General features: G+C 38.2%; 3 protein-coding genes across 3 annotated transcripts; 2 read left to right on the top strand and 1 right to left on the bottom strand.

Moving 5' to 3' along the window:
• Positions 1-238: 238 nt before the first annotated feature.
• Positions 239-23,986, bottom strand: LOC135466213 (uncharacterized). Its single transcript, XM_064743615.1, is given in 22 exon segments — positions 239-385; positions 387-560; positions 1,083-1,251; positions 1,414-1,421; positions 1,571-1,630; positions 3,316-3,403; positions 3,839-3,960; positions 4,301-4,454; positions 7,576-7,754; positions 8,268-8,323; positions 8,742-8,834; positions 9,258-9,389; positions 9,977-10,240; positions 13,708-14,652; positions 15,792-17,094; positions 17,621-17,737; positions 18,194-18,260; positions 18,499-18,593; positions 19,400-19,492; positions 21,242-21,299; positions 22,176-22,254; positions 23,923-23,986. Coding segments are annotated over 22 exon segments (4,377 nt in total). The 3' UTR covers positions 239-328.
• A 461-nt stretch (positions 23,987-24,447) lies between these two features.
• LOC135466750 (uncharacterized) lies at positions 24,448-50,719 on the top strand. Its single transcript, XM_064744412.1, has 19 exons — positions 24,448-25,217; positions 25,521-25,603; positions 25,951-26,071; positions 26,677-26,805; positions 27,582-27,704; positions 28,169-28,287; positions 29,115-29,219; positions 29,724-29,850; positions 31,895-32,096; positions 34,514-34,658; positions 36,832-36,996; positions 37,238-37,302; positions 37,741-37,822; positions 41,778-41,847; positions 44,187-44,418; positions 44,882-44,972; positions 45,532-45,648; positions 47,975-48,141; positions 49,354-50,719. Exons 1-19 carry the CDS (start codon positions 24,900-24,902, stop codon positions 49,494-49,496), a joined length of 2,604 nt encoding a protein of 867 aa, XP_064600482.1. The 5' UTR covers positions 24,448-24,899; the 3' UTR covers positions 49,497-50,719.
• Positions 50,720-55,737: 5,018 nt separating this feature from the next.
• On the top strand, positions 55,738-60,497 carry LOC135468583 (mitochondrial import receptor subunit TOM20 homolog). Its single transcript, XM_064746922.1, has 5 exons — positions 55,738-55,911; positions 56,136-56,185; positions 56,717-56,798; positions 57,275-57,416; positions 59,558-60,497. Exons 1-5 carry the CDS (start codon positions 55,788-55,790, stop codon positions 59,562-59,564), a joined length of 405 nt encoding a protein of 134 aa, XP_064602992.1. The 5' UTR covers positions 55,738-55,787; the 3' UTR covers positions 59,565-60,497.
• The last annotated feature ends 4,476 nt before the right edge of the window (positions 60,498-64,973 follow it).

Here is a 64,973-nt window from a genome sequence, read left to right on the forward strand (position 1 = left end):
CCTATTGTTAGGAACTACACCTATGGAAAGGAGGATTATCGCTGTATTACATATTTGAAAAGACCAATATTTGACATTTCTGGCAATATATTATGTACATCAGGTTATACGTGAACTTCTCTTTTGATATTGAACAGAAAGATGGACAGACTGACTGACTGATGGACAGATTAATTGTCTGATGGACAGACGAGGAGAAAGTTCATTATTTCCACTGATGTGGACTTATACTCAAACCTCATTGACTAAACTGTTTAATAATAATATTAATATTTGTATTAACATAAAACCACACAATAATTATCTGAATTAAACAATTCAATGGGCATCACAGTCTGTTAATGATCATGGCATCAGTTAACTCCCCTTCCTTCATGATCTGTTTTTTCTTCACTCCTGGGTGGCAGCACTAGCAGCCCATTAGCTGAACACATACTGAGTAGACGACTACTCAGCTGGTTTCCTGTGCTGGTGGCAGATGGGATGGGGTCTCCTGGGTGCCAGGTTATAACTGCTCTATGATATTCAGGTCGTGGGTCCAGATAAATGTCTCTTTCCACCTGACAGTAAAATTGAACATCTCATCAGAGATACCATCACATAGCTATTTAACATTTTTCACATTAACGCATCTTGCTCATGAAATTATAACTGAAAGATTTACATACACTAACTTTTCTTTTAACAGAAGTATCAATCTTTACTCAAGTCAGCGAACATCTGGGTAGTTCACTCACATGAGAAACAAAGGTAACACGAGAGAGCACAGAGAAATGAACACTGGATGATATTCTGAGAACTATGGCTGCAAATAGCCAGAAATTATGGTATGTTAAAACACGACAACAGAACAATTTGCACAGCGTATGTAAGTTGTGAACACCAGCAAAGCCAGGTTTGGACTTACATGTATGAGACCATGAAGCCGACTTTTGTATTAACTCTCATGTTATTTAGTTTTTCCACCGCAATCTCAATGTGAGTGAAGCATGTAGTCTTGACAAAGCACTAGATTCCCAATCACTAACCTTGACATTACCCAGTCTACTGGGTTAAGGGACTAAGCTGTAACCAACACTAACCTTGACCCTGATAACTGTTCTTTCAGGCGCGGGGTTCCCAGCCATTTTATTCAGCGCTGGGATAACGTACAGATTACATGTCACTAGGGCTGACACAGGATTACCCGGCAAGCCAAAAAACAGGACTTTCTTCTTCTCTTGTTGAACTGTAAAGAAAGTCGTGGGTTTCCTGAAAGCAAAGAGAATGGTTGGTAAAAAATCAGATAATAGTCCAATTTTACTAGAAGGATAACTCCTCAAACATTTTCCACTTTGAGTAGCAAGTTAAAATGACTTTATTGTTTAAAGTTCAAGACGTAATGACAGTGTCAGTGTTGACTAGCTGCTGAACAGTTTTTCCTACAGGAAAAATAACAAAAAAAAAAAAAAAAATTATCAAAAGAAATTTGTTCCTGCATGTACATACAAGTATTAATTGTTGTAAGCAATTCAAGAAGTGAACACATTCTCATGAAGACAACAGCAAAAAAACCTACCAGGTTTCATACAGATCTTGCAAAATGCATTTCTGCCTGTAAACCTTGCTGCAGCACTTGTTTCAGCAGGTCCTGTAAATATAAAATACAGTAACAACTATGCATGCATCATAAACTTAGACTGAATATGCTGAGCTTCAATATTTCAATCTTGGCAACGGAAACTCTTCTGCTTTAGCGAAGAGCAGTGTTGAAGAACAATTGTGACAAAGTTGTAACACTCGATCAGCAACACAGTGATGCTGGCACATTCCAGTTACACAGTGATGCTGGCATATTCAGATACACAGTCTGTTTTGGGAAACCATGGCCAGTCAACTAGGCAGTTAAAGAGTATATAAATGTCTAGTTACCTTCTAAAGTGTACCATAAATGAATGGGCTTAAAGTTCTATGGTGTATTTGTAAAATAGGGTGATGTCATTTGGCGCGAGAAAACTATTTACAGTAGCTTAAAATGATTCAACCCCATGAAAAGAGCCTATCTTGAGCTACAATTTTGTGCAAATTACAATTTCTAGCTCTCATAGATTTCAATTTACAGATTATTGAAATTACATATGTTATGGATTTGGAAACTTAAAAACCCTAAAACAAGGAATTCAGAGAATACTGACAGCTCACCTGATTGAGTAGTCTGTAAAACTGTATAATGTTCAAGTCATGTGATACATTCAAATATTGACCTCCAAACCAAAATAAAGTGGAAAGATTGACACTGTCAAACACATTTATTATCCTTTAATTATATAGACTTAAAATTTTGCAAGAGAGACCAAAACTGTTACATTTTCACAACTACGACTGTTTTTTGTATGTGTAAGGATTGCAGAGCAGTGACATGATATGCTATGGAGATGGAAATCATTGTGGTGGTAAAATACACCGTGGGGGAGTTTATGCCCAACTTTACCACAGAGGTCTTTGATTTGCAAATCGTGAACTGCGTTTTTCAATCCATGGACTGTGAGAGGAAAATGCAACCCTATGAATAGATGAACAAAATGTTAAGCTATGAAGTCAAAGACTGCCTTCCTCTTTGATATGCCCTATGATTGGCCAAAAACTTTAACCAAACTGGACACCACCGCCAGCAACTGATCCCCCTCTCACATTACTCTCCTTGTAGGGCGAGTTAATTAATTTTAGGCAAGCTTGTAAAGTTTTAATGGATTTTAATGTCTTCTTCAAAGTTTAATGGATTTTAATGTCTTCTTCAAATTTTAATGGATTTTAATGTCTTCTTCAAATTTTATGTCACCATTATCGCTCTACATGTATATCAAATTTTAGAAGGATTCATCCACTGATTCCTCAGAAGATGTTTGAATGTTTTCCTTGAAATCCGGTATGGCTGCCAAACTAAGTGACCTAGAAGAACTTCAAAATGATAAAAAATAACATCTGTCAGAGATTTGCTACCAAAGTTAAAAAAAACTAAGACCTGCAATTTTTCTAGACAAATAACAAAAAGCACTGTTCAGTAAGAATGTAATAATTGTCCACGCAAAACCAATAGGTTTACAGCTTTCTGCTTGGAAGCTTAATTCTATTTCAGTTCATGCAGACTTACTGTCACTTCAAATATTTAGGAGGTCAGTCAGTCAGGTTTAGAACAGCTGCAGTGTATTCTCACTTACTGCTCAGTTTCCACTATTCTTGAGCACAGCAACCAATTCAATGAATAAATGACTTCTGTCCAGACGGTAGTGTGATGCATACATTTATGAGGCCTATAGTTAGCAATTCTCAGCTTACCTTGTCACCCATTGATACTCCTCCAGAGGTGATTATAACATCTGCTCTCTCCATAGCTGATCTCAACAGATCCATCAGATCATCAGTGCTGAAACAAACATGACCAAGCCTTTTAAACACTGTTAAAGACTTTCCAAAATACCAAAGCCTTTCAAACTATGCCCACGGCTTTCAAAAGCCCGAACTTTGCTATAAAGTGACCACATACAATTTTCAAAACTATGTCTTAACTGAGCAGAAAGCTACTAGGTTAATGTTAAAATACAGAAAGTCAGAAGACTGAATTTGTTCTTAGTGGCTAAATATGAGCTCAGTTCATATCCGGAACATCACTTACTGGCACCATTTACAGACTAAATATCCTATTATTGTGAGGAAAAATACATAGAAACAAAACTGCCAGATGTAAACCACTGGCCCTTGGCCAGTAACTGACAAACTTCACACATGTGCCATACAGGTGTAATTTGTGTCAGATAAGTGATGTTATTAAAATATTCCATGTCAGGCTAAGTGAACTCACTTGTCCTTGGCTATGCCCAGGTCTACCACAGGGAAGCCAGCCTCTTTGATCTGACTCAGAAGAGTCATCCTGTTGCTGTCCCTAATTTTCCCACTAGACAGAGGTGCGTTTGGTTCTATCAGCTAAAGAAATAGGAAATACAGCATTTTATGTGTCCAGTTTTACGACATTTCTCTCCTGTGAATAACAACAAAAGCATGAAAAAAAGAATGAGCATCTGTTTCTCCTGTCTATAAACCCTGAGCATCACACTAATCCATTTATTGTCTATAAACCCTGAGCATCACACTAATCCATTTATTGTCTATAAACCCTGAGCATCACACTAATCCATTTATTGTCTATAAACCCTGAACATCACACTAATCCATTTACTTAATTCATTAATTCTGTAAAATATTAATGAAATTGGTTATAGAACAATGATAAAATATCACTGGACATTTTTAATAGGACATTTACCTCATTCCCAGTAGACATGACACCAACAACAGGAAGTTTGTGACATTTCACTGTCATCACACCAACAGTTGCCAGAAGACCCAGTTCTGCAGGTCCCAGTTTCATTCCAGAGCTCAATACTTGGTGACCTTTGGGGATATCAGAACCTACAGGTCTGTATGAAACAGTGGAGAAACTATAGTAACCGCTAAGTTCACATCCTTCAGTGATAAATGTCAAAAGTTTTGACTTTTGTTCAAATGATCTGCATGGTGTTAAACTTCTCATTTCACACTTTTCTGTCAGAATTGATATTGCTAAATATATTCTGGGATTAAGAGACAGAGGGGTATGAAACTGTGCTGTTAAAGCCCACGGTGTTAGACTTGTTATTGTTTTAGCCCGGACAATGGTGCCACAAAGTTTGGATTGTGCACGGCAAGCCTGGACATGTCCAGACTCCTTCGGGAACTACCTTTGTCGGCTGCCGCAGTGAGCCGATGTGCCCTGCGCGGACAGAGTCAGTGTCATGTCTGACGGACCTGATGAATAAAGTCAATATAGTATAACAAAACTTGCATCCTTAATGACATAAACAAATCATTGTTAGCATCATTTTCATAATAATTCCATGTATAGATTTCTCTGAAAAAAGTGCTTTAGTGGAAGAAAAGGTTGAAGATTTACAATGTACACACCATCTTATTTTTCAATTTTCTATCTCACGGACTACATATCCGACAAAGACTATATTATATAAAGCAAATTTTAAACCCTGATTCTGACTGCCGGCATATCAGTGCAACATTCTTGAGTATGGTATAAACACTGATCAAATAAACTTTAAAAATTGTTTGCAAGTTTTGTACTTGCTAAAGGCGTTTGACCTATGTACTTATATGTTACATCTCATTGTATTTTTCTGTCTTGATTCATGTTTGAAAAAAATCATAGTGTTTCATAAAAACCTTGATGCAGACATCTGCACGTTCTTTGATCAATATGTTTTGTTGTGCAGAAGAATATTTTACTTACAACGATTCTTTTCACAATTTTGAAGCGTCAGATGAACCAGTTCTAATCATATAGAAAGAAGATAACATATAAAAAGTCCATGTCACTCAGAATGGTTTCCTCAGTCCATTGACATGTCTGCAGAGTTATGGTCATTTCAGTAAATTAGAGAATGGCTTCAAAATTTCTTTTAATAAGAAGCCACTCCATCTTGTGCCCGTTGAGCAAGGATGACATCTGAGTTGAGTCTGACTTGGTCAGGGTACGAGTTGTCTGGTTGACGATGGCCAATTGGCTTCTTAATTCTGGATTTTTGAGGCATAAGCAATCAACTTTACAAAAGAAAATAAAAGTGTTTTGTAAAGACAGTTTACAATAACAGAGAGGGCTAAAATGTTAAATCAGCATTTAAACTCAGATCTATTGTGTATAAATTTCGCTTCGCCACTTACACAATGTACATCAAAATTAACAATATTTCAATCTGACCTGAATGGCACCTTTTCAACAAACTTTTCATCCTCTTCTCTTAAATATATAAATAAGTATATATGCCAATATATGCCAAATCCACATGCTCTATCAACATCAAATGGAACCAACCTCCACCAGCCACACACCTGCTGACAGTCTATTTAAATTATTCTTCTGTGCTATAAACTCCTTAATATTTCACAATTTAATTTAACCTTGCCTTTCGGTTTTCATTTTATATGTCATAGTGTTGTAAATAAATGCAATACACTCTAAAATAACTGAAAACACTAACAGGAAAATCTAATGTGTCTTGTTGCTGAAATAGACATCTAACATTTAAATAGTTCTATTATCATACTAAACATCTGCCTGTGCAGGATTGCACTATGAAATGAGAAATTACAGCCAAGCAGCTGACTTCTACTGCTGTTCACATTCTAACAGAAAAGAAATTTACAACAAAAGAATTATTACGAAAGAAATGTTCAAAAACGACTACTCAATGTAAATGAAAAGTGCTTTATTTGTTTGTCTTTTGTTATAGTTTTTGTCATGCCACTGAGGATAAAGGACATGACGTAAAATTATTTACATGGCAATTACAATCTGTAATCTACCAGATTTTAGTCACTGGAGTTTGGACGAGCCGTCATTATCAGCTCATCAGAACAAACAGACCTGACAGCATTGTAATTATTGGGTGTGATTGCCATAGCGTTTTTTTTTTTCACTTGCATTGAAGCTAGCGCTACCAAAATTTAACAGTGTAATGAAAGTTCTACAAGAGTTCAATGCCTAATAGAAACAAAATCTGAGTCTTCCATTAACCTTTAAATGCCCAGGGTGAAAACTAAATACACAAAGGGAAATTTGAAAACTCTATTTTTTTTTAGACGTTTTCAACAACAGAAAAAAATGCACCAAACTGCGTGGCACAAACATATATTTACTATAGGTACATTTTCCGAAATCCTGCTGATTAAAAGCCAGAACTGTTCAGACTTTGGGTGGACTGATTTTTCTTTGAATAATACTGAAAAATGACCTGTTGGAAAGCTCTAGTCGACGTTTGAAAAAGACAGTATTTTGACAACACGGTTGATCTTTCTACAAGAAATGAAGAATTAATTTCAGTGGTAAATATCTGTTGAATTCATGATAGTTGAATTAATATGTAAGCAAACATATAACCTTTTCTGAAATCTGGTTGGTGATTTCAGGCATATTTTGACCATATATGCCAAAGATTAAGCGATGTCTTCTTCAAAGTTCTGTGGCTGGTGAGTTAATCTCGTGAAATTTCAGACTGACGCGTGATCAAGTGAAGTGAGGCCAAGATTCTCAAGCCTGACTGCGATAACAAATAGAGCTTCATATCCCTCTGTCTATCTTAATCACAGATATATCTTGTTTATATCTTTTGTTTATTTATTTATCCACTTGGTGTTTTACATTGTACTCAAGAATATTTCACTCATACAACGATGGCCAGCCTTATAGTGGCAGGAAACCCATGACCATCCTCACTGCACCTTGCTGGCACACTAACCACCTCGGCCACGGAGAACCACCACCTACCCCATAAGCCTTTTGTGTGTCCCACATACATGTAACAAAGGACATTTTATGCTTTTTTTTCACCATATACTTCTCAACTGAAGGGAATTCAGACAATATTTGCCACTCTTCAATGTCTTTATATACATGAATATACATGCATAAACAACAAAGTTAGACGCTTTAATTACTTCGTGATGTACATCCTGTCTTTTTTCTCCAACATGTACTGTGCCTTTATGACTCACCTGATGTCTTGTCCCAGAGTTGGGGCCCTCATGATTTTGATCTCCACCTCGGTTTGCCCCTCATCAGCCGCCTTCTCCAGATGGGTATCCTCCACCTGTACCACACTGTCAGCGCCACGGGGTAGTGGAGCACCTGTGTTGATACGTACACACTGACCGGGCAACACCTCTTCCTGGGGCTGCTCAATTAACACAATACAACATGTACATACACAGAAAAGTGCATATCTAATATATAAATATAGGTGTTCCTGTAATTCTATGTTTGCATTCTGTACAGCTTGTAAGTCCTGCAATATTTCATGTGTACATGAAAGAAAGCTGATCAAGTAAGATGGTGTTAGATATGCGAGTCAAATTCCCATGCTCAAGCCTGCATGTGAATGGGTCAAACAATTAATGTACCTGTTACCTTTTGCTGGATCCGTGCAATACAATTATCATACATACTGTATATTTCATTTTGCAATTCTATCCTGACTACCTACTTCACGAGTCTTCAATTTGTTAAAAAAATAATTTACATCTGTAAAGTGTATTACTTGTCTATTTATTTGATTGGTGTTTAACTCTGTATTCAAGAATTGGAGAGTGGAGGAAACCAGAGTGCTGGGAATAAACAACCATCTCAATGATTATGTAACGAACAAACTCACTGACTGCGACTGTGTACACATGTACACTGTACTCACATCATCTCCAGCGGCTGCTTCGCCTAGTACCTGCCTTATACCATCACCATCTGCAGCTGAAAACATGTCAGAGACACATGTAACTACCTAAAAGCATTTTCTTAGTTTGTAGTGCCCTGTATTTAAACACCCACTTTTTAGTTCTTAAGGAGAAAAAAAAACCCACACAGATTTAAAGTTGAACACCCTTTCAAAACCCTTCAATGGACACTGCACATGTTCCTAAGTATAAACCAATGCAAACTGAGGATGATTCAACGGATTAGTTATTCGGATAGGAATCTCACACCTCTGAAAAAACCTATTCTATTTCTCAAAATGGCAGATCTTTTTGAGGAAGCCAAGATGTTTGTAATTTTTAAAAACATTTTGACATCTACATGTACCTACAAGATTGCATGTTTCGGACTGAAAGATATCTATCAATATTGTACAAGGACTGCCATCCCTGGGAGCTTAAGTGTTACAACTCACCAATGACAGCGTACCCATCTTTGATTGAGGCTGGGAATGGAGGGTGGTGATCAGCTGCCAAGATGTCTTCTGCCAGAAATCGACCCAGAGCATCTGAAACCAGATCTTAGTACAGTCACAAGACCCTATAATTCACCCCACTTCCCACATCCAAACCGTATGGCCATTTTGCACAGGTAGGGCATGTTATTATACATTGTCTACATCTTCTCCATTTGATTTTACAGCTGGAGCTACATGTAATGTGGGTATGTTAAATGATTCACAAATAGTATACATAATTAGTACTAATTAGTATATGTAATTTAGTCATTCTTGGTAGGACAGTTCTCAAAAAATGTGTCTACATATAAATATTAAATGCCTTACTGTACCCAATGTAAAGATGCAAGGGTTTACATTTCTTACAAGTTAATTATTCACAAGAGCATGTAGAACTGCTGCACGTATGGTGGAATATATATAGACAGCACAAAGTTGCTAGAATACAGTAAACTGCAAGAATAATCAATTTACCTGAGGTATCCACGAGTTCTGTGGACTGTACAGGTGACTCAGCCAAGACCTTAGCCATTGCCTCAGGGACAGTAATCATTGGGTAGGGAGATTCTCGCGGCCTGTAGGCTACCCGTGATATGCCAATGTCACCTTGTGATGAGCACACAGACAAAATTTAATAGAGTTCAGCAAAGTTAGACCTGTGGGCTTACAAAATAAACCTCAATGTAAATTTTATAGAATTTGGACAATGTTATTCAGCTGTTATTGTACATAAAACAACGATCTGTCATAATTTAAAGAACTAATAAATATGCTAAACGCATGCACAGATCTTGATGGTTTTTGTACCTGATTTGATGTTAGATAACATTAACCTGAATAGAGGAAATCACTAAAAATAAAACTTTAGCACGAATTACATCAAATTAGATGATAATTTGCTAAATATAACCTGTCTTTTAGGATTCTCCTCAGGCTAGATATCATGATAAAAGCTAACAAGACCCACAGTCCCACAGAAAAAGCATATCATTATGTACAAATTATGCAATGGTAATTAAAAAAAATTGATTGTTTTATGCAAAGCAACACGTGTTACTTTATCAAGCCAACTCTCAACTTACTGTCTTTGATGAGGTTTGGTATTTTCATGAAATCATATAAAAAACTTAATCTTTTGCCCACAGTGCCAGATTCATGTACATACATCTTCAGGAATAGAACAGTTCACATACTTTCAACATTATGAGATGGAAACGTGTGCTTGCATTCACGATGGCTGCTCCCATCATGATCACTGTCATGGTAATGTCCTTTGCGATCATTTCCATGTGGATGGTAGTTGCCATGGTGATCACTTCCATGATGGTTGTTGCTATGGTGATCACTTCCATGATGGTGGTTGCTGTGGCCATGAGAGTGTTGACTATCAGTCAGCTCAAATTTGGAACTACCATGTTTTTCAGTCTGAAAGTTTAATGGATTTGACAACTTGGGACCTAGTAGAACAGCAGATCATGACATAGATCTGTACAACAGTGTTCATGATTTACCTCTGCAACACCAGTTCCTTGTTTGACAAAATTACAACAGTGATGTAATTCCACTATGCTGCTATGTTCTGCTATTTATGAAATAAATTAAATTAAAATTAAAGCCTTACATGGAGTGATTACGCACTGTGCTTCAAATAGCAGTATCATTCACAGTGGAATGCATTGGCTTTGTCATATTGTTGTACCTCAGGAAATTTATCGGCGAGATCCATTACAAGTTTTTTGTCATTCCATTAAAATAGCGAAAAATTAGCAAAACATTGAGTTTACAGGCATTTTCTGGCATTTGCTCAGCATTTTAGGAATACTCTCAGTTGTTTCACTTCTATATCATCAGGTTGAAGTGGGCGGAAACTTGGGACACATGGCCCAAAGTCCTGCTGAATTTGCACCACACTATTTTGAGCACATCATTCTGAGATAAGTCCTCTCCAGAACAACCTTTCTGTTGCATTAGGTTTTCATGAATCTAATTTCTCACTGATGAAGTACCACATAGAGCATGGATGTGACAATGTTTAACAAAGTGGTCATTTAGGGCAATTTTGCTTTATTCCCTGAATTCTATTGATCTAAGAAAAGTGCTCTGAAGTCTGTTTGCAAGGCAGATTATCCTCACAGGGACACAGTGCTGTGCATACAGCACTTGCAGTCAAGCAATCTGATGCCCCTTTCGTAAAGTGCCTGCAGTCTAGCACAGTAAAGCATGTTTCATACAGCACTTGTAGAATCGGGTGCTTCTTTCACATTGTGCCTGTAGTGAACTAGAGCATACAGCATCTCATGATATGAGGGGTGTTGCATCACACTTCACAACTGCTTATCACATACTGTACTTAGAATAAATGATTTAATGTATTCAAATATGAAAAACAGTTTTCTTCAAGGGATCGATTTGTGTTGTATCTATAAAAACTTATGTCAGAGATGACAACAACAAATGTATTCTCGCCTTTTAAAGTAAAGATTAAAAAAAGAAAACAAGAAAAAAAAAACATTAACTGAAAAGACTGTCAAGAAAATCATTTATTATATACTTTTAGAAAAATAGAAGTGTAAAGCAATAAGACATTTGGAATATGGAGTAAAGTTCATGAGAGTCATGTGGATGATGCAAAAAATTGTGCAAAAGAAGATGAGAAATAAGTATCAAGTGTAATAATATAACATCCCTGTGAACAAACAAGTCAATAACACTAACCATGTTCAATCACATGACAGACTGGAAAAAATAAAACCTTTGAAGAAACTGAGTTTCTGTAAATTGAAGACAGAAGAATTCAACATATCATTATCAGTGCACTTAGAATTATAGTATACATATCTTGCACTGAAGTAGTTTTATACACATGTAGTAAAATGTAAGAGGCAAAAACCATGAACAAAGCAAACAAGATATGAAGCTCACATTCAAGTACATGTAATACTGGGGCATAGCAAATGCAAAATGTATTCTCTACCTGTTGAGAATCACAAATACTATAGTATTAAATTTCATTGGTTGCCCTGATGAAACGGAATGAAATAAAATGTTTGCTTTATTAAGCAGAAAGCTCCAAACAGCAGTACAGAAAAATGTACCATTACGGCCGTGTAATGCACCATGATGAAGCTAAATACTACATGTATACAAGAGTATCAAAAAGCAGCGGAATATCTCACACCAGTTAATCACACTTTCACAAATGAAAGAAAACAATACCATATTCACTTTACAGCGTCTGAGAAAATTAACAATTTTGGGGGGAAAATAACAACTATAGAAAACTTGACAGCCAAATATTCTATTGTGTGTCCATATACTAACTGCCATCTTCAATTAGGCTAAAATCCTCAATATCAAAAGGAGAGTTTCGAATTCAAACTATTTTATCGCTAAAGGTAAAAAAAAAATCATCCTGTACCATGTGACTGTTCAGAAATGTCAGGCAACTATTTTTCATTGCACAATATAAACATGAGCATCTGGGCAAAGTTTCACAGTAAGCTGTTTGGAGCTGATGAATAGTGGAAAAAATTTAGGAGATCTGTGTTCGTGAAGAGAACAGATGTGATTTGTGCCTCTGGAAAAGGGCGAGACAGGTGATCGTAAAAAAAAACTGATGTTAACAAAAGTTGCCTTAGACCTCCCCTACTGTCTGTTTGCAGGGCTTGTACAGCAGAGCAGTCTCTCAACAAAGAACATCCATGTAAGTTTACATGTTACATGTACCACATACATAAATTTAATGTATGTACATGTATGTACATCTGCTTGAAAAAACATAACACAAGCACAGCAATGCATTGAGATAATACTATACCAACAGAGTAAAACTTCACAAAAAATAAAGCCTCAACTGTTTTGAAAGAATAATGATAGATTAATGTGATGCAAAGAAAAAATGTAAAATATACCTACTGTACGCACACAGAAAACTACTGCTAAAAGGGATACAGAATCGACTCTAGTGTGAGCTGAATTTTAGGTATGGCAGATTTATTCAGGTGTGACCAAAGCTGCATACACGTAGTTTAACCCAGGAAAACCTATCTTCACTGTCAGCTAATCAGCACTGAGTCTGTATCCCTTTAAGAACAGAACAGTACAGGTAGTCAAAGATAAACAGTAGCACCAAACCTTCTCAAAGTTTCTTCATACACTCTTCCTTACAAGGTTATGAATACCAAAAATACATCACTGCTGACTAGGAGGCAAAGATACACGTAACTGTCCATCTCTTTTGGCACAAAGAGTCCTGTATAGTGGTATAAAATGAATTAATACCAGGTCTTCAGTTTTACTGATGGTAATTAATAATGAACAAAAATGCACAAAAAATATTCCACGAATAAAATGCATGAAATAAACTCACCATTATACCATGTACATACATGATATAAATAAAATGTGAGAAATTCACAGTGTGAAAGAGTTATCTTAACAAAATACATACATGTACAAGTAAGCCAGTAGAGGAAACATTATGGACCGCCAACAAAAACACAGTGTCACAAACAGAGAGGGAAGCTCTTTCCATACAATGTTTTGCCCTTGGAGTCAGTCATATTGCAATGAAGGCGTAATTACAGTCTATCTGAAAGAAATTGCACTTCACAGTTACAGTCCAGTAAAAATAAGAATACATGTACATGGATGCATTTTAGCAACAGGATTAACACGTATCTAGCATGTTTTTTCAGCACAGGTTTTATGAGCAACGCTTAATACCGAGTTACATGTAGATTGTTGACAGCCAGCCACAAACAAGACATTCATGCCATCAATACTAGCCACTCGGAAAACTTGTGTTTGTGGCATTACTGAATTTGTTTCCAAAACCTCCATCATCCCAGGACTGTTCTGAACATCTCTGTGCTGAAAACCTAGCTAGTTTGTTGATAGACAAAGAAAGCATTGAGGTCAATACTAGCCACTTGGACGTCGTGCATTTGTGGCACTGCTGTGTTTGTTCCTGATACCTCCATAATCTCCATACTGGGTGTCTGCACTGGGCACATAACAGGTGTCTGTGAGGGCTGAGTCACTGTGCCTGCGGGGACAGCCACCCCACCCCCGTGCTGAGCCACTGTCTGCACATGCATGGTAGTTGGTGCAGGTGTGGGTGTGTAGTAATAGGCTGGCTGATCAGGGCAATCATGATACATGAATAGCTGTGGTCCAGTGATAACACCGCCAGGATTTGCAGGAGTCATGTTAGACACGGCCTGCATAATTGGCTGCATCTGGTCATGTGGCATCAGCTGGGGGTGTGACTGAGTCTGAATCAATGCAGGATTCATCTGATTAGCTGTTGGACTGCACACAGTCACAGATGTGCATGGGATGTTCATGGTTTGGTGATTTCCTTGATAAATTCCTTCATGACTAGTACAAGCCTGTACTTGCGTTTCTGATGACGTAGTGACAGCTTTTGACCTCACAGGGTGATCACACTCATATGTTTCACCAACCTGGTTATCCTCATTTTCTACCGTGGTCTTGTCTTTAAAATTATAGTCTTTCACCTTACGCCGCTTCTTCATGCTAGATACAAGACGTCCGATCTGTCGCTTTGAGGGTGGCGTGATATGAGTGCTAGCACATGTCTCTGGTCCAATCACTTTATTAACCATCTGTTGAATCTGGGAGGGACTTGCCTTCTTCTCTGAAGCTGACAGAATGACATCACGGATGTCTTCGCTGATTCTCTCTTGATTTGAGGTGGGCGGAATCCAGGTGAAGTTTGCCTCCACTGGAACATGACAGCCAGTGATGTGAACTCTCCACTGCATGAGGTCACTGACAAATAGCTTGAGGTTCACCATCAGAGAGCAGTTGTGACGGTCCTGCTTGTGAGACATGCCTTTACACCCTGAAAACACACACGGATTCAATAACACTTGCAAAATATAGTAGCTGACTGCACGAATTGAAAGTTATAAAATCAATCAAATGCAAATGTTATTAATTCATTTCATTTTTGTTTTACGCCATACTGAACAATTTGTCGCTTATACAATATGATGATGATGGTGATTTTATGGGTAAGGAAATCAGAGTAAATCACAAACCTTTTGGCAAGTTACAGACTACCTTTGTAACATATGATCTGTGCCACAATGGTGGAAGGAAAATCTATATGAACTTCAAATAAGACTGCACCAAACAGCACCATTGACTGCTTATTGCAATCACGCCCCCATGAACATCTGAGGTAGGGGAATCCTGGAAATTCCCAGTCAAAAGAATGGGATCAAACTGACATCTATTTTGACTGCATCAACCACGACTTGCTCCCTTGATGTAAATGTGATGGTTCAGCCACTATTAATATATAAGCCTTTATAATTAAATCTGATTTCATGAAGTATTTCATGCAACTACCACAGCAACCAGTACTGTAGGCATTACGTCATCATGGTAGTTGCAAGCTCGTACCGTTAAGAGAGCTTTGTGAAACTGGGCCATGGTTCAGGCATATTATGTCCCTGCCTAATATGCGAGCCAAATCTAACTTGTGCATAACGGTGGCTTGTGGAAATGTACAATGTACTGGTCAATAATTTTTCTTGCCTTCATTTTCCAGAGTTCTACGTCATAATGATTCAGCAGTTAACAACAACAACATGTGAAAACATGCCCGTAACATCTTTTTGAGACAACTACACAGAACATCTTTGCTAACGGAGTCAAAAAGTACTAATTAACATTACACATGAGGCAAGTATTTGTGCTTAGCGTTAATTTTAGGGCGAGGTAGACCAGATTATAATTTCTGATTGTAAATTACAACCATCATAACTTACAATCCCTTCATGCAAGGGGGTAAGCTAAAGCTATGATCATGATCCTAGTGATTTACAATCAACTTAGGTTTACAATCCCCTTGTGCAAGGGGCCCTGGGACTTTTCTTTCATTCTACTAGTAAGAAGTGAATTGTATACTAAAAGGCTGTAAAAAAGGAATAGCTCATCATGTGAAGTGTCAAGTTCGCTCAGATCAATTCTCACCTTCAACACATTTGCCATAGCCTCCACATTTGCGCCGACAGTTCCCATGTCCTGGGCAGAACAAGTACCAATTCACAGCATATTCATCTCGGTGTAGCCTTTTCAAAATCATCTCCCTCTTTTTCTTGCCCTCTTCTGTCAGCTGGAAATGGTCGTCCAGCCTGTTGCGTTCATGAACATGTTTTCCTCGCTGCCAGCTTCCCCTGTCCACAGCCTTGTCTGCTCTACTCAACACCACCAGATTGCGCTTCACTTCACGCTTTCCTTTATTAAGATATATTCCTCTTATTGCAGGATGTGTTTGAAAGTATGCTTTAAATTTCTCACCAACTTCCACATAGTCTATTGGATATTCATTTGTCCGTACTTTGTGAATTTTGGCCCGTAAAATTTCTCGTTTAGAGATCCCACTCTGAGATTTTCTGGATAATTTGGCACCTTTTCTGGAGGATTCCACAGTTTCAGAGGCAGTTGCTATACCTGTTGATACGTCCGCCTTGGCTGCCTCAGCACCTTTCTCACTAAACTCATACACACTGGCATCACCGTGTTCACTGTTAGCCACAGACACATTAGAGGACTGGTCAGGTGTGCTCGGCGCTGCATAGGGAGAACCATCTGCACTATTTTCCTTGTCCTCCTCATGACTAGCTGTCACCCTGGCAGCCGAGTCACCTCCACAGTCCAGGAGCAGATTTATCTGAGGCTGACTTTCTGTACTGTCCACACTGACTACTGCTGTCTCGGCCACATTCTCATCCTCACCTGTAAGACTGGCTGAGTTCTCACCTGGAATTATCACCTCACAGACCTCCTCCTGTGCTAAACCTTCAACCTCATCCATGGGCTCAACCTCACAACTATTCACTTCAGCACTGTTTGGCACCTCTACCTCAGAAACGACATGACCATCACAAACTTCCTCTTCTCTAATGACATATACAGCTTCACTAATGTCTTTCAGGCTATCACTGGCATTCCCATGTCCAGGAGACTTAGCTTTCCTTGAATGCCTCGATCTTGTCACCATATGGCTATGTCTACCTTCTGGATGGTCACCATGCTCACTAGCAATAACACTGCTGTTCTCAAGTCCTGATGTACCATCAAAGATGGTCTCAGAATGCACAGTTCTGGTTGTTCTCTTTCTTTTACTTCGTCTATCTTTCAGTTTCCGTAGTTTGGGCTGTTCCTTGTGCCTCTTATGTCTGTGTTCTCTAGATCTTGTAGACCGTCCAGAATCTTTCCCCAGCAAATGCAATTCTTCTACTTCATCTGTTCCTGCATCTTCAGTCCTGTTTCCCTATTGTAAATTAAGTAGGGCAAGCTTCGTTGTTGTAAGAGAAGCCTTTAATTATTGTTTTTAACTCCTCTACCCTTACAAAAATAACGACGGCACAAAACTACCACATAGATCAACAAAAGTTAACATCCAAATACACACTGTACAAAATGTTGTACAAATAATGGTATTTTTAATACCATTACTATAATATTAACATGATGTCATGACCCTTTAGAGTGTCACATATTCCTTTAAGACACTGACATTTGAGGCATTTCAATGAAGTTTTGTTTCGGATAATTTTCTAATCCAGCTCTTTAATAACGTGTTTCTACTTTAGAATTTTTGACAGGAGACAAAAAATTATGACCTTCGCACAGTGCTGCAGATGATGATTTGTGCATGGTGGGGCAAAGCACATGTGGCTGTTTGGTTCATGTGGCTGTTTGGTACATGTGGCTGTTTGGTACTTCCAAACTTACTCAAGTCTAACTCATATTATGACAGTGGTGCCTATGTACATGACAACATGACAACCATTTACCTGGCTTACAGGGCCTTTCTCTTGCAGTGCTTTGTGAGTAGCTTTGACACCCTCTTTGTGTCCTCGTAACAAGTCTACAGCATGAGGTATGGCTGGCACAACAAACCCTAGGCACTCCTGACAGAGCAACCAAAAACAACTTGATATTTGACATGGACCTTTCAACACTGAGCATAAATTTAATGTAAATACTGTAATTTCTGTTTCACTTGTGAACTATAAATTCCATAAGCAACATTATGTCTGAACAAGGTCATCTGTAAAATAAGTAGATGTTGAAGGTAAACCCACACTAAAGGCAACTTTCACAGAGCACTGTAAACATAATTTTCACACTTCTCATTCACAATGCTACCTTTTGAGAGTCTTTAAATACATAAAGTCATGCCATTTATAAAACTTAACTTCTGTAAAAGTGGAACTTGCAACTTACATAATTTACCACACTTCTGCACATATAACCATCAAAGGTACTAGTACATGTACATCAAAATGAAACTGAAAGTCTGACTCCTGGAATGTCTTTTACATATCAGGACTCCAGTCTAGTATGGTCTAGAGGGGAGGCCTTACCTGAGATCCTTTAGAGCTACCAGGCAAGTTGATAATAAGTGTGCCCTTCCTAGTCCCACAGACCAATCTGTCAACAAACAGAATGAAAGCAAACTGAACATAAATATCCTTAATATACTGTTTATTTCAAATGGTATAAGGGAGTTTCTTTTCTGCATGACTCTAGAATAAGAAAAACTGATGACTAAAATCAGCAGATTTAGGGTTAGATCTCACAAATAAATGTACATGTACCTGTACAACTGGTTGATGTCTTTACACATCCAGCACAGTTTATCCAGCTGCTTTCAAACAAATCTACTCACCTGGACAGCATTGCTAAGGGTGTGATGTCCAGTGATCCTTTTATCATGGCCACAGACATCCCTAGTGCTTCCTTCTCCAATACAGCCTTCGTGGCCTGAAAGTAATGTTACACTATACAAATTTTACAACACAGATAAAATTTCATCTGTGTAAGATGATGTAAAATTATCTAGTGAGAGAACGGTCAGTTTTAAAATTGGCCAAAAACGCACTCTTGTGCACTATTTAGGCAGGATTTCAGGGCATACATCATACTTTAATCTACCCATTCACACATGAATCAGAATTACATTATTGCATCGGTTAGTAATAATAAAAAAGAAAAAAAGTACAGAGCAATACGCTAAGAACCCCTCGCCTTAATTCAAAATGTTTATGTTGAAATGGACAGATAAAAATAGGAAAAGGTCAATGAAAATCAATAGGGTTCTTCCTCTTGACAATATATAAGTGTGTTTGGAACTATGAAAAGCTACATGTCTGTAAAACCCATTGCAATTACTATTCCATGGCAGTATAATGAACAACCAGACAGACTAACCACTGGTGATGCAACATTAATATTAAATAGGGTTTACATGTTATGTATGTTTAGTAAACTTTTTTCTACAAATTTCAAGAGATATCGTGTTAACCAGCCTTTTATAAAATTTAACTTGAACTCCTCTTAAGACTGTGAGAAGATAGGTTAAAGTCACTGATGTCCATGGGGTCTTCCTGATGACAAAATGCAAAGGGGTATGCAAGTTAGGTGAAGTTGGGGTAAACTCTTCAAGAGGTATAGTGCTCACAAGAAAATGGACAAACACATGGATGAACGGACCGACATCAATTATTTTGACAATACTCGTATTGGCCGTGGGGCAAGAAAACTTTCCCCAACCCACCCAAAGCACTTACCTCAGGGGTGACATCCCGAGGAGCAAACCCTGTCCCACCTGTCGTCAGTATCACATCCAGCTGTCTGTCATCACTCCATGATACCAGAATGGCCTGCAAGTAAAACCCAAACATAGGAATCACAGCCACTGTAATTAACACCTAACCTTTTGTCACATAAGAGCTACGGATGTAAAACCCGTTGTAACTACAATGTACATGTACTATCCCATTGTCATAATGTTTGCGCATTGCTGCCCACACCAGACAGTTTGCATTACTTAGTGCCACAAGTGATCTATACCATGATTACAGAGAGAAAAGTGCCAGGTAGGCATTGCACCGTACTGATAATTAAGACAAATTTAACAATATGTGGTCACCTCATGTGACCACATGCACTGGCTGCAAAACATAGCCCTTATCAAAGATCTCACAAAGTGTGAATATCATGGTTGTATAACTGTGGTCTATACATCTTTAAAAAGAAATTGTGCATGAAGTTTAGCTAACTCCAAGTTAGCTGTCAAGTGGTGGTTCTACCATCCATCCCAAAGTTAACCAGGAGTTTTGACATCCAGAAAACCTTGTGAGTTCTGTTGGTAAAGTTACCCATCCAAAAAGACACAACAGGTGCAAGACAGATGAAGAAACGGACACTTACTCAGTTAACAAGCAACGTATGAAAGTGTGAAGGCAAACAAATACATCCTACACACTACAGAGCTTCTCTAATCACAAAGTTGATGAATTTTCCCTCTCTGGAAAATAGTGACAGATTTCAAATTATTTATTTATTTATTTGATTGGTGTTTTACGCCGTACTCAAGAATATTTCACTTATATGACGGCGGGAAGCATTATGGTGGGAGGAAACCGGGCAGACCCCGGGGGAAACCCACGACCATCCGCAGGTTGCTGGAAGATTTTCCCACATACGGCCGGAGAGGAAGCCGGCATGAGCTGGACTTGAACTCATAGCGACCGCATTGGTCAGAGGCATCTGGGTCATTACCCTGCGCTAGAGTGCTAACCGAGCCACGGACACCACGATTTCAAATTAGGTTATGTTACAACAGTTATTCATGTGATCAGACTCCTGCATTCTGAATGGACGATTGAGAAAAATATCAAGATGGAATGAAAACAGCTTTGGTTGGTGGAAGCAATTAACATACATACAATATACTTGACTCCGAATGGCTGCAGCTTTGAATGAAGGGAGACATTGAGGTCAAATGTTCAAAAATTCCTTCAAGGAGATCGGGTTTAAAATGCCGGAGCTGCATTCACGGATCAACGACCAGCTCCACAGAAGGTCCAAATGACAGCAGAACACATCGTTTTCTTCTGTGATGTTGCAGCGTGTGTATACTTCACATACGTTTTGTGAACACATGTACACTGATAATTGTGATGTAATAAGGGAAAAAATAAATAAGTTCATAACTTTGGACCGTCTTGATACAGGCAGGAAGGAGTTTTACGGGTTCTCCATTACAAGCTATCGGTATTGCTGATGTATTGATAATTGGGGTTGGCAAGACTGTACTGCCAGCATGGTGGTACAAAAACACAGATCTGATAGTCAATAGGCTTGCACTGATTGGTCAAACACACGTCCACATTAATAAGTACAATATAAATTTGGAGGCCTACATGTGCATTCAGCAGAGGTTTGGAAAGAGTACCACATCTCTGCATAAAAGAGAGTAACTAGAGAGCATGATCCACAGCCTAGTTTGAGCATATGAACTGAATCCATGACACCTCAAAAGATGAAACAACTTGTGACCACTGTAAATTGTTCCATTAATCATAAACTAACACAATTACAATGGTGTAAGTGGAAGTACAGTGTACCTTAATCTTGTCAATCTCGTCAGGGACAATAGCTTGTGCCACCACCAGGCCATTGAATCTGAAAAGTACAAATAGAGGGAGGTGTTACTACTTTCAGTGGTACACCCAGGTTTAAACTCTCTCCAGTATGTATAGATATATTTTTGAATGAATGTATAGGTGTTATAATCACCTATACAGATGAGTGAGTGAGTGCTTGGGGTTTAACGTCGTACTCAACAATTTTTCAGTCAAATGACGACGAAGGAATCATTAGGGTGCATGTATGTGTAATGTGCCTCCTTGTTGCAGGATGGATTTCCACCGCTCTTTTATTTAGTGCTGCTTCACTGAGACGACTTACCGAAGGCAAGTAAGCCGCCCCACCCGAGCCATTATACTGATACGGGTCAACCAGTCGTTGCACTATCCCCTTCATGCTGAACGCCAAGCAAGGAAGTTACAACTTCCTCTTTTAAAGTCTTAGGTGTGACTCGATCAAGGATTGATCCTGGATCTACCGGTCCCAAAGCGGACGCTCCACCAACTGTGCTATCCGGGCCGGTACCTATACAGATGAGCTTCACAATTCACTGTATGTCATTGTATTTTATGTATTTGAGTGGTGTACTCAAGAATATTCCATTAATAAGACTGCGGCCAGCATTAAGGTGGGAGGAAACCGAGCAGAATTCGAGGGAAACACATGACCATCCACAGGTTACTGAGAGATCATCCCACATACAACCGGAGAAAAAGCCAGCATGAGCAGGACTTGAATCTGGGACTAATGTAACATCTGTTATGTTAGTCCCAGCTTAAACTCACAGTGAGTGTATTGGTGAGAGGTCCCAGGGTCATTGCGCTGCATTGGCGTGCTAACCACCTTGGCTGTATGTCATTGTATCACATATATAATAATTCCAGGGAAAGTCATCTTTTACAATCAACTTACACATGTTTCTCTTCAATTAATTTCCGGAGTTTAGGTCCACTGCGATCTTCTGCTGTCTTACTGAAACAGCTATCACTAACTGTAAAAAAGGAAAACAGATACAGGTATATGTTATACTGATCAAGTCAAACAGACCACTTCTAGCACATATCTTTATTTCGAAGGAAGGATGATACAGTCCTGGAAAAATGTATGTTTCAGATCCAAAAGCAATATTTTGTAATATATATTTACTTCTAAAATGATCTTTTTGGAGCAAAATTTTAGGTCAATTACTGTACACATAAATGTTATACTTATGCCCATCAGTTTCAAAGGTCCTTCTATATTAAAGGATACATGAAACGGAACTATAAAACGAAGATTATGTTTCTATGCCAAATGAAGAAAATTATGCCTGGGAAAAAACGGTCAGATTTTTTCAGACATTTCATCATTGTTGATCTTGCTCGGAGCTCGGTGAACACCCCTGAAGTGACCTGAGCCTGGTGACCGTGTCACTACAGCGTGGGCAAGGTGACAAGTACTGTTTGGCTGCTTTGGGCCAGCTTAGCTCCCCCTCTGCGCCCCTACACTTGCCCCCATTCGGTCTGTTCCAAACAACTGCGTCACCATTCCGCCAGACCCACTTGGTCTGTCCCCCACAGAGTTCTTTTTAAACAGGGATCATTGTTGATGTCACCGCTGCAAGCTACTTAATTTTTGGACTGACCACCGTTATATGTTTTTTACACATGATAATCTGCACATTAAGAAATAAAAGCGATTCATGTATCCTGTAATGAAGATGTTTTCTCTGTGTTTCGCGACGCATACTAGAAAACACAGGTACGTGAAGGCCAAGTTTAAGGGTACAGGAAACTAGGATGTCGTAAGTAAACCTATCAACTTCACAAGGTACCTGACAAACCGCTTGACTTACAGCTGCTGCACAACACGATGTGACCATGTAATCTTAGCATAAAGATAAACATAAAAGCACTGGATGTTCTGGTGGGGCATTGTTCATGTTTTGTTTATTTTAAAGAGGCAGTTCATGAAAGTTCCACACTGTGGTACTTGAGCATGTAAAGAAAGTTGCTTTTCAAATACATGTAGTTTTCGTTAAAGTCTTCTGAGATTTGGGGGGAAATTGGGGTGAAAGGCATATATGTCAATAGTTTACATCACAATAAGCCTTTACTATTTGTAAAATACTGGTATATATACATAAGTGCCACCAAGCTGAACTAGCATAAACTCTGGAACCCACTCTGGTCATACTGTACTTGCAAAACGACAATGGTATTATCCTACTTGTGATACAAGGGAACATGGTCTTGATGTGACGGAAATAGTAACACGGAGAGGAACATTAAGTTACAAACAAATAGTACATTTCCAACCTCCACACACACCCCATCTCTTTTTTCTTAACAGTTTTTTTTCTTCCATTTTTTTTTGAAGGGAGTTAGGTCCATGCCACTTATTTATCTTGTTTACAACTGGACTGCGGGTTGGAGAGAGAGGCATTTCCTTCACGACAATTCTATCTTAAAAGTTGAAACTTATCACCAGGCCTGCAAAACGAAGATTCTGTGCAAAATGTTTATGTTACTGTTATCTGAGAGAATTTCTGCTTACGTGGAAATATCTAAACACACAAGGGTTTCAAACAAGAGAAAATTAGGTATTGGTAATCTGCCATTCGAAATTTTCATCGGATTTTTAAAAATTCTTCCGTAAACTTCAGCAGGTTATCGAGTACCTGTCAAAATGCCCACTTGGATAATGCCAGTGCTTCTGTCGGCAACAGCCGAACTCTCCGCCATGTTGAATAACCGAACTAAGATGTACTTTTAGCCTCGTGAATGTTAAACAATTCCTGCAAGATTTACACCCAAATTTTAATTATTTCCCAAAACAGAACTCTTCATTTTTTTAACTGCTCGCAATTCAGGTGCGGGACAATCAACGATCAGTATTCTGGAGGCAATAATATGATGAACGTATTGGGCAGAGAGTAAAATTGGGTGATAGTTGCCTCCAAATTTCTAATCAAAATTTTAGCCGAAAAGATAGCTGAAAGATAAGAAAACACTGTGCGAGTGATTTTTACGCAAACTATCCTCTCTTGTTTTATCCTGTCAATATTAAAAGATCACTCAAGACATAAATAATAATTTGCCTGACTTGAGGATAACACTGGTATCAACTACCTTCGGTAAAGTTTTATTTTTGTAATGTGAATAACCCCTTGGCGATTGTCATGTGACTGTTCAAAATGGTGGAAGGGGCGGCAAAGATTGTCAAGGGAAACTCCCACTGACGTGCCTTCATTCCTTGCAGTGTACATTGCTGTTTAGAGAATCGAAAGCTTTCTCTTTATCGGTCACAGAAGGATCACGCATAGACCTTATTTGTTGTTTCCTTTTTGTAAATAGCACAGTTATGTTAGCAGCATGTTTTAAATCGCCATAAACTGTGGGCGTAGCCTGGGGGCTAGCAGACCACATATTCATGTGGCGATGTGCGGTTAGACCATGTACGAAAGAAAAAACGATGATTTGACATTGAAATTTGCTGTTTTTGAAGGGGTAGAAAGGGATGCTCTCACGTTGAAGCGAATGGTTTGCCATCTTTAATGCACAGGTTAAGTAACTCCGTTTCTCCAAGGAAACTCTAACGCCGTAACGGCGCAGTGTTTAGTTTGGCTCAGTTTGTGACTTTTCTTGTAACATTGATATGTCTGTGATCGAACCCACGATGAACTCCAAAGAAACAGACTTCGCTTCCCGTTTCGACAACAAACCTCTAAATTCAGCAAGTATAGTAGAAATTAACGAGCGTGAAGGCCCTTATGCGAAATCTGAAGATACAAATGTTGATTCGAAAGACCCAGTGCAAGCTCAGTCAAATGACAGCCATGGATACAAGAGAGTACCAAGTGAACAGGCTGCAGAAGCTGAAGATGCTCACAGTGGAAATAAAAATAGGCCAAATGTTTCAGTTCGTTCAGAACCTGGCAATGACCGTGTGCCGGTGACACCATTGTCAAAGGAGGTACGTACACCTTAGTTTGGAAACAGTTCCTGATCTTTCTGATCTTTTCCTTTCTCTTGACATCCACAAGAAGTGATGTAGAAGTTATGTCCTTATTTTTTATGCCTGATGATTATGCAAGGGTTTTGTGTGTGTGTGTGTGTGTTTTTTTGTTTTGTTTTTTTTTTTTTGTCAGATTTAAACTGTGTTGCCTTAGGCAACCTTAGCTGAACTTGAAGATATATTTTGGGCTACTCGGTTTCCAAAAATATCCTCATCCAAGGATCAGACTAATAGGTTCACATTGCAGTCTTAATTTTACAGGAGTTGCTGATTGCTGCCACTGTTGTGCTCGATGCAAAGAAAGGAAGAAACATGTATTTCAAACCTGAAGGGAAATATGTTAGGTATGACTTCAGTTTTGAAGATTTGACATTATACACTGATACAGCTGTGTAAACTTTCATGTGTTTAATGCTTTTACTTATGAACAATGTTCTCTTAAAACATTTTCCAAACTAAATAATGTCTGTGTCAAGGGTTTTTTTATGAAGAAGATTGCTGTAATTTATATGTATGTGTATATATATATATGTCAATGTGTGTGTGTAGAGGAAGTTTTATTTGGCTTTCCTTGTAAATATATACTTTATGATTATCCTACAGTCTTGTGTTTCTGTGATTAAATAAAAGCATAATTAAATTGATGTATGTCTGAAGTCAGATCAATAAAATATGCATTCTGTCTTTGTAGAGCATACTTATTGTACCAGAAGTGGTATCTGGTCTATGCACTTTACTTTGTAATTGCTGTGAATCTGTGCTTGGCCTTATTTGAGAAACCAGCATTACCTGGTTGGGAAGCTCCATATTGGGTGAGTTACCTGCAAGTTGAGTGAGAAACAAATGTGTATGTTTTCATTTTCATTTGCAAATTCAGAACATTTATCATTCACTTGAAAGTAAATACCATGTATAGATGAAGGTTTGGTCCATGTAGTCAATAGTCAGAGTACTCAGTGAGTTTCATTTTGTTGTCAGGTTGATAGCACATTTATCAGATGCAAACTCCAGCTCATGAGTTTTAATTTTGGCTGACTAAGTTTTAAAGCAATAAATTAAATAAGAAAACAAAACATAATTTCATATCAATTCCTGGGATGCTTTAAAGCAAACATAATTTGACCCTGGAATATATAAGCTATGTTATCTATTAAAATTGAGAAATTAATTTTTATATATAAATCACTTTATTTCACCTGAAGTTTGGTATGTAAAAATACACTTTCAAAAGCACATAAAGATCTTGAAATGATACTTTTGATGCTAACACTGAAGTTTATCTGATAGCTTAAGAAATAAATCAAACTTCACAAAAAAACTTTAAAAAAACAGCACCATATGGTGGATGAATCGATTAGAATCAAGTGATATGTGTCATTATTATTATTTATGGAGTGATCTTGTGGTGTTTTCATAGGCTACCATGATCATTGAAGTAGCATGCCTTGGATTCTTCATATTCCGAACAGCACATGCATTTTACTTTGATTCAAAAAGTAAATTTTGGAGAGATGCCAAGAACCTCATGGTTATTGGTGGCATAGTGGTAAGTACAAAGCAATCATAATTTTAAAATCTATGTATCTTGTTGCTCTTTCTTTGTTTTTTTTTCTGCATTTAGCAGCACATAGTGGACTGTACTTCCTTGTATCTATCACTTTAATATTTGTGCACATGGTATGTTTGATTCATTTATTTATTTCAGTGGTGTGTAATGATGTATTCCAGAAAAGTTTTCACTTACATGAAAGTGTATAGGTGTAATGTTGGAGAACACAGGACAAAACCTGCAGGAAATCACCAAACTCTCAAATGACAGGGCAGTCATTATCTTATGGGGACCAGCTCAAAGTCAAACTGAAGCTGAACTAGTATGAGCTGTATTAAAACTCAAAGACTCTTTAGTCAAAAGTGTGAAGATTTTGAAGACAGCTAGTCCTCTTCTTGCACATGAATGTTGCTTTGAAACATACACTGTACCAGTGAATTACCATACCATTTACATAAAGCTATAGCGATTTCAAGTATTATAGCTCTATGAAAATATTTATAATCCTGAGCAGATACAGAGGAGGATGTTAATTTCATGTAACATATTTCACCACAGTATGTGCAGTGAATGGTCACAAACAAATGCTAACTGGCAGAACAATTAAGTGATATTGCATTCATGGGTGTGTATATATGTAGAAATCCGTAATGTTTCATACTATCATCCAGTCTTTGTAAATGTTTGAATGCTTGAACAGGAAGTGTTTTGGGGATAGGGATGAGCTGTATTTGTATGGTCATGCCCTTATTGTGTATAACCTTTTTTTACAGCTGACCTTGATTGACATAATATGTTACATTGCCTGGTTTAATGTGGGACCGGCAGATACAGCTGTTCGTTTTTCCAGACCAATACGTCCTCTATTCATCATTAACTTTCCAGATGGTCGTCAGGTAAGGTTTAAGGTTTTTCAGATGTATATTTAATTATAGATACCTGGCATTCCATTTGGTTGATTTCCTTTTGAAGAAATCAATAGATTTTTCATAGTACCATTTCAATAGACCTCGTATAATTTTTATGCAACTCTGCCTACAGGGTTGATATGATATTTTGAAGTTATAGGCATATTACAGAATAGTTTTCATTTCTTACTTTATTAAGCTTATGTACACTCAATGAATGGGTATAAATATTAATTACTTCTTGGTGCACATCTCATGGTAGTATTGTACATGCATATTTCTCTTCCCCACTGTAACTTGGTTATTCCTTTAGCATTATCAGATAAAAAATGACCATTATGTGATTTAATCTTCAGTGTGGCAGTGAGGGCCCCTAACATTGATTTGTTCCTTTTGATCTGAGAAGAAAATATTAGAAATGCTTTCTCATGATTTTCTTTTTTTCATTTTAGATAAGGAGAGCATTTCGAAACATCCGGCGAACCATACCAGAAATTGCCAATGTGCTTCTTTTGTTTTTCCTAAGTCTGCTTCTCTTCTCTTTATTAGCTCTTAAGCTTTTCGTTGAAAAGTGAGTGAATTTATATTCTTCCTTATTTTATTAAGCAGTCTGACAAACAACTAACCATCCAAATGTGTGTCAGGTACTTTAGAGAGGTACAGCATTCACCTCAGGTCACTTAAATAAACTTGACAGATGATCTTTAGTGAGTGACTGAGTGCTTGGGGTTTAACGTTGTACTTAACAATTTTTCATTCATATGATGACGAAGGAGTCATTGGAGTGTGTGTAATGTGCCTCCTTGTTGCAGGATGGATTTCCACCGCTCTTTTTCTAGTGCTGCTTCACTGAGACGACTTACCGCGGGCAAGTAAGCCGCCTCGCCCGAACCATTATACTGATACGTGTCAACCAGTCATTGCACTATCCCCTTAATGCTGAACGCCAAGCGAGGAAGTTACAACTTTCTCTGTTAAGGTCTTCTGTGTGACCCGACCTAAGATTGACCCTGGATCTTCTGCTCCTGAAGCAGACGCTGATGATCTTTACCATTATAGTGTAATATTCTTTGGCAAAGCATAAATCATCACTCAAATAGACAAAATGTATGTAAATATACAAACATATGTAAAAACTTATTGACACTGGGCCTTAAATATAACAGATTCTGTACTTCTGCAAAAATTCCTTGTCTTGTATGAAGTTATCAGTGAACAGTTACTTGTATTACTGTAGCTGTTCAACCTTTTCCCATGTTTGCAAAGTGTTTATGTAAGCTTATTCTGAAGGAATTTTTCTGTGCTGCTTGATATTATTGGACTTTCTGTGAAAGTTGCTTTTTGATATGTGAAAAGGTTGAGGAATTAGGGTACACTGTTATTTTTTCCACCCCAAAGGACCAATCTTCAGTATCCTAATGGGAGGCCTTACTTCAAGAATTACCTTGACAGTATGTGGGATATGTACATTCTGGTCACGACAGCCAATAACCCAGATGTGATGTAAGTCTTTAGTTTTGTTTTGTTTTTTCAATTCGCTTGCAATATATCGTGGGTATACCTTAAATTCTCAGCTAATTTAACCAGTAAAGCAAGCAAGATTTTATAGAGTAAAATGAATCAAATGGGAGCTGAAGGACTTCCTAAAAATCAGAAAAATCAGATCAGATAACACTCCTTGACTAGCAAAACATTAACAGCATACATGTAGTGTATGATTATGGTCAACTTTGCAGAGGATTTAGGGTATTCCAGTATACGGACAAGTAATATGTGTGCATCAAGGCTGCCTCTTCAGAACACATCTGCTGATCAGAATTATCATGACGTGGTTCTAGGTTAATTTAAAAAATAACTATACAGATACGACTGTATCTTTTAATATGAAATAGACCTAAACAATTGCGATTGATGTCATAATCTACTATCCTTATTTGTCTGGTGATTTTTGTATGCAGAAAATGATGTTAATGAGTGACTATTATGCCTCATCGATGTTTTGGACAGGATGCCAGCCTATGACTTGAACAACTGGTATGCCATCTTCTTCATTGTCTACGTGATTATATGTTTGTACATATTCATGAGTATTGTCCTGGCTGTCATTTACAATAACTACAAGAAAAACTTGAAGGTATGTAAGAAGCAGTCAAATTTTGGTGCACATGGTTACCTAAGCCCTCTCTCGCTTTACAAATACACTTCACCCTCTTTACATTTATGTACACCTCACCCCTTTACATTTATGTACACCTCACCTCGTTTACTGGCATGTACATCTCACCCTGTTTTTATTTATGTTCCCCTCTCCATCTTTACAAGTATACCTCGCCTACTTTACATATACACTATTCCATCTTTACATGTACACGTTACCCTTTTTACATGCTCACCTCTGCCTTTTCCGTTTATGCCAACACATACACTTTTTACATGAATACCTATCCCTCTTTACATTTTTGTACACCTCACCTTCTTTACATGTACACCTCTCCCTTTTTACATGTATACCTCTCCCTCTTTACATGTTCACCTCTCCCTTTTTATATGTATAGCTCTCCCTTTTTACATGTACACCTCTCCCTCTTTACATGTTCACCTCTCCCTTTTTATATGTATAGCTCTCCCTTTTTACATGTACACCTCTCCCTCTTCAAGTTCATGTACACTTCTCTCTCTTTACATTTATACCTCATCTCTTTACATGCACACATCATGCTGTTTACATGTACACCTTTCCATCTTTACATATGCACCTCACCCTCTATACATTATTGTAACCTCTTCATCTTTACATGTACACCTGACCCTCTATACATGTACACCTCTCAATCCTTACATGTACAACTCTCCTTCTTCGAGTTCATTTATTCTTCTCTCTCTTTACATTTATACCTCATCTCTTTACATGCACACCTCTTCATCTTTACATGTGCAGCTCTTCCTCGTTACATGCACACCTCTCCATCTTTACCCATACACCTCTCCATTTTTACATGTACACCTCTCCCTCTTTACATGTACACCTCTCCATCTTTACATGTACACCTCTCAATATTTACCTATACACCTCTCCCTCTTTACATGTGCACCTCTCCATCTTTACATGTACAGCTCTCACTCTTTACATGCACACCCCTCCCTCTTTACATGCACACCTCTTCATCTTTACATGTACACCTCGCCATCTTTACCTACATGTATACACCTCTGCATCTTTACATGTGCACCTCGCCCTCTTTAACTATACACCTCTCCATCTTCATATGTACTCCTTTCCATCCTTACATGTACACCTCTCTATTTTTACATATGCACCTCTCCCTCTTTACCTATACACCTCTCCATCTTCATATTTACGCCTTTCCATCTTTCCATGTATACCTCTCTATTTTTACATATACACCTCTCCCTCTTTACCTATACACCTCTCCATCTTCATATGTACTCCTTTCCATCTTTACATATACACCTCTCTATTTTTACATATACACCTCTCCCTCTTTACCTATAAACCTCTCCATTTTTACATGTACACCTCTCCCTCTTTACCTATAAACCTCTCCATTTTTACATATACACCTCTCCCTCTTTACCTATAAACTTCTCCATTTTTACATATACACCTCTCCCTCTTTACCTATAAACTTCTCCATTTTTACATGTACACCTCTCCATCTTAATGTGTTCACCTTTCCTATTTAAAACCTGCAATTCAGTGTTTGCTAATGTATTCCTCAAAATTCTGACCAAGATCTTGTAACAAGTGTCTGTATATATTGTCAAAGAAAACTTTAAAATTCTGAATGTTGTACTCACTCAGAAGCTTTTGTTTGCATGTAGTTGCAAATTTATTTTCACTTGGCTTAAATTTACCATTGAAAACCTTTCACATATAGCATGGCTGTTTCAAGTGATGTGGTCAGGAGGACTTGCCTTTCTATCATTAAGACATACAAGGTGCACAAATCTGTGTATAGATACAAATAATTTTGATCAGCATCTAGTCTGTGCTGTTTATTTTCTTTTTTGCAAAACACATAAGTTTGAAAATTACCAGAGCTTTCAGTGTCATTATAGAACCCTTCACCTGAAAATATGTAATTGCTACACACAATGTACATAAAGACAGATAAGTACTACATGTGCACTTAATTTTTATCGTGTTTATGTCTCAGAACGAAGTGAAGATTTCTGTGTACAACAAGCGTCGTAAATTGGCTCAGGCATTCCACATCCTGAAGATTTGGCAGAATGGCCGTTATGTTGTGCCACAGGACAGGTGGTTAGAGTTGATGAAGCTGGTTGTCCCTGGGAAGAGCGATACCTGTATCGACCTGTTACTCAAGGTTTTGGACACCAATGGAGATTTGACCATAGGTAATATTACCCATTATCATAGGTGCTAAATTACATATGGAGATTTCATCATAGATAATGTTACCTGATATTTTCAATGCTAAATTACATATGCAACTTTGATCATAGGTACAGGTAACATTACACATTATTATTAGTGATAAATCACATATGGAGATTTCACCATAGCTAAGATTACCCATTATCATCAGTGCTAAATCACATATGGAAATTTGACCATAGCTAAGATTGTCATCAGTGCTAAATTACATATGGAGATTTGACCATAGTTAACATTACCCATTATCATCAGTGCTAAATCACCTATGGAGATTTGACCATAGTTAACATTACACATTATTATTAGTGATAAATCACATATGGAGATTTGACCATAGCTAACATTACCCATTATCATCAGTGCTAAATTATGTATGGAGATTTGACCATAGTTAACATTACCCATTATCATCAATGATAAATCACATATGGAGGCTTGAGCATAGCTAACATTACCCATTATCATCAGTGCTAAATTATGTATGGAGATTTGACCATAGTTAACATTACCCATTATCATCAGTGATAAATCACATATGGAGGTTTGACCATAGCTAACATTACCCATTATCATCAGTGCTAAATTATATATGGAGATTTGACCATAGTTAACATTACCCATTATCATCAGTGATAAATCACATATGGAGGTTTGACCATAGCTAACATTACCCATTATCATCAGTGCTAAATCACCTATGGAGATTTGACCATAGTTAACATTGCCCATTATTATTAGTGATAAATCATATATGGAGATTTCACCAGAGGTAACATTACATACTATTGCGAATGCTAAACTAGAAATGGTGATTTGACCATAGCTAACATTACCTATTATTATTAGTGCTGAATTACACATGGAGATTTGATCATAGGTAACATTACCCATTATTATTAGTGCTAAATCACCTATGGAGATTTGACCATAGTTAGCATTACCCATTATTATTAGTGATAAATCACATATGGAGATTTCACCAGAGGTAACATTACATACTGTTGCGAATACTAAACTAGAAATGGTGATTTGACCATAGCTGACATTACCCATTATCATCAGTGCTGAATTACACATGGAGATTTGACCATAGTTAACATTACCCATTATCATCAGTGCTAAATCACCTATGGAGATTTGACCATATCTAACATTACCCATTATCATCAGTGCTAAATCACATATGGAGATTTGACCATAGTTAACATTACCCATTATCATCAGTGCTAAATTACATATGGATATTTGACCATAGTTAACATTACCCATTATCATCAGTGCTAAATCACCTGTGGAGATTTGACCATAGTTAACATTACCCATTATTGTTAGTGATAAATCACCTGTGGAGATTTCACCAGAGGTAACATTACGTACTCTTTCCAATGCTAAACTAGATATAGTGATTTGACCATAGCTAACATGACATTTGTGTTAAAAAATAATAATGAGTCATTTTCTCAAAGAAAATCTTTTACAATAACCGAAGAAGACTGTTGGCAACAAATTTTCTGAATATTGAAGTGATGGAGTCCATGCATATTACTTTGTTGATGTATTGTACACACCTTGGGTGATGAAAGCAAGGATATGACGTGCCTAATGTCAGGATAATGAGTTTATTTTGAATTTAAAAAGTGTTCTTTTACATGAGCAAATGTGTAATAATATACAATTTTTGCATGTTTCAGAGTCGAACATTGTTATTTGTCAGCTCAAGATAGGTAATGTACAATGAGAGGGCAGCATGAGTTGTACATCAGCTGACGATAGCTGAAATATCATGATGTTCCACTCTGAAACATACAATAATTGTTTAATTATACCTGACAACCCGATCACTCAAGACTTTATTTACTTTTTCAACCCATCACTCAAGACTTTATTTACTTTTTCATACATAAATGGGTTAGAGTAGGGAAGTATTGAAACATATAATAATTGTGTTACTAGTATTATACCGGATAACCCATCCATCAGGACATTATTTACGTTTTTACGTGAATGGGTTGCTGTCATTTGCATTCTATACATGTACAAATCATCAGCGCTCTACACCTTGAACCAAGGTTGGTCTGTCATGTTAACACATTCTCTGTGACTTGTCAAAAGCAATGACTACCAAAACAGCGACTGTCAAAGCAGACAGCAGCTGTAACATAATACAGCACAAAGGGAGACTACCTAAGGCATGCCCAAAAATAAATGTGACTTAGTATGGTCAGCGTGCTACAGTGCATTTGTTTCTTTAATGACATCACAGTGTGCAACCTCAGGAAATGCTGAACCCCATGTGTTGTGATATGATCCACTGGGGGAACAAAGAATTTATCAAAGTTATAATCATGATCTGGTATGATAGTACTTCTCCTTGCAGAAAAGAACGAGTTTCTGACCTTGGCTGACCTCCTGCAGCTGCCCGTGACAGAGGTGAAGGACAGGATGACAATCATTGAGAAGCACTTCCCAGGGGTTTTTAACCATCGAGCCAGTCAAATTCTGCACATGATTGTGAGACACAGGTCTGATGTGCAGAAAGTTGTCTTCTTATCATCTTAAGCAGATAAAATCAGTCATGACCTCTTTTTTTAAAGTGAAAGAAAGCTAAAGTAAGGATGAGAACTTTATTCTTTTAATTATTTTTTTGACTTTAAGATAGTTGAATGCATTCAAGTGTTTGAATGCTATGGTGGACCATTATGACCCATGTAGCTGGGTACATCACAAGGTCTTTTTCGGACTGGGAACTTATGGGTTAATGTTGAACTTACTCACGATTCATTATTCACGATTAGGGTATGACGTAAATAATGATAGAAACAAATTATCCTGAAAGGTCATATAAAAATGAAGTGACAAGGGCATCCTTAGTACCTTGCCTTGTCCAGTATGGTCCATAATAACCATCTTATAGTTCAAACATTTGAGAGTATTTAATTCAGTGAAAAAACAACAAACCCTAAACCTAAGAAAAAATAATGACAATATATTGACAATTCACAGTGGCCTTTCTGATGATGTTCACTTTATATGTTACACCAATTCATACAAGGATTCCAAACTTGGTACTCAAGTTTATTTTGACATGAACTATGTTGATATTTGACTCACCCAATAACATTTTGACTTTGGGGAGTTTTTGTGGGAATTACATGTAGGGATTACTCGTATGCCAATGAATAACAGCTCACATGAAATGTATGTGTATGGACATAGGTTATTTGTCTAGAGACACAATACAAGGTCAGTGTGATGTCATTACATGGATTTCTGCTGCATATTTGGAGAAGGAAAAGATCTGTGGTATAATCCAGCTGTATAATGTGGAAATAAGAACTGAACTGCATTATAATTAAGCTGCACCAAGTATAATTGAAAAGCTAACTGTGGCATATTTCAGAGTATAGTTTATGAAGATAGCTACAGGTGTAAAAATAGACTTACATGGACCATCAAGACTGGTACAACCGTTAAAGTTGGAGGACCGTATTTGCGCTAAAATTCAACACAAAAAGTGCATTTTTTAGGGAAATAGATGTCATAATATACTGAACAAAAATATAAACGCAACACTTTTGTTTTTGCAATTTTCACAAGATAATGTTGTGATTTTTGTCAACATAGTTTTTATCTGCTCAGACATTTTGGAATCGCCTCAGAGAAGCGAATTTGCGAGCCCGTGGACCACTCCAAGGTATTACCCTTACGTATGAACAACACCAAAGTCGGCGCAACTGGGTTAACATTCATATTAGTGGACAATGTGTTTTAGGATGAATGCCGTTTTCAGCTACTCAGATCCCACAGGAGGCAGCATGTTTGGCCGCGCTAAAAGCCCTATGAGACCTAATTCGACGCCGTTCTCGTGCGTGGGGTGAAATATAGTGGTGGTGAGGTATTTGTGTGGGCGGTGATAAGTCATGGGTATCATACTCAATCCGGCACCCAATAGTCGTCCCATTTGCCCGGGGTCATGGGGTAACATTTCACCATGACAATGCCTGTCCTCAAATGCAGAGCATTTCTACAGGCCGAAAGGATTGAAGTGCTAGACTGGCCAGCATATTCACCTGATTTGTCCCCAATCCTCGACCAGTGTGTTTGTCGACGATATCCAGTTTCAGGTAACATCACGGAGTTGTGTTTGGCCCACACACAGGAGTGGGAAAACATTCTGCAAGTCACAAGTGACCATCTCATCAGCCCTATGCGTCAATGATTTGTAGCAGTGCAGCAGGCCAATGGCAGACATACTGGGTATTGAAGTGTGGAATTTCCCAAACTGACCCCTCCCCTGTCTCCTAACTTCCCTCAGCATTACTATAGGTTGTCCGTTTCCATTAGTGATGGAAATGTATTGCTAAGAGTCCATTTTATGCCCCCCTGAAAGGCGGTAGTGAAAGGAATGTGATAACAGAGTTAATTTTATCAAAATATTGGGTGTTACATTTATATTTTTGTTCAGTTTAAATTACTGACAATGAAACTTACGTATTTCCAGTGGGATATCACCCAGCTTCCAAAAAAAACTCTCCCAGAACAAACCTCAGAACACTCCGAGAACACTCCCAGAATTTGACAAAATGAGTAACATAGTTATAAGGGAAATGCAGGACTTAAGTGCTTGTAGATTTATTCTAAACTCCTCATCATACATGTACATAGGCTTTCGTCTTTTCTTCTCTTCCCATACAGATGCTTTCGCTACTTCTTTGATTTCATGATTTTCGTGAACGCTTTTTGCATTGGATTCAGCCTGGATGAAGCGGATTGGTTTTTTCTGATCATATTTACCACTGAGATTATACTAAAACTCTATACATTTGGAGCGAAGGAGTTTTTCTCCAGGTTCTGGAATATGTGAGTACTACTCAGAAGCAGGTGGCAAAGTATGCTCTGTTTCCATCACACATAAACTTTCTTTTACCATGGCTGTTATACACAACTTCTTAATCAGACTTGTTTTACCATTACTTAACTGCTGAATTTCACTGATACACCTGTAAAATATTCTTCATTATGCTATAAAATAGTAGTTGGGTGAATAAAAAAATATTTTATTTTATTTTAATATGGCGATTGTCTTGTGTTTTATTTGCAGATTTGATTTTTTTGTGATTGGTACTGCATTGATTGCCTCCATTGTAGAGGCCATAATTGGTAATGGTATGTGCTGATCTTCACTTATTATTTATGTTATTAAATATGCAGACTACTTTACTCTGGTTAATCCGTGTGCATGTAGAACACTTTTGGTTACCATTGGAATTTCTCTAGACATGTATATAAGCTACTGGCCTACATTGGTAAAACTCCAAACAGCCTCTTTTTACTTCTAATATTCCTGGTTTATGCTAACACTAAACTGTATCTGAGGCCCTTATAACTTTCAGCATAATATTGTCTTCAAAATTCTGCAAAATGAATGTGTGAAAGAAATATGTACTGTTATAGAAGCTTCCTGCATATCCGTGAGATCTACATTTTATTGTCTGAAATGGCATGAAATCACTTAGTTTAAAACTGTACATTAAATGTTATCCGATACAGATTCATATCTGGTGGTAAAATTTGTCAAAATTTTTATTCACAATTTTTTTTCAGACAATGAAGAATTCAGTACCCTTGATCCACTGTTGGTGCTGAGAGTAATGAGACTGATCAAGATATTTGGGAGCATTCAGAGGTACTGTACACATTATCTTATACACAATTTACCAAGATATTTGGGAGCATTAAGAGGTACTGTACACATTATCTTATAGCATTTACCAAGATATTTGGGAGCATTCAGAGGTACCGTACACATTATCTTATACACAGTTTACCAAGATATTTGGGAGCATTCAGAGGTACCATACACAGTATCTTATACACAGTTTACCAAGATATTTAAGAGCATTCAGAGATACTGTACACATTATCTTATACACAATTTACCAAGATATTTGGGAGCATTCAGAGGTACCATACACATTATCTTATACACACTATACCAAGATATTTGGGAGCATTCAGAGGTACCATACACAGTATCTTATACACAGTTTACCAAGATATTTAGGAGTATTCAGAGGTACCGCACACATTATCTTATACACACTTTATCAAGATATTTGAGAGCATTCAGAGGTACTGTACACATTTTGTTATACTTAGTTTACCAAGATATTTGGGAGCATTCAGAGGTACTGTACACATTTTCTAATACACAGTTTACCAAGATATTTGGGAGCATTTAGAGGTACCATACACATTATCTTATACACAGTTTACCAAGATATTTGGGAGTATTCAGAGGTACTGTACACATTATCTTATACACACAGTTTACCAAGATATTTGGGAGCATTCAGAGGTACCATACACAGTATCTTATACACAGTTTATCAAGATATTTGGGAGTATTCAGAGGTACCATACACAGTATCTTATACAAACAGTTTACCCAGATATTTGGGAGTATTCAGAAGTACCCTACACATTGTCTTACACACAGTTTATTAAGATATTTGGGAGCATTCAGAAGTACCGTACACAGTATCTTATACACAATTTACCAAGATATTTGGGAGCATTTAGAGGTACTGAACACATTATCTTACACACAGTTTACCAAGATATTTGGGAGCATTTCAAGGTACCGTACACATTATCTTACACACAGTTTATCAAGATATTTGGGAGTATTCAGAGGTACTGTACACATTATCTTACACACAGTTTACCAAGATATTTGGAGCATTCAGAGGTACCGTACACATTATCTTACACACAGTTTATCAAGATATTTGGGAGTATTCAGAGGTACTGTACACATTATCTTACACACAGTTTATCAAGATATTTGGAGCATTCAGAGGTACTGTACACATTATCTTACAAACAGTTTACCAAGATATTTGGGAGCATTTCAAGGTACCGTACACATTATCTAACACACAGTTTATCAAGATATTTGGGAGTATTCAGAGGTACTGTACACATTATTTTACACACAGTTTATCAAGATATTTGGGAGTATTCAGAGGTACTGTACACATTATCTTATACACACAGTTTACCAAGATATTTGGGAGTATTCAGAGGTACCGTACACATTATCTAACACACAGTTCATCAAGATATTTGGGAGCATTCAGAGGTACCATACACATTATCTTACACACAGTTTACCAAGATATTTGGGAGCATTTCAAGGTACCGTACACATTATCGTACACACAGTTTATCAAAATATTTGGGAGCATTTCAAGGTACTGTACACATTATCTTACACACAGTTTATCAAGATATTTGGGAGCATTCAGAGGTACCATACACATTATCTTACACACAGTTTACCAAGATATTTGGGAGCATTTCAAGGTACCGTACACATTATCTTACACAGTTTATCAAGATATTTGGGAGCATTCAGAGGTACCATACACATTATCTTATACACACTTTACCAAGATATTTGGGAGTATTCAGAGGTACCGTACACATTATCTTACACACAGTTTACCAAGATATTTGGGAGCATTCAGAAGTACTGTACACATTATCTTACTCACAGTTTATCAAGATATTTGATTGTCATTGTATGACTGAAAAATTATTAAGTAGGACATTAAACACCCAGCAGTGACTCACTCACTCACCAAGATATTTGGGAGCATTCAGAGGTACCGTACACATTATCTAACACACAGTTTACCAAGATATTTGGGAGCATTCAGAGGTACCGTACACATTATCTTATACACAGTTTACCAAGATATTTGGGAGCATTTAGAGGTACCATACACATTATCTTATACACAGTTTATCAAGATATTTGGGAGCAGTTAGAGGTACCATACACATTATCTTATACACACTTTACCATGATATTTGGGAGCATTCAGAGGTACCGTACACATTATCTTATACACACTTTATCAGGATATTTGAGAGCATTCAGAGGTACCATACACATTATCTTATACACACTTTATCAAGATAATTGGGATCATTCAGAGGTACCATACACATTATCTTATACACACTTTACCAAGATATTTGGGAGCATTCAGAAGTACCATACACATTATCTCATACACACTTTACCAAGATATTTGGGAGCATTCAGAGGTACCATACACATTATCTTATACACACTTTACCAAGATATTTGAGAGCATTCAGAGGTACCATACACATTATCTTATACACACTTTATCAAGATAATTGGGATCATTCAGAAGTACCATACACATTATCTTATACACACTTTACCAAGATATTTGGGAGCATTCAGAAGTACCATACACATTATCTTATACACACTTTACCAAGATATTTGGGAGTATTCAGAGGTACCATACACATTATCTTATACACAGTTTACCATGAAACACTATCATGATGTAATGAAAACGTCGAGTTAACACATTTGGCTCTTGAAGCCTGCCTTAGAATCCCAGCATTCAATTGTATACACATGTAGTAAGGTGAAATCTTTCAGTATTAATCAGTAAGCTCTACGCATATGGTTGTTGGATATGGTTTAATGGTCTTTCTGTGAATACTTATTTTGAAAATACGTGTGAGGTTGAAAGACAAAGTATCTACTTTCATATATGGTTGGAAAAATCTGTTTTTGCTGAAAAACTCTGTAACGACATGAACTTCGGATATCTGTGGCCCCCTCTTACCATTTTGAAGCTGCACTGGAATAACACTTGGAAAATGTCAAATTAAGTAGTTCTGTGTGGCTATAGAACTTGATCTATATGTATAAAAACTTGAAGTTTGAGTTCAGAAATTCAGACAAGCTGTGTTTAAGAACAGGATTGTTTGATTGTATCGTTTCTGTTTACCATTCTGTTTGAACTTTTGCACTTACTTTTCTGTATCTGTGCATGCATATTTATTTTCACTTGAGCTTTTTGTATTGCTACTGTATAACACTGTATTTTACATTGTATTTCTGCAATCTTTTGAACTATTTGTTTTTCTGTATATCAAAAACCTAATCAGCATTTGATGATTCTCGAGTTCATGCAAGTTTAGGCAACTTGTGCTTGGGGACTCTTGTAAACTAACATGATGAAAAGACATGATATTACAGTAGTTGTCAACTAGCTACATTGTTGAGCCAACAGTCTTGCCTATGCATGCAAGATGTACAGTATATTCAGTCTGTCAACTAGCGTAAAATCAAACCTTGTAGCCAGGCTAGTTTGGGAGAGACTTCACCTTGTCTTGTCCAGACCTGCACTAATTTGCCATTAAGACTCTGAAATGCCAAATAGGTTCATTTTAATAGTGTGGATTGTAAAAGGGACTCTCAGAAAGGATAAGAAAGAGTTTCTGCACTAATGTCTCCACTGTTGGACAAACAATGTCATCATCAATTTTGTGGGACCCAGATATCATTAGAACACCGCAATGTTGCTACTATACAACAATCCCTTGCTGCAATTTTTCCTCCCATCCACAGTGGGACATGGGTAGATATGCCTGTTCAACAATTCTCAGGCTTCCCTAAGTTTACAAATCTATACAGGTATTGCACTGTCATTTTTCTGTTTCTCCTTTGCAGGCTTTTACTGTAAGCTACTAGTGTTGCTGCCATTTCTTTATTTGCTCCTGTCTTTATTTCTTTGCTTCAGATTTAAAGTGATTATTTTGACAATTGTCAACATTGGACCATCAATTCTCTCCTTTGGAGGTGTAATTTTTGTAAGACTTCAAATACAGTTTATCCTCTCTAAATCCAACCTTCTAGCATTTCCTCTTGCCCCAGAAACACCGCTTTGTATCCAACTTGCATGTTGAATGCAGTATATTTCGGCAGACAAATTGCATGCTCGACAAACTAGTTTTTTACTCCTATTTTGACAGTATGCTTGGTGTGCATGGAAAGCTGTTTGCTTATTTTTCCTTTTGATTGGCTGTTAACATTTTTTATCAAAATTTAGTTTGATTCCATTACATAACTAGGACATTATTTATGCATGATGCATTTTACAGTTGATTATGGAATTATAAGAGAGTCTCTCTAGCAGTTTTCAGAAGTTGAGAGGAAGTTTCTAATTGAGTTGGATTATTCTAATCCTGGGAAGGTCTGCCGGCAACCAACAGATGGTTGTGGCTTTTCCCTGGGCTCTGCCCAGTTTTCTACCACCATAATGCTGGCCACCTTAGTATAAGTGAAATATTCTTGAGTATGACGAAAAACACCAATCAAACAAATGCGTAAATAAATCTAAATCGGCACTACCTGTAATTTGTGACATTGCTTGCCATTTACATAAAAGTGCAAATATTTGTAAATATTTTTGTACTCTGGGGAAATTGGGAGATCTGACTGAGACGGTGCAAAAGAAAAAGAAAAGTCAAGTGTGTCAAGATTAAAATTAGAGTGTAGCTTCTTACTGTGACCTCTTTAAGTGTAAGTTTGACCTCTTACATCTGAAGTCTATTTGCCCCCTCCTACACCCTCCCTCCCCCTTCCCTTCAACAGGTGTCACAGCATACACTGATTGTTTAGGAATGTTGTGGTATGGGGGTCAACAGTGGGAGCTCACAGTTAAATGATTTTATTATGCCAAACTTGATAATGTACTTCTTCAGCTCCATCAACTATAGTTTCCTGAGCATTTCTTAAAATTACTAATTATTTTTTTTCTTTCGAATGTTTACTTTTACATACATACATTACATACATTTACTTCATTTTTCCATGCACACTTATACAATGTTTGATCCCTAATTTCCCACCTGCTAATCTATAAACTATACACCTACAGATCCTTTATTTCGTTCAAAGAATGCACTGACTTAAAATGTTATATTTATGCAGGCCAGTTGACATCTGGCTGGGAATAATAAGTTTTGGTGACTAAGAGGAGATAACTTTGATAAATGATAGCTATTGGTGTGGTTGAAGGAGGATATGGTGTTCTTAACCTCCAGTATCATACTAGTACCTTTATGACTGATACTGACAGCATGTTTAATGCTGACTTATTTCCTCTGCTTGGTATGTTGCATGTGCAGTGGGGCTAACTCATTATACTTTATAGGTCTTACACAGGTTGATTGATTTGTAAAGTAGCAAATGTTGTTGTAAGTGTTGAAGTGTGTTACCAAATTCGACGTAAAGTCAGTTTCATATTTGTGTCAGCCATTATACTGTAAATGACCAATATTAAGAACACATCAGTTCCCATATGGGCTGTGGGAATCTTTAAACCAGGTTGTAAGTGTTCCTGCTGGCTAAATTCCTACAAGGTTCATTGAATTGAATAAGGTGCTTGGTGAGGTTTCCTCCCAATCTTTGATCGGCTTTCTCCTGATAACTGGGTGTAGAGAACTAAAACAGGTACTTGGTTAGGTTTCCTCCAAGCTTTGATAAGCTTCCTCCTGGTAACTGGGTGTAGGGAACTAAAACAGGTGCTTGGTTAGGTTTCCTTCAAGCTTTGATCAGCTTCCTCATGATAACTGTGTGTAGGGAACTGATTCATGTGCTTGGTTAGGTTTCCTTCAAGCTTTGATCAGCTTCCTTCTGATAACTGAGTGCAGGGAACTGAAACAGGCTCTTGATGAGGTTTCCTTTAAGGTTTGATCAGCTTCCTTCTGAAAACTGGGTGTAGGGAACTGAAACAGGCTCTTGATGAGGTTTCCTCTAAGCTTTGATCAGCTTCCTCCTGATAACTGGGTGTAGGGAACTGAAACAGGTGCTTGGTTAGGTTTCCTCCAAACTTTGATCAGCTTCCTCCTGATAACTGGGAACAGGAAATTGAAACAGGCTCTTCGTGAGGTTTCCTCTAAGCTTTGATTAGCTTCATCCTAATAACTGGGTGTAGGAAACTGAATCAGGCTCTTGGTGAGGTTTCTCCCAGTTTCCTCCCATCATAATGCTGGCTGGCGTCTCATAAGTAAAATATTTTTGAATACAGCATAAACTTCCAATGAAATTCAAAATATTAAAAGACTATTTCAGTAGTCAGTGTAAACCACATTATAAATAAATATGGTGAATGTTTTTCACCTGCACATGTCTTTCTCTTGGACAGATCATCTACTACATGTTTGCAGTTGTTGGCATGGAGATTTACCAAGGGAAGATTGAGTATTTTGAAAACAGTTACAATACGTCTTATCTACCCGATTCCAAGAAATTTTGTGGAGCAGAATCTCTTAAGGACAGTGATTTCTTCAGATTCCGCTACTGTAGTAACAACTTCAATAACATTCTGAAGGCGTTTGTGGTCCTCTTTGAGCTGACAGTAGTCAACCAGTGGCATGGTATCCTTTTATTGTTAACTGGCATATACTGTTACCTTCATTGCTGTTAATTTTCAACTAACACCATAACTGCAAACTCAGATGAACAAAAATGACATCCTTTGTGCTTACCATGTAGTGATGTATGCTCACCATATAATCATGTGCTCACCATATAATCATGTGCTTACTGTGTAATTGTGTGCTCATTATGCAGTCATGTGCTCACTGTGTAATCATGTGCTCACTATGTAATCATGTGCTCATTATGCAATCATGTAATCGTGTGCTCACTGTGTAATTATGTGTTCACTATGTAATCATGTGCTCATTATGCAATCATGTGCTCACCATGTAATCATGTGCTCACTATGTAATCATGTGGTCCCTGTGCAATCATGTGCTCACCATGTAATCATGTGCTCAATACACATTCCTGTACTCAGCATATAATCATGGGCTACTTTTCCTTATCCTGATCCAGTGTTATCTTCGGGGTTTGTGATAGTGACTCATAAAGCTGCCAGGCTCTACTTCTTCCTCTTCCATTTGTGCACTGTTGTCATTGTTCTCAAGTAAGTGAACAACAAATGTTTTAACTCAATTATATTCTCTTATGTGGAGTTGTTTCTCTGGATTTTCGAAAGTTTGATATCATTATAGCCTTTAATTGATCTACATGTATGTGACTGTAATGGGTATGTTTATTGATTGCTGTCATATGACATGAATTGATGAGTCAATATTTACACCCTCTTTATAACTGACTCATAAAGCTGCCAGGCTCTACTTCTTCCTCTTCCATTTGTGCACTGTTGTCATTGTTCTCAAGTAAGTGAACAACAAATGTTTTAACTCAATTATATTCTCTTATGTGGAGTTGTTTCTCTGGATTTTGATGACCTTACCATCACACATTGTACCTTTGCATACATGATTTTTCTTATTTCTTATACACAGACAAGGCAAAATTTGCATGAACACAGTGCATATGTAAATGACTGCCACAGTAATGTACACATGTTCCACTAATATCTCCTATCTTTAAATGCAAATCTTAATATTAATTGACCAAAAGGCATAATATACACCAAAGTATTAAGAAGGTCCTCCAATGCCTATTTTCTCTTTCAGTATATTTGTGGCCTTTATTCTGGAGGCGTTCATCTTGGAGTACTCTTTGTCAAGAGCCGGGCATCTGGAGTCAGTTGTGGAATCCAAGATTAAGGAAATGGGACTTGGAATTGGAGCGTATGTATTGATGTAGTAGCCCCTGTTCATTGATTATAGAATGCAGATGTACAGTGGCTAAAGATATTGTTAGACTTTGTTACGGTATGTCTGTATTAGGAAGGTTCAGCACTTCAGTGGAAGTATAAGGTACTCGTATCCTGTTGTATTAAGGATTCATCTTTATATGTTTTTGTACTGTTCACCAAGTGTTATGTAATGGCAGGAGGAGGTGGCTACTGACTAATATCATTTAATAATGTGTGACCTTACATAGCTTGGGATGCTTTGTGCCTTCTGCTGCACACATTTGTATACAAAAGTATTCATCCATGTCAGAAAGGGTCCACCTAGTCTCATGAAGAGTGGGAGGTTGTACAGACCTAACCTTGATGTAAAGGATGTCATTTAAGCCTAAGGATCTGTTGATCTTTGTGTGGAACTATCAGTACTCACCCATCCCTTTAGAAGGTTTTCCATATCTGGAGGCTCATGTATCTGAAACTGGTCACTCAGCTTGTAGAATGTACCCTAGCCTGATCATGTGGATCTGTTATGGCTCCTTGACCTGCAGATGACCACCAAGGTCAGTTGATGTCAGTAGAAATCTTTATGGGCTTGTTAAGACATTTGAAAGATTTCAAGGCCAAAGAGGATCGCCCAGATCTGTTAATGTTGATTTGGATGTAAAGTGTCATCCAGGTCTGTGGAATATCACCCGGATCTGTTAATGCTCATATGGATGTAAAGTGTCATCCAGGTCTGTGGAATATCACCCAGATCTGTTAATGTTCATATGGATGTAAAGTGTCATCCAGATCTGTAGAAGATCACCCAGATCTGTGATTGTTCATATGGATGATAATATCAGTAGAATATCACCCAGATCTGTTAATGTTCATATGGATGTAAAGTGTCATCCAGGCCTGTAGAAGATCACCCGGATCTGTTAATGTTCATATAGACGTGAAGTGTCATCCAGGTCTGTAGAAGATCACCCAGATCTGTTAATGTTCATATGGATGTAAAGTGTCATCCAGGCCTGTAGAAGATCACCCGGATCTGTTAATGTTCATATAGACGTGAAGTGTCATCCAGGTCTGTAGAAGATCACCCAGATCTGTTAATGTTCATATGGATGTGAATATCAGTAGAATATCACCCAGATCTGTGATTGTTCATATGGATGATAATATCAGTAGAATATCACCCAGATGTGTTAATGTTCATATGGACGTGAAGTGTCATCCAGGCCTGTAGAAGATCACCCAGATCTGTTAATGTTCATATGGATGTAAAGTGTCATCCAGGTCTGTGGAATATCACCCAGATCTGTTAATGTTCATATGGATGTAAAGTGTCATCCAGGTCTGTGGAATATCACCCAGATCTGTTAATGTTCATATGGATGTAAAGTGTCATCCAGGCCTGTAGAAGATCACCCAGATCTGTTAATGTTCATATGAATGTAAAGTGTCATCCAGATCTGTAGAAGATCACCCAGATCTGTGGTTGTTTATATAAATGTGAAGTGTCATCCAGGTCTGTAGAAGATCACCCAGATCTGTTAATGTTCATATGAATGTAAAGTGTCATCCAGATCTGTAGAAGATCACCCAGATCTGTGGTTGTTTATATAAATGTGAAGTGTCATCCAGGCCTGTAGAAGATCACCCAGATCTGTGGTTGTTTATATAAATGTGAAGTGTCATCCAGGTCTGTAGATAACCCAGATCTGTTAATGTGTAAAGGTCACCCAGATCTGGAGATGTTTATGCAGATCTGAAAAGGTTCACCCAGACTTGTAGGAGATCACCCATATCTGTGTTCATTTAGATATGTAAAGGCTGATCAACTAGAGGGTAACATGGACCTAAAAGGGATTATCTATGCCTTTAGAAAATCTTCCATGGTGATCCGTCTGTAAGTTCATTTGGCTCTGTACAGCTTTATCCAGGATATAGGCTTACCAAGGTCTTTAGAAGGCCATCCAGATTTGTGGCTGTTCTGGTGTGGATCTTTGAAGTCTCAACCAGGCCTGTTGAAGTCACATCCAGGCCTGTTGAAGTCTCATCCAAGCCTGTTGAAGCCTTGTCAGATCTGTGGATGTTGATACAGACCTTGAGGACTCATCCAGACATGCAGAAGATGTCCATTCGAATATGCAAAGGCTTATCCGAGTGTGAGTTAGTCACAAATAGAGGCTAAATTTAAACTCATTTAGGATTCATGATAAAGGCCTTTTTTTGCCAACATAATATTGAGCTGGTCAGCATTTGATGCCAATGGACCAGATAATGATGACCTATAACTCATGAAAAAGTCATTATTGGCTTTGCTTTCACAGTAAACCAAAAGGTCCGTTTGCTCCGAAGCCTGATAGGATGGATTTAGTAGATAATGAAGAAAACACTGACCAAACTGACCACGCTGATCACGCAGAAGACTCAGACAATGACAGTCTGCCTGATATCTCCAAGGAAAAAGGATTCCGCTTCCATTTGAAAAAGAAAAGTAAGTGTTAAGAAAGAAAGGCCTGTATGTCATGAATAACATGCATTATTGCAGTATCTTTGCAGTTTAAACTGCTTTCATGGACATTTTCTCTTAAAATGCCATTAATTGATAAAGACACATTTTATCCTCTGTGGAGTAAAGAAAGAGAAATTATGGTGAAGAAGTGTTAGATTAAAAAGGCAGAAGTTTGTGGTTAGCTCTGTTTGAAACCTGCCATCATAAATCAGGGTAATATTGTGTATTGTGTAAAATTGCACGTCTTAACTTTTCTCATGTAAGAAAAGATCTGAAACTTCTTAATTTGTCCACCAAGCAAAAATTATTTTCTTTTTCTTTTCAGACTTTTTATGCTCTCTAGGCAAACAAATTGAAAAAGATGTATACAATTTTGTATTTTCTTGTCTGCAGGTTACAATACTTAAACATTTTTATCACATTGACATATTATACTGTAGGAATTGTATGTCAAGATGTCTTTTTCATCAGTAATGATGTCGTAACGAGTCTGATGTCATGCAAGGATTTCTGTAACTGTTACTTTGTAACTGCTTTGGTCAGTTTCTGGCTTCAATGGCAGCACATTGAAAATCAGCTGTTTTAACAATGTGAACTACACTGTAAATCATAAATCACTGAGATTTCACTGGGATGCAGGTTCATGTGGTGATAATCTACTTCCACTTTAAACTTGTGCTGAGTAGATCAGATTTCTGGTGGCTAAACCAACCAACTGAAAAGGGCAAGTTAAAGTTTCACACATACAAGCTGTTAAATATGATGAAATTGTGCGTGTCACACACACTTTTTGTTAGATCTGTAGGAGGAAAAATCTGTTACACAAGAGAATGTCCAAAAAACATTTTTAACTGCGAAAGTTTGATATCATTATAGCCTTTAATTGATCTACATGTATGTGACTGTAATGGGTATGTTTATTGATTGCTGTCATATGACATGAATTGATGAGTCAATATTTACACCCTCTTTATAACTGTTTATTAGGGACAGCATCCATGGTGCAGGCAGACCACTTGGATTCCTCAACAGTAAGGGAACATGTTTAATTATTGACATGCTGGCTTGGGAATTTCGTCAGGACTGGTGTCATGGTTTCTTCGAACTCATTCGAACCTTTGTCATTTAAGTGAAATAGTTTGAAGAATGGTATGAAATATATTTACAACACCATTTGTTTTATTTATGTCTCAGGTCGCAAGAAGGTTGAGGTTTTACTACAGCACATGTTTGAGGGTGAGATTGATCCAGAGGATGAAGGCGATGAAGACACTCTGGAATATCTGCTGAAACAGGAGTACAGACCTCGCAGACTGACCCTCGATGTCGTCTCTTAAGTCTGTCAGTCCAGTACCAAAGACTCCAGAGAATTGGGCATTAGAAACATACAGCCCTACTGTGGGGAATGCAGTTATTCATTGTGATATAATATTATATGGGATGGTATGCATTTCCTAAACAATGGCTGAATGGCCAGCTGGTTTAGGGGAATATTCTTTTATGGCCAACAGAGTTGGTGAGTTTTCTAACAATGCTGTGTTGAATTTTTGTTTAGAAAGCTTTTCTAAAATTCATTTAGCCGAGATTTTAATCTGTGTGGCTGTATGCCAGTATTATTCAAATGTTTTAATCTGTTCACATATTTTAGGTGCTTGTGGAGGCTAGAGAGCATATTGTTAGAAGTCGGTTGACTGCAAGATATTCAAAATTACCAGTACACAATTAAAATATTACAATATTTCACAGGGCACGCTTTGTACATCTTAGGGTTAGGGGCATGTGACTACCTGTTTGACATGTTATGAGATTATAACACATGAAGGAGTGAGAACTTTTTCCCTAATATATACTTCTGAAGAATTCCACTCTCATGAACAAAATCTTACATTGATATTCCTTTTATTTTACAGTTTATTATGTTACTTTTAAGATCATCACTATTTGAACCTGATGTGAAGAATTCTGTGTTTTATAAATTTCTTAACCTATCCAATCATACAGGTAAGAATATATTCTTGTTCTCTTGTATCTATAGTCGTCGTCATATGACTGAAAAATTGTTGAGAACGACGTTAAACCCCAAGCACTCACTCACTCTTGTATCTATAGTATTAATATATAATCAAAAGAGTGACTTTCCAACTCTTTGTTGCATCAGAGTTATTCAGATATATATTTTGCAACTTGTTGTACTAGCCAAATGCTAACGTTTATTTGTTTTCCTAGAATCCTTTATTAAGAAAGTTATTAAGAGCTATGTCCTGTTTTGTTGTACAAATCTATATTGCATGGACTAGTTATTGGCCACCACTGCAGACTGGTTGTAGGGTGTAAAACCTATCAGCTCACACAATGGTATATACTAGTTGTCAAAATGTAGAACAGATTCATGGATGGAAACACTAATAATTAACTTGGTGTCATGTTGAGATGTTGCATTGGTAATGTGGTACAGTGAGTCTAGTGTATTACAGTGGGGCTAAATAAACATTGTTCCATGATGAAAATGTCAGAAAAAAAGGTTGTCGAGTTATATTGCTTACAGAAGAAATAAATAATTTACGGGTTGAGTTGGGCGAATTCCCTTTTGTATGTATATAACATCTGTTTTCATATTACATCATTTGATTGGTGTAATATACATTACCTGAGAATACTTCAGCTTCGAGGTGGCAGCCAGCTTTGGGTTCGTAGGAAACCGGCAGGACTTTGTAAGGAAACGACTGCACCTTGCCAGCCACAAACCCAGTCTCCAGATAAAGCACAACAACGAAGTATATGTATGCATGTTCCCGTTTTACTCAGAAATTCACATGTTAAATAGTCACTTTATTAAATTGTATTGTTCCAATACATATTGCTGTCAGCTAAGAGAATTCTTCAACCCGATTGGTGTAAAATGTACCCGTGGCTTTTCCTCTCGTACACCGATAATTCGCCACAGCTTTGCACTGTCTTGATGCAGGCGTGAAGAGTTTTATGAGTTCCCCGTGAGGAGGTTCGCTTTGCTTTTGGCTTTTTTTTTTTTCAACGTAAAACATGTTGCGTGCCGCGAGTTTATCTTCGACCTATGTGGTCCTACTGTGACGTCGTGCTGTTGACGCCGCGGTAAGACGTTGAGCGTCGGTGAGGCAATATATTCCATTTCAGCATTCTGCCGGTATCCCCCCACACAGAATAACGTTACGTCATAGTTGGAGATGGTGTTGTCATGGTATATTGTCAACAAACACGATGCCATTTAAACAAACGGTCGCACGCAATAATGCATTGATAGAAATGTATGTTGTTTAGCTGTGAAATGGGGTTAGACGATCCACCTAAGCAACTATGGATAACCGCAAAGATTTGAACTCAGCAACGACCAGAACGCTTCGGAAAAACCTGGGCATCTCAGTGAAAGTGTGTTCCGCTATCAACGCATACAGGCGTCGAAAGGGAAGCTTTAAACATATCGACGAGTTGTGGCGTATTCCAGGTATGACAAGGAAAGTCTATGATCAAGTGACGCAGAAATATTTTGTCCCGGGACAAACGCCCCCAGAGCTTGGCGAGGCTGCGGCATTTGAGTGGACTTCCCTGTCACGATCGACTATTTTTGACAGCAGATCTTTCCCTAGTCTCAAACATGGTTGGCGAAAACTCAAGACAGCATCACCAAAGCCAGGTCCCAGTAGATCTGTCAAAGATGAGTACGTTGTGGAGAATCTCCGAATGACTCGTTCATCCTCCACCCAACCCACCAAGGACGACAACTTGAGCGTAAGCAAGACACCTTCTCCTTCTAGAGCAAGACGTAGTTCCACGATAACACCACCAGTACAACAAAGTTTGTCGTCCCCAGCAATAACAGGAATGATTCCTGCTCAGTTTCCGACAAAGTTTGCCAGCCAATCTCGACTGATGGTGCCATTAAGTGTGCAGCAGTCCCCGTCAGGTAACAAACTTTGCATTATCTACAGCTGTTCTCCCCAAGAGACCTCCTCCAACAGAGGTACACAGACTCCCAAGAAGGCCAGGAGCAAATCCTCCACACGCAGCAGTCCAGGCACCACCCGGTCCAAAAGCCCCAGTATTCTTAAAAGGCCCATCAAAGGTGGTTCCAATGTTTCCAAATCTCAGCTTGAGGAACCTCGTAACTCTCCAACCAGAGACAAACGAGTAGGTTTCACGATGGGCAATCCACCAAAGGCTGTCTCAATACCTGGCTCATGCAGTTCGGCGAGACAAGAAGCTTTATCCAAGACATTGGCACAAAGTAGTCGGGTTTACAAGGAAGATGGGGGGCTCAGAACAGAGACGCTTACGGAGACATATACGGCACAAGGGCCCTCGACGTCAAGAGCAGTGGAGAGCACAGTTGCTAGCGGCGAGAAAGTAAGTGAGTGGATAAACTCGAACAGTGATTTTATGAAGACTCCTGGTGTGTTCGGAAACATGGTGGCGCCCCTAGACCTTTCACCTGGCGCTAAACTAATGGATGGAAAGGACGTTGGAAAAGCCGTGGCAAGAGGTCGCATTCCACCGATACCCATTTCTCCTCACACGAACGGTAAAGACATGCTGCTGCGACAGAGAAAGAAACACAAAGGTATTTGTGCAAAAGGTTCTAAGAAGCAACGTTCACCAGGTGGCGCCACATCGAGCACCAGTCCGGACAGAGAACCACTGGGAGGACAGCTAGAGAGCCACCAAATGGCGCAGCCGGAAAACACGGCTAACAGACGTGACCGACTAATTCGCGGGGAGCCGCCCAAAGAATATACGTTTCGGCGTAAACGGTATCGGCGCGAGAAAAGTAGAGAAAAAACAGTAATTCTTCCTAAGAGAAAGCGCTGCAGGTATCCCGCTAAGTCCGGAAATAATTCTTCTATGTACTGCACTGTAATTTAAATAGAGGAATCGATGTTTGAGACTATTGGATCTCCAAGCATGAACAGTTTCAAAATGACTTTCCGTGACTATTATCAAATCATGATTTATAACCATTTACTATCATTCCACCTATAAAGGTTGTGAGATATTTAACTGTTTTGGATGAAACGACGCCCAGGGGGTTTAATATGTGAGTGTGACGTTTATCAAGCAAAGGTTCATTTCTGACACATCATTGGAGAAAAATAAATTATTTCGACAAATTAATTATTCCATATACTTGCATTATGATGTTATTTTACACTGTGGAGTAGAATTTTGATTTTCGAAATCCGTAAAAGGGACATGGCGGTTTTCTTTTTTAACTGTACGTGTTTTATTTTTTGCACTTTGGCAGTCGAATTTTTATTTAGGTCTGCCACGAACCAGCGGATGGTGGTGGGTTTTCACCGGGCTCTGCCCGGTTTCCTCCCACCATAATGCTGCTCGCCGTCGTATAAGTGAAATATTCTTGAGTATTGCGTAAAACTCGAATCAAATAAACAAATAATCACGCCCAAAAAAAAGAAAGACTCCCAGAAAAAAAGAGATCGGGTTGAATTTGTTTTTTTTTTTAAGCAGACGAGAAAAAAGAAAAATTTCCAGAAAAAGATCTCGGGCCCCGAGATAATAAGCCAGTCGGATTACGTTTTGCTTCGCGCTTTTGTTGAAACACTCATGTATGTGGTGACACTATCATTGGATGATTATCTCGGACCTCGACATAACATTGCGAGTCCCGAGATAACCAGCCAATCATTTGACCACAGGTATCGCAATTTTAGACCAAACCACGAACCAAGTTTTAATCCGATTGGCCGATTATCTCGGCACCCGAGATCTTTTTCTGTGGGCTTTTATTTTCTTTGGGCCTGCTTAGCAAAAGAAAAACTTCGACTACAAAAGTGGAAAAATAAAAAACGCAAAGTTAAAAAAAAGAAAGAAAACCACCATGTCCCTTTTACAGCTCCGTAGCTAGCTGTTATTAATTGTAATTGCGTTCACAGCAGTCTGGATACATTTTTGGTTATGTTATAGAACGAATTCTATTTGCGCTTGTACTCATCAAAGCGTTTTCTCTCAAAAGACAGCTATAGTCCAACAATAAAAGTGCGTGTTTGAATCAAGTTATGGTTGAACCTCAGGTATGGTATACCTTACAAAGGGCGTTGGTTTCCCTCGTGTTCTGCCCAGTTCCCTCCACCCACATAAATACCTTGCTGTTGTCTTATACCGGAATATGCGAAAAATTGAGTAGGTCAACGAAATATAAAAACGTCAGCAATATTGTCAAGAAAGCAGCTTAAGACATTAAAATACAGCAAGCTGTCCCAAAGCGTGCAAGACAAATTAGCAATAGCTACGCTGTGTGCATGGCTTCAAAATTCACAATGTATGGTCCACAAGAATATTGTATGGAAGCCGAAAGAGGGCTTTTCCACTTCGCTATCTTACCCTTTCAAATTCAATGTGAGGTAACGAGGCAGTGTGATTATGAAGCTAGGCAGCGAGATACACAAAACGAGGAAATGAGTTAATTAGCGAGATATGGAAAACCTGGGAATAAGATAGACGGAGAGATATGAAGCTCTGTTGTTCTCTCTAAGTCAGGCTGAGAATCAGTCTATCTTAATGGGGGGGGGGGGATTAAAGCTAAAAAATCAGGTTAATTTAATGCAGTAACGCTTTATTATCTATACTTTTCCGTTCAAAAAAAAAACAAAGACAAATGTGAATGGTTCATGGATAACATGTAATTTAATGAGGGCGTGTGTTTGTTTCATGGATTTCACCCAAAAATTGATCGAAATCATCTCTCGAGACCGTATAGGGCTAGGATAAGGATAATCCCCGGCCCGCTGGGGGAAAACCAAGCGGATCCCGATAAAACAGCCTTTCCTAATTATATAAATGTTCTTCGAATATTATGACCTGATATTTTGGCTGATTTTTTTAATCATTACTACTATTAATAATATTACTTTTTTTTGCTTAAATGAACTGTGATTGTCTGATAATTTAATGTGATCACCATTTTTTAAAACGTCCTTGATTCTTACAGGCTGTTAGGCCTATGTTTTGATTTTGGGCCGTAATTACGAAACAGTTTCCTACTTAACTCAGGTTGATTCCTATAAATAAGTAAAGATGCATTAAAACACTTCAACTTGCACGGTACCGGTACCCTCTGACGTAGTTCTATACTGGTTCCTTCCTTTCTTAATTAGAACGAAATAAGTTTATTGCTAGAGTGAAGCTGCATGACAACACCACATAGGCTCACCCTTCTAGAAGTCACAAATCTAAAATATATGTAATGAAAACAATAAGTGCAATCATTATGTTCACAATTCATGCGAGTCAATCAATATTAACTGGGACTAATACAGCTATTATATTAACTAACAACCTGCGGATGCTCCGGGGCTTTCCCCATGCTCTTTCCGGATTTCTATCACCACGCATAAGTCGTATAACTGAAACATTCTTGAATGCGGGTAAAACACCAAAAGGTAAGAAGGTTGATATTAACGTGACTGTTGGCTGACCGACAACAGCCTGCCTGGTTCAGGCGGTGAGTTCAGGCGGTGAACAATTTGACACCCGTCATTTCCCATCACGCCCTCCTGGTGGGTTAATAGTCTTTCACTTCCGGTAACTCCACGCTGGTTTGAGGTGCTTTGCGTCATGTGGTGACTGAAAACTTGTGCAAAATGATATCTAAAGCTACTTTAGGTATCGCTGCTGCTGGGGCAGGAATATGTTTTATTGGATATTGTATATATTTTGACAAGAAAAGAAGGAGTGACCCGTTATTTAAGACAAGGTTGCGAGAAAGTGAGTGCGTTTTGCCCTTTACAACAACAACATTTATTATACTGTAATTTACATCACATGTGGGTGCTTTACCAGTAACGTGTGTTGTTTTAATTGTAAATTGCGATCCTTCTACTGGTTTTGTTCGCAGATTTGCACATATTTATTGAATTTAAGAATTTATTTTACGCTCAAATTAGAGTTAGGAACTCACCCAAGCTTCACCTTTATGTTCTCTGTTGCAGGAAGAAAAAGGGCTAAAGAACACAAACCTTCTAAATCATCATCCACTGAGGTAAATTATTGTAAATTCTGTTGATAATATAGAAAGTGGCTCCAACTGCCCTAAGGTAATGCGCCATTTTCACAAATGTCAGCTGATTTATAGCTGGAATAAGTTCAATTTAGCGAGTGAGTTACACCCAAGGAACAAATTCTCTACCACTCGCCCATGGTCATGTCACTGAAAATCATGTTGGGAGTTTCACAAGTACCTAATCACAAGTCAATATTTAAAATGTTTTTTTCTAATCAAGCTGCATATAAATTTGTGGTGGCTGAGGTGTTTCATGTGTGACTGATGCATTAAACCAGAAACCTCTCGTCAATATGTGTTTCAGTCCAGCTCATGCTGACTTCCTCTCTAGCGATATGTGAGAACATCTGCCAGTGACATACGGATGGTCATCGGTTCCCCTCGGACTCTGCCCGGTTTCCTCACACCAAAGTACTGGCCATTGTCATACAAGTGAAATATTCTCAAGTACAGTGTAAAACTACGGTCAAATAAACGAATCTTACATGTGTATTTGTGTTTCTGTTTCAGTTTCCCAACCTGTCTGATCCTCAGGCAATGCAGAGGTTTTTCTTACAGGAGGTGCAGTTAGGGGAAGAACTGCTGGCTGGAGGTAAATCTGCTTTGGGGTGCCATTCTCATCAGCGCACATGTATGAAGTTCAAACTTCTGATATCATTTACTCACTCCAGATGTTCCCATCGTGATCTTATTAATTTGGTTGAATGTACTCTTTAGTGGTGCACGTTTTCCTGTAGAATAGTGATTGCTGTTCAAACCTAAGTGACCCTTGTTCTCTTGTATTACACAAGCATAACCTTGAGAGCTTGACGACAAAGGCAAGAATCACCAACAAAACATACATTATGGGCAGAAATTACTTTAGGGAGAAAGGTTTCCCAGTGAATCAATGTAACTTTTTGTGGATCAATATTTGGATGTGGATCTGTACTACAACTGGGTGAAAAATTAACTTACATACACTTATGAACTGAAATGAAACTCCGTATGTACATTTACATGTATGTTGTTAACAGTTTATGTTCATACACGGTTGTGCTTGTTTTAAATGAAGATTATTGGTTTCAGGAGAGATAGAGGATGGTGTAGAACACCTGGCCAATGCTGTAGCAGTGTGTGGTCAGCCTCAGCAGCTTCTCCAGGTGCTCCAGCAGACACTGGCTCCTCAGATATTCCAACTACTTCTGCAAAAACTTCTGCTGTCAGCCAGGTAGACACATCTCACTTCATTAAAGGACAAGGACATCACCTGGCTAAAACATATTTCAATCAGGAAAGGCAGGATATTCAACCTTTCTAAAAAGTATCACATCATAGTATTTTAATGAGATTTCACCAAATAACACGTAGAACAAAATGACAATACTGTACAAACGGCTGGTGTAAGTCAAGGCAGCCATTTTTCAGGCAGCCAGAATTGTATCCAATCAAACACCTTGCTATCAGACTGTGCGACCTAAGCTGTGACATAGCCTTTACCCATTCATGAAGTGGGACATATGATAACATAGAACTACTGCACAAGTGTGGTGGGACAGTTACAAATTTCACAAAGTGAGGTGGGACAGGTCTGTACCATTCACAGACCACAGATGTAAAATCAGTTGATTCACAAGCCATGTAATGTTTGACGACGATGTCAAAAATGGTTCCATTTTATCCGTTTCTAAATAACAGATGTCAGAGTCAGTGCAGACTTCATTAGGGATGCCACGGGTTTATGGGAATAAGAAGCTGGCATCTCACCGGAAAATGCTTGATATAATTTTTTTTCTCTGAATTTATTAAGACTGAAGAATTTAAATTTGCTCCTTCAGTTTTTCTCATAAGTAAGGGATGTTTTTTTCTGTTTTCCTCTATAAAATACAGTAAAGTTATTGGAACGCGGTGTTCAAGCCAATGGTGCTTTCTCTGACGTCCGTGATGACTATGTCATCACTGCTTTCAACTTAGAAGCCCCCGCTACAAAAATTGAAGCTACAACCTGAACCAGGAATACCCGGGTCATGCATCAGCAGACTAAAGCTGTTTAAACAGGGTCACTGGAGTTCCTTGTAAATAATTACTGTAGGCCTACTGTGTCAACAGTTCAAGCAGTGGAAGAAATTTCTTCTAGTATGTCTGATATCTAAGAAAACAATATTTATCACTTAGGCCAACAGCACGGAAGTCTAGAACTTTTATCTTCCATACACTACTGCTCAGACTTTTATAGGGAAAATACCTTCAAACATTAGAAAACTAGAGTAAACATGACATCACCTTGCTCTAGATGTTTCAGACATGCTGAAGCTGTGTCAAGGCCGAAGTTTTCACTAAACTTTTACTCAGTTGAAAAAAATCTAAAAAAATAGTTAATGCCAGTTTTAAGATACTTCGAATGGTTGTCTTCATGGACATAAACATCAGTCAGGTGGCTGTCTTCACTTTAAAATACATACAAATAAAGTAATCAAAGAAAACACAAATACTCGCATTCCATCAAATTTAGTCAATTTAAGGCATTACGAATGCTTTGACACTTAATATATTTAAGTGCATTAGTGTAAGTGGAACGATTAGTAGAGTTCATCGGAATATATGGTGGCATCATCAATTTGGCAAAGACATTACATGTCAACAGGTTAGTGGATCAAGAAATTGGGTATACTATATTTGACCTAAAATTTCGTCCATGATTGAGTCACTCATTTTGTCCAATTATCAGAGATCTTTTAGCCTTTGAAAAAAGATGCCATGAAGAAGGTTTATATGGATGGTAGGATATTGTTCTAGTGTGAACAGTAAGTTTCAGCAGCATGCTATGTTTTGTAACATTTATTTACCTGTAACTGCACTTTTTAATGCGATTTTTAGAGCAATCACAGTATGAGACAACGACTGTATCATACTTCACAGTAGTGTGTGGGTAGAGCGTCCGCTTCGGGACCCGTAGATCCAGGATCAATCCTTGATCGAGTCACACCTAAGACTTTAAAGAGGAAGTTGTAACTTCCTCGCTTGGCGTTCAGCATGAAGGGGATAGTGCAACGACTGGTTGACCCGTATCAGTATAATGGCTCGGGCGGGGCGGCTTACTTGCCTTCGGTAAGTCATCTCAGTGAAGCAGCACTAAATAAAAGAGCGGTGGAAAATCCATCCTGCAACAAGGAGGCACATTATACGTACATGCACCCTAAGGATTCCTTCGCCAAGCACTCACTCACTCACTCACAGTAGTGTGCATCTACACTGTACAGTAAAAGATGACAAAAAACTGAAGTATTTCATGTTAAGAAACATATACATGACAGTTACTGCATATTATTTGGATGTATTTCCCTAACCCTTTCTTCTTTGTTTTTTCAACAGAAACTGACATCCCTAAATGCTGTCCCAAAAGAAGCCACTATTACACCACTGGAGGATGACTTAGAGTAACTGACCAACAGGCATGCTTGAAAAATCTGGTAAAACCTGTATCCATGGCAACCAGATACTCCACCTGAGATACATGATAATGTTACGAGGCGACATGAGAGAAGAGTGCAGTTAAAAGGACATATACCCTGGATAGATCTCTGAAGAGGTGTTCGCCTGGTATTTTATGTTCTTACGTGGGACAGATCATTGCATCATATTAACAGGAGTGTGAACAGCTTGCTAACATGATTCACTGATCTGCTTTCTGCATACCGTACAGTCCTGTTTTGTGGTAGAAATAACTGACATGCATGTATTTTTATGTCAATGACTTGAAAATGACAAACCTCATTTTGTGTTCGATCATCACTCTTATATTAACACCTTTTCTACTCTGGGCTATACCGCATATATTTTAAATACTGTATCCTCTGAGGAAGTGTACTTTCCTCAACCTGTCCACTGGATAATTATGAAGATGTGATATTCTTTGGATGTCCAATATCACAAGAAGCTCAAAAGATAAAATATTGAAAAGAACATAGGGAGTTTGATGTTTGATGTTGGCAAGCTGCCAGTATGTATTGGAAAGAGCTGTTTTTGTATTGAGTCAGTAATATAGACTTGCATTTTAGATGAACATAAGCATCATAGAATAGACCATCAAGACAAACGTTTCATCTTATTATAACAATTTTATTGAGTGAATGTTTGCAATAAGTTGCACTTGTATACTGTATAAAGAATAAAGGTACTGGGTGGTAATGTATTAATTTTGCTTTTTACTTTTGCTGTGTGTTAATTTAAATGGGAGACAAAATTAACCTATGTCATATTAGCTGATAAACCACTTTACAAAGTGGCAAAAATAAAAAGTTTAACGTGACATGATTTGAAAATATTAGTTTGTGCTATATTGTTTGCTTGTTGGTTTTATTTCATCTTTTTTCTATCCCATAGGCATATTGCCATCACAACATCCGTCCATATGAACAAAGTGATCGCAATACAGCTTCAGGTGAAGACTTGATATATAGGTTCATGTGTAGATAGACTAAGTTCCTATTTAAACTGCAGGTGTTTGAATCAAATTTCTGGTTTCCATGTAACAAAATGAAAAGAGCTAGCTTCAACGACATGATCACAACCAAAGTTAAATTGCCTGAGATAAGGATTTCATATTTGGTATTGAGGTTCATATTGAGTTGAGCTTGGTTCGCATTTAAACCTTGCCAGTTTTGGTCACATTTCTGGTTTCCATGTCAGCTAACTGGCTATCAAAAGTTTTAATGATGGGAACACTGTACAAGTCATTCCCTTTAACACAGGAACGGAGTGGATTAAGTTCCCCTGCAAACCAGAGCAGTTTTGATAAAATTTCAAGTTTCCTCGTCATCACCCGGAAAATAGTCATGTTCAAAGACGTGTGAGCACAATAAATCATGGGTCTCTCACTGGGATTCCATTTTTGGTGCTCATGTTCACGTGGACGTAACAAACTTCATATTTAAAAAGATGATATGGGAAGATTTTTGGCAAAATATCGATCATCGCAATTCCAGACGATTTTTTGACTGTTACAAAATATCAGTTTCGTCTGTGCACTTCTTATGGTTGAAAATCAGTAATAAAGTTCGTCGCTTTGGACCTTTTGCAAACATTGGAATCATTTCAGCACTATAAATATTACAGATAGTTGTCTTATACATTCCCAAAGGTAATATGGGCTATTCTTACCATAGAGAAAACTTGATTTGATTAGCGACTATGGATCTTTTCCAAAAAATATCTGCTAGAATCTCTAGGTGTGAGGCAATCCGATTTCTAGTTTCTACAGCAACCAACAAAATTATTATTTACGAATTTCGCACATACAAAGCTGTCAGATCGATGGGATAGTGTTTATCACACTCACTTATTCTTCTGTGTTGTAATCCACTTGTGTGGTTCTGTTATCCATTGCCGAGTGATTAGAGTGTTAGTGCAACCTGCGGGTGATCGTGTTCCCGGGGTCTGTCTGGTTTCCTTCCACCACAATGCTGGTCGCCGTCGTATAAATGGAATATTCTTGAATACAACGTAAAATACGACCAACCAAATAAGTAGTTTACTTGATGTCACAGGTTGTAATTCAGCCTTCGCTGGTTTGAAAGTAGCTTTAAGTTAAAAAAGGTTTGTCAGGTATCTGAAACAGTAATTGTGCATAGAAACAACCATCTGTCATGTAAAGAAAGGTGGGTGGATACTTCGGGCACTTTCCACTACCCACAAACCTCACCGTCTGTGTGTACAAGTGAAATCTTTTTGAGAGTATTTTAAACTGCAGTCAAAAAATAACACGTGATTCTTAACCTCTCTACCTCATTCAAGCAAAATATTTTGACAAAATTGATGATATGTAGTCTGCCGGCTCAAGTTGTAACATGCAAAATGAGCACACATTGGTCACCGAGATAACACTGCAGAGTACCGACTTATCAGCGAAGATGGCACTTCTATCAGCGACGAGAACGAAATTAGTCTACAGTTACCTGAGGAACAGGACGATAGAGATTTATGTCGTAGATGTCCCAACTGCAAGTGCATCCGCCGTCGAACACAAACAGGTCGAGTAATTGTTATTTATTTTTTCAGGAAAGTCTTAGGAGAAGCATGTGGTATATGCGTGGTGCATTTCGCTTTTCGTTCCGTATAAATCATTTCTTCAAGCATCATGCATGGTTGAAAACCATGCATGATTTTTTGTATTTCAAACGGCAATTATACGGCTCCGTAGTTTGGACATTATATCTAGATGTGTTGAAGACACACATGGATGGCAGAGGGTTTAGTTGACAACAGCATATCCATGAACATCTTTCGGAATGGAAGAATGTCTCCATGCAATGTTCATGGGGTTAAATATGTGTAAATTTTGATGTACATTGTCCACATTTTTATGCTCAAAGCTCATACTTGTAATGAGCGTAAATTTTGATCTTTGAAATTCCGGAATGTTGTACTCGAACTACGACACTCATGAGAGTAGTGTGAGCCAGTCCAAGGAAACCATCTCATCTCAACAGAAATGTGCACGAAGCCGTCTTCACGTTATGAGCACGTTACCGTCATGGCGACGTATACAGCTGGTTGCATGGTTTAGTTATGCTAAGATTTTTTTTTTTTTGATTGGTGTTTTACGCCGTACTCAAGAATATTTCACTTATACGACGGCGGCCAGCATTATGGTGGGTGGAAACCGAGCATAGCCCGGGGGAAACCCACGACCATCCGCAGGTTGCTGTCAGACCTTCCCACTTACGGCCGGAGAGGAAGCCAGCATGAGCTGGACTTGAACTCACAGCGACCGCATTGGTGAGAGGCTCCTGGGTCATTACGCTGCGCTAGCGCGCTAACCGACTGAGCCACGGAGGCCCCAGTTATGCTAAGATTGATTTTTTTTTTTGATTGGTGTTTTACGCCGTACTCAAGAATATTTCACTTATACGACGGCGGCGAGCATTATGGTGGGTGGAAACCGGGCAGAGCCCGGGGGAAACCCACGACCATCCGCAGGTTGCTGACAGACCTTCTCACGTACGGCCGGAGAGGAAGCCAGCATGAGCTGGACTTGAACTCACAGCGACCGCATTGGTGAGAGACTCCTGGGTCATTACGCTGCGCTAGCGCGCTAACCGACTGAGCCACGGAGGCCCCAGTTATGCTAAGAGGGCTTTTGGGTGTGATTGGCGCTGGCAAATTTCCTGACGTAATGCCACGTTCGGAGATGTAGAGTGGGACCTGGACTTAATCATTAACATGTCAAGCTCTGAAATGATGACGATTTGCTCGGTATTGTTCAGGATTTACTTTTACTTACAAGATTGGAAACAGCCTCAGAAGATACCTTACCACGAAAAATTAAATCGTACATTTTCAGTCTTGCTTTGTTGAAGCTTTTAGTGGTCAAATCCAAACAGTTCAAATTTGGATTACATGTACCGTACAACCTTTTGACATACATTTTTGGCGGCAATCCAGCGATAGCTTGACGCGAAATATGACTTACTTAAATACCTGGTTTTTGTCCAATGTCCACTCTTCAGAATTTAACCCTCTTCCACGATGCAATCGCGGCTAAGTTGATAGTTACTACCACACAAGCTGATAAATATTAAAGCCTTATGGGCTGTGATATTATTGTTATAATCAACTTATCCTATATAGGCCTACTATAGGATGTTCGAAATATTTTCGGCTACAACATGACGTGCATTAGTTTGTTAATATTTGTGACATATTGTAAGAGTTATACAGCGCTACATAACTGCGCCAGTTCTAGCTGCCAATTAGTGTTTCATGAAACTGACCACGCATATAACACGTGTACCCTATTTTTAACGCGTACATGTAACATGCTGAGCAGACATTATCTATAATGTCAATGTATACATGCGTCACTCTTTTCTCCAGTCTGGTTACACCCATATAATGTGTCTTTGCTTCTCTACATGACATAACCATGCTTTAACTCGGTATAGTTTCCTGGAAATTCCTTAATCCAGAATATGAAGTCAGTTTTCTCCTTTATACCTTCGGTCCTCTAACGATATAATCGCTCTGTATTGCTTCTGGGAAAGCGAACATAAAAGCGTTTGACATCGGAAACTCCTGCAGATCCGCCAACTACACAGAGAGATAAGAGGGCGATGGTGGACAGGTATGGCGAGTCGTGAACGCTGGCACTCGTGGTGCACTCTACATGTGTGTACACGTGTGCAGGTGTGCAGCCATGCAGTACATGCATGTATATATCGTAGGCTATTCATCCGTCTCATCCTGCATATATGACGTCTCTCTGTTCAGTATACGTGTAACAATATATAGGGCGTGTTGCAAGATGCTGAATCACAACGTTCTCTATTTTCTGCGTGGTCTCAAGACGCTGGCAGGTGGCTAAGACATACATGCTGCGAAGGGAGAGCGGCTAAAAGAGGAAAAGAAATAAATTTTTTAAAAAAGCACACATACACACACGACTATTTGAGCAGGGCAAATACCTGGACATTTTGTCTTCCTAGAAAAACACTTTGACAGGTGTTGAGTATATCAACCAGAACTATTCCAGTACAGGCTTTCCCCTTCATCATATGATTGTCTAAGCTATGATATAGCATATTACATTAATGTGAGTTAACACTCAACACGCGCAATAGGCCTACCTGTAAAAAGGATTCTCGATCGTTTGTAGTACAAACAATAACTATATATATATTGTAGTTATTGTTTATAGTTAACGGATCGAAATTCCTTGTTCTACACCCCACTACACCCGTAATGTGTATCAGTGGTATATAAATCATTGGGGTTGCAATTTTGTACAGTC

The sequence above is a fragment of the Liolophura sinensis genome, chromosome 6, assembly GCF_032854445.1.
Source record: "Liolophura sinensis isolate JHLJ2023 chromosome 6, CUHK_Ljap_v2, whole genome shotgun sequence".
Taxonomy (NCBI): Eukaryota; Metazoa; Mollusca; class Polyplacophora; order Chitonida; family Chitonidae; genus Liolophura; species Liolophura sinensis.

Excerpts from the sequence above, each read along its gene's own strand:
- LOC135468583 (XM_064746922.1), top strand. The coding sequence starts at position 55,788 with ATGATATCTAAAGCTACTTTAGGTATCGCTGCTGCTGGGGCAGGAATA. Across the intron at positions 55,912-56,135 it reads TAAGACAAGGTTGCGAGAAA|GAAGAAAAAGGGCTAAAGAA; the intron begins GTGAGTGCGTTT and ends TCTCTGTTGCAG. Across the intron at positions 56,186-56,716 it reads CTAAATCATCATCCACTGAG|TTTCCCAACCTGTCTGATCC; the intron begins GTAAATTATTGT and ends TTTCTGTTTCAG.
- LOC135466750 (XM_064744412.1), top strand. The coding sequence starts at position 24,900 with ATGTCTGTGATCGAACCCACGATGAACTCCAAAGAAACAGACTTCGCT. Across the intron at positions 26,806-27,581 it reads TGGTTATTGGTGGCATAGTG|CTGACCTTGATTGACATAAT; the intron begins GTAAGTACAAAG and ends CTTTTTTTACAG. Across the intron at positions 45,649-47,974 it reads ATGGGACTTGGAATTGGAGC|TAAACCAAAAGGTCCGTTTG; the intron begins GTATGTATTGAT and ends TTGCTTTCACAG.